Below are 72,089 nucleotides of genomic sequence, written 5' to 3'. Positions count from 1 at the left end.
ATAATGGAGTTGGGACCCATTAGTTTTTCCTATTTATGACATAATCAATGCGCGTGCCAAATTTTAAGTTTCTATGGGAGAAAATTACATTCCGTACGTAAGATTTGGACGCTAATTCTTTTGCACATAGAATTGAATAATGGAGTTGGGACCCATTAGCTTTTTCTATTTATGACATAATCAATGCTCGTGCCAAATTTCACGTTTCTATGACACTGGAAAGTGAGAAAAATACATTCCGTACGTAAAATTTTGACGCTAATTCTTTTGCACATAGAATTGAATAATCGAGTTGGGACCCATTAACATTTCCTATTTATGACATAGTCAATGCCCGTGCCAAATTTCACGTTTCTATGTGAGAAAATTACATTCCGTACGTAAAATTTGGACGCTAATTCTTTTGCGCAAAGAATTGAATAATCGAGTTGGGAACCATTAGTTTTTCCTATTTATGACATATTCAATGCCCGTGCCAAATTTTAAGTTTCTATGTGAGAAAATTACATTCCGTACGTAAAATTTGGACGCTAATTCTTTTGCGCATAGAATTGAATAATGGAGTTGGGACCCATAAGCTTTTCCTATTTATGACATATTCAATGCTCGTGCCAAATTTCATGTTTCTATGACACTGGAAAGTGAGAAAAATACATTCCGTACGTAAAATTTTGACGCTAATTTTTTTGCGCATAGAATTGAATAATCGAGTTGGGACCCATTAGCTTTTCCTATTTATGACATAATCAATGCTCGTGCCAAATTTCACATTTCTATGACATTGGGAAGTGAGAGATTTAGATTATGTACGTTAAATTTCGACGCCAATTCTTTTGCGCTAGAATTGAATAATCGAGTTGGGACCCAATTACTTTTCCTATTTTGGAGATAATCTATGCTCGTGCCAAAATTCATGGTTCTACGATATCGGGAAGTTGGAGAACTTTTGGCGAGTCAGTCAGTGAGTCAGTCAGTGAGTCAGTGAGGGCTTTCAGCTTTATATATATAGACTAGCTGATATACCCGGCTTCGCCCGAGTTAATTTGGCACTGGTGTTTATCTGGTGTTCACACGGAAAATCTTATGAAGTCGTGGTTACTTTAGAGATACTGAGGGAAAACATATGTTCACCATTTTGCATAGTTCTCTGCGTTACCCAGGAAACACAACGTGGAGGTAACCATGCGATGTTTCCTTCATATAAAATGACATCAGGAAGTGAGAGAATTAGATTACGTACATAAAATTTGGACACTAATTCTTTTGCACTTAGAATTGAATAATCGAGTTGGGACCCATTAACTTTTCATATTTATGACACAATCAATGCTTGTGCCAAATTTCCCATTTCTATGACACAGGAATGTGAGAGATTTAGATTATGTACATAAAATGTGGACGCTAATTCTTTTGCGCATAGAATTGAATAATGGAGTTGGGACCCATTAGCTTTCCCTATTTATGACATAATCAATGCTCGTGCCAAATTTCCCGTTTCTATGACACCGGAAAGTGAGAAAATTACATTCCGCACGTAAAATTTGGACGCTAATTCTTTTGCACATAGAATTGAATAATGGAGCTGGGACCCATTAGCTTTTCCTATTTATGACATAATCAATGCTCGTGCCAAATTTCCCGTTTCTATGACACCGGAAAGTGAGAAAATTACATTCCGCACGTAAAATATGGACGCTAATTCTTTTGCGCATAGAATTGAATAATCGAGTTGGGACCCATTACCTATTCCTATTTATGACATAATCAATGCTCGTGCCAAATATCCCGTTTCTATGACACCGGAATGTGAGAAAATTAGATTCCGTACGTAAAATTTGGACGCTAATTCTTTTGCGCATAGAATTGAATAATGGAGTTGGGACCCATTAGCTTTTACTATTTATGACATAATCAATGCTTGTGCCAAATTTCCTGTTTCTATGACACTGGAAAGTGAAGAAATTACATTCCGCATGTAAAATTTCAACGCCAATTCTTTTGCGCTAGAATTGAATAATGGAGTTGGGACCTATTAACTTTTCCTATTTATAACATAATCAATGCTTGTGTCAAATATCCCGTTTCTATGACACCAGAAAGTGAGAAAATTAGATTCCGTACGTAAAATTTGGACGCTGATTCTTTTGTGCATAGAATTGAATAATCGAGTTGGGACCCATTAGCTTTTCCTATTTATGACATAATCAATGCTCGTGCCAAACTTCCTGTTTCTATGACACCGGAAAGTGAGAAAATTTTATTCCGCATGTAAAATTTCAACGCCAATTCTTTTGCGCTAGAATTGAATAATCGAGTTGGGACCCATTCGCTTTTCATATCTATGACATAATCAATGTTTGTGCCAAATTTCATGTTTCTATGACATTGGGAAGTGAGAGATTTAGATTATGTACGTAAAATTTTGACGCCAATTCTTTTGCGCATAGAATTGAATAATCGAATTGGGACCCATTAGCTTTTCCTATTTATGACATAATCAATGCTCGTGCCAAATTTCCCGTTTCTATGACATTGGGAAGTGAGTGATCTAGATTATGTACGTTAAATTTCGACGCCAATTCTTTTGCGCTAGAATTGAATAATCGAGTTGGGACCCAATTTCTTTTCCTATTTTGGAGATAATCTATGCTCGCGCCAAATTTCATGTTTCTATGACATCGGGAAGTTGGAGAACTTTTGGCGAGTCAGTCAGTGAGTGAGTCAGTCAGTGAGTGAGTCAGTGAGGGCTTTCAGCTTTATATATATAGACTAGCTGATATACCCGGCTTTGCCCGAGTTAATTTGGTACTGGTGTTTATCTGGTGTTCACACGGAAAATCTTATAAAGTCGTGGTTACTTTAGAGATACTGAAGAAAAACATATGTTCACCATTTTGCATAGTTCTCTGCGATACCCAGGAAACACCACGTGGAGGTAACCATGCGATGTTTCCTTTATATAAAATGACATCAGGAAGTGAGAGAATTAGATTAAGTACATAAAATTTGGCCACTAATTCTTTCGCGATTAGAATTGAATAATCGAGTTGGGACCGATTAACTTTTCATATTTATGACATAATCAATGCTTGTGCCAAATTTCATTTTTCTATGACATTGGGAAGTGAGAGATTTAGATTATGTATGTAAAATTTGGACGCTAATTCTTTTGCGCATAGAATTGAATAATGGAGTTGGGACCCATTAGCTTTTCCTACTTATGACATAATCAATGCTCCTGCCAAATTTCCCGTTTCTATGACACAGGAAAGTGAAAAAATTACGTTCCGCACGTAAAATTTCGATACCAATTCTTTTGCACTAGAATTGAATAATCGAGTTAGGACCTATGAACTTTTCCTATTTATGACATAATCAATGCTCGTGCAAAATTTCACGTTTCTATGACACCGGAAAGTGAGAAAATTAGATTCCGTACGTAAAATTTGGACGCTAATTCTTTTGCGCATAGAATTGAATAATCGAGTTGGGACCCATTAACTTTTCATATTCATGACACAATCAATGCTCGTGCCAAATTTCATGTCTCTATGACATTGGGAAGTGAGAGATTTAGATTATGTACGTAAAATTTGGACACTAATTCTTTTGCGCATAGAATTGAATAATGGAGTTGGGACCCATTAGCTTTTCCTATGTATGACATAATCAATGCTCGTGCCAAATTTCCCATTTCTATGACACCGGAAAGTGAGAAAATTACATTCCGCACGTAAAATGTGGACGCTAATTCTTTTGCGCATAGAATTGAATAATGGAGTTGGGACCCATTAGCTTTTCCTATTTATGACATAATCAATGCTCGTGCCAAATTTCGAGTCTCTATGACACCGGAAAATGAGAAAATTAGATTCCGTACGTAAAATTTGGACGCTAATTCTTTTGCGCTAGAATTGAATAATCGAGTTGGGACCTATGAACTTTTCCTATTTATGACATAATCAATGCTCGTGCCAAATTTCCTGTTTCTATGACACCGGAAAGTGAAGAAATTACATTCCGCACGTAAAATTTGGACGCTAATTCTTTTGCACATAGAATTGAATAATGGAGTTCGGATCCATTAGCTTTTCCTATTTATGACATAATCAATGCTCGTGCCAAATTTCCCGTTTCTATGACACAGGAAAGTGAAAAAATTACATTCCGCACGTAAAATTTCGACGACAATTCTTTTGCGCTAGAATTGAATAATCGAGTTGGGACCTATGAACTTTTCCTATTTATGACATACAATGCTCGTGCCAAATTTCACGTTTCTATGACACCGGAAAGCGAGAAAAATAGATTCCGTATGTAAAATTTGGACACTAATTCTTTCGCGCATAGAATTGAATAATGGAGTTGGGACCCATTAGCTTTTCCTATTTATGACATAATCAATGCTGGTGCCAAATTTCCTGCTTCTATGACACTAGAAAGTGAGAAAATTACATTCCGCACGTAAAATTTGTACACTAATTCTTTTGCGCATAGAATTGAATAATCGAGTTGGGACCCATTAGCTTTTCCTATTTATGACATAATCAATGCGCGTGCCAAATTTTAAGTTTCTATGACATTGGGAAGTGAGATATTTAGATTCCGTACGCAAAATTTCGACGCCAATTCTTTTGCGCTAGAATTGAATAATCGAGTTGGGACCGAATTACTTTTCCTATTTTGGAGATAATCTATGCTCGTGCCAAAATTCATGTTTCTACGACATCGGGAAGTTGGAGAACTTTTGTCGAGTCAGTCAGTGAGTCAGTCAGTGAGTCAGTCAGTGAGTCAGTCAGTGAGTCAGTCAGTGAGTCAGTCAGTGAGTCAGTGAGGGCTTTTGTCTTTATATATATAGATAGAGGTGAGGTAGATTCTCCTCAGTATATACACAGAAAAGTTAGTTAGATTCTCCTTAGTATATACAAATAGATGTGAGGTAGATTTTTCTCAGTATATACACATAGAGGTGAGGTAGAGTGTTCTCAGTATATACACATAGAGGTGAGGTAGATTCTTCTCAGTATATACACATAGAGGAGTGTTAGATTCTCCTCAGTATATACACAAAGAGGTGAGGTAGATTCTCCTCAGTATACAAATTATTTCCCTAGGCTTTATGGTTTTGCACTTATCATTGAGTAATCGAGTTAGAGAATTAGTGGTGAATCAGTCAGTCAATGAGTGATTGAGTCAGTGAGAGCTCCCAGTGAGATGCTGGGATGCGCTCAATATAGGAGTCAAGTGCCAGGTAAAATTATATGCTTGCGGTCAGAAATGCCGGGCTTAGTAAAACTGTTTTTCTTGCACATAGGAACCAATTTTAGGAGTGGAATGTGAACTGAAAGCTGGTCATGTGATCTGAAAGCCTAAAGAAAAGTGCAGAATACATGGCCCAGGGACGGGCTACAGAATTGGAAACTTCGCAACAGAATTCAGTGATATTTTGATGGATTTCTCAAAAAAAAAAAAAAAAAGAATATTATAATGGGCATGGTTGCTGTGTATTACATTTTAACAGTCTATATAGGATCCAAATCTATACGTGAAGTACTTAACATTCCAGCAATTCTGTGCTACCTTATTACTGCCACCATTGTATACTTAAAAAATAAAAATCTGGTGTTCAGTTTCATCAGTCACCAGCAGATGGCACATGAACCTCATGCCATACAAAGTGGAATTTTGTTACGTTTCTAGTTTGCTACTGTTAATCTAATTTGTCTGGAAGACCGCAGGTGTAGCTGTTAACTAAATTATTAAATGTGACACTTTTTTAAACATTTTTTGAAGTTCAAAATGTTCAATTCTACTCCCAAGGAATAAATAATTTAATGTACAAAATTATAAAACATATTATTAGAAAAAAAACACTTAGGAATTCAGCAAGTAAAAAAGGTTGTTAAATGTCTTGCAATAAAACTGGAAATTGTACTGACCAATGAAGTTCAACAAATACAGCACATCCCATAGTAATTATACAGAAGACCATTTGGAATATCATATACCATAAAATTCTGCTTTACAAGTGACATAGAATAAAGGAATTGTATAAGCCATTCACATAAAAGTTAAGAAGAGCCAAACAACAGTATATTAATCGCTTTCCAGTCCAGGGGCGTAAGTTTACGTCCTGGCAATGGGGTATCTCCCACAACACGGTGTAAACTTACGTCCTGTGGATAGCGCTATCTGGCAGCGGGAGACGGCTGTCAGTGATAGCTGGCCTCCTGCTGCATCAGCGGCGGTGCATCAGAGATGCGCCCCTCGCTGTTAACCCCCTTCCCTGCCGCGATCTACATAGAAAAGGGAAGGGTTTACAGAGGGTGCCCGCTCCCTTTATGACGTTGCAGAGAGCCCCGGTTGGTTGCCATGGCAACAGGACGCCAGATACCGGCGTCCTGTATTGGCAGTTCCTGTGATCGCTGTAATAAGCAATAAGGCATTGCAGGAAAGAAGTCCTGCAATGCCTTATCACAGCGATCAGAGCTGGTATGGTGAAAGTGCCCCCAGAGGGACAGAAATAGTAAAAAAAACAAAACATCTAAATAATGTATAAAAAATAAAAATGTAAAAAAAATGTTAAAAAAACCTTTTTAGGTGCCTTTTCTCATATTACCATAAAAAAGGTTAAAAAAATAAAATTCCACATATTTGGTATCGTCATGTCCGTAACGACATGTACAATAAGTTGCACATGCTTTTTTTTCTGCACGGCAAAAAGCATTAAAAAACCCCCCACTAAAATCTGAGGCAAAATGCTAATTTTTAGCATTTTGTCTCCCAAAAAACGCAATAAAAGTGATCAAAAAAGTCATATGTACCCCAAAATGGTACCAATAAAAACTACAGCTCGTCTCACAAAAAATAAGCCTGCACAGTGCTCCCTACATGGAAAATTAAAAAAGGTACAGGACTTTGAATGCAGCGATTTAGAAAAAAAAGATTTCCAAAAAAAGGGTTTTTATTGCAGAAAAGTGGAAAAACTCCCCAAAAATATAAGAATTTTGGTATTGTTGTAATCATACCGACCCGCAGAAAAATATATTGTGTCACTTATGCCGCTTGATTAACACTGTAACCCCCCCCAAAGAAAAAAAAAATCGATGGCAGAATTGATGTGTTTTCTCTCCCTGTTATCATAAAAAATATAATAAAAGTTTTACAATATAGTCTATGTATCTAAAAATGGCACCATCAAAAACTACAGTTTGCCACATAAAAAACAAGCCCTTATACGGCTGCGTGGACTGAAAAGTAAAAAAGTTATGGTTTTTGAAAAATCGTTGCCTCCTTAAGCCCAAAATAGGACATGGCCTATTTTGGGCTTAAAGGGGTTGTCTCGCGAAATCAAGTGGGGTTATACACTTCTGTATGGCCATATTAATGCACTTTGTAATATACATCGTGCATTAAATATGAGCCATACAGAAGTTATTCACTTACCTGCTCCGTTGCTAGCGTCCCCGTCGCCATGGTTCCGTCTAATTTCGGTGTCTTCTTGCTTTCTTAGACGCGCTTGCGCAGATGGGTCTTCTCCCTTCGGCTTAGCTCGGCAGCATCAGCGTTTTGGCTCCGCCCCCTTGTACGTGTGATCACGTAGCTCCGCCCCCATCACGTACCGATTCCAGCCAATCAGGAGGCTGGAACCGGCACACGTCATGGGGCGGAGCTACGCGATGACGCGTGCAAGGGGGCGGAGCCAAAACGCCGATGCTGCCGAGCCAAGCCGAAGGGAGAAGACCCATCTGCGCAAGCGCGTCTAAAAAAGCAAGAAGACACCGAAATTAGACGGAACCATGGCGACCCTTGTTTTGGAAATCTTTTTTTTTCTAAATCGCTGCATTCAAAGTTCTGTAACTTTTTAATTTTTTGATGTATGGAGCTCTATGAGGGCTTATTTTTTGCGAGACGAGCTGTATTTTTTATTGGTAACATTTTGGGGTACATAAGGCTTTTTTGATCACTTTTATTGGGTTTTTAGTGGGGCAAAATGCTAAAAATTAGCATTTTGCTTCAGTTTTTTAGCGTTTTTTTAACGCTTTTTTCTGTGCACAGTCAAAAGCATGTGCAACTTATTGTATGCATCGTTACAGACGCGACAATACCAAATATGTGGGGGGTTTAATTTATTTACCTTTTTTATGCTATTCTGAGAAAAAGCATAAAAAAGGGTTTTTTTTAACTTTTTTTTACATTTTTTACATTTTTATTTTTTTTTACAACTTTTGTGTCCCTCTGGGGGACTTTCACTACAGCTCTGATGATCGCTGTAATAAGGCATGGCAGGCACGTTGTTACGGACGTGTCAATACCCAATATGTGGGGTTTTAATTTTTTTCCTCCTTTTTTTATGCTAATATTAGAAAAAGCATAAAAAAAGGGTTTTTTTCCATTTTTTTTTCCATTTTTCTTTTCTTTTTTTTACGCTATTTGAGTCCCTCTGAGGGACTTGCAGCACTGTGCCTATGATCGCTGTTATAAGGCATGGCAGAGCTACTGCTCTGCCATGCCTTATCGCTTATACAGCGATCTCAGGCACTGGCAACACAGGACGCCAGTGTCTGGCATCCTGTTGCCATGGCGTCAGGCCGGGCTCTGGCGATAACATCGCGAGAGCCGGCTGAAGACACAGAGAGAGCGCGCTCCGTCTGTGAACTTTTTCCCTGCCGCGATCTACTTAGATTGTGTCAGGGAAAGGGGTTAACAGCAGGGGGCACATCTCCGATGTATCATATGTGATCCCGCACTATCCCCAGGACGTAAGTTTACACCCTGTTGCGGTGAGTACCCTGCTCCCAGGACGTAAACTTACGCACTGGAGCGGGAAGGGGTTAAGGAGTTAAAGAAATCGAGCGATAGTGAAGAGGCAGTGTGCATGGGTCCTAGGTGCTAGCAATTAATGAAGGCTCCAATACTCTGACCCCAATCTGTGTGATATATCAGAAGAATGAAAAATGTGCATTTTCAGTCTCATTTATCAAAAGCAATCACTGTACAATTTACATTTTCTGAACTGCTCTTAACCCCTTAGTGACCACGCTATCGCGTTTTTACGTCCTGCCATTGCAAGACGTGTATGGAGGGTAATAGCGCTTCTATCTCTTTCCAAACATTGCAGGTTTCAGGAGTGTTAACTGTTTAAATGCCGCTGTCATATCTGACAGCAGCATTCAAATCCCTCTAACGTCCCGTACAGATCCCCCGAGATCGGGAGACCCGTGTGGGTGTCATGGCAGCCGGGGTCCTTCTGAAAGACCCCAGGGCTGTCATGGCAGAATGCCTATCCACCCATCCCGGTGGGGTGGCTTGATAGACTGCCTGTCAGAATGCAGTATGATGTAATGCTATGGCAGTACATCATACTGCATAAGCGATGTAAGCATCGCTAGTTTTTGTCCCCCAGGAGGACTAAAAGAAAAAGTAAAAATAGGAACAATAAAGTTTTATTAATTATTTTTTAAAAAAGTAATAAAAGTTTAAAAAAAAACCTTTTGCCATATTCACAATAAGAAAAATCTAAATATTAAAACAAAAATATATATCTGGTATTGCTGCATCCATAAAAGCCTGATCTATCAAAGTAATGCATTATTTACCACGCACTGTGAACGTCATATGAAAAAAACAAAAAACAAAACAGAAATGACCTTTTTTTGGTCATCCTGTTGCCAAGAAAAAATCCAATAAAAACCGATCAAAAAGTCCTATGTAATCCAAAATGGTACCAACGGAAACGACAGGATGTACCACACTAAAATTAGCTTTAAGACAACTATATCGACAGAAAAATAAAAAAGTTATTGTGCGCAGAAGATGGAGACAGAAAATAATGTAAAAAAATTAAATATCTTTAAAAAAATCTACAAGTAGTACAGCCAAAAAAAAAAACCTATAGAAGTTTGGTACTGTAGTAATCGTACTGACCCATAGAATAAAGTTATCATGTCATCATTGTTGCATTTTGTGCGCCGTAGAAACAAGGCGCAGTGAAAGATGTTGGAATGTAGTTTTTTTCCACTTCTCTCCACTTAGAACTTTTTAAAAGTTTTTTAATACATTATATGGTACATTAAATAGCACCATTAAAAAATACAACTCATCCCACAAAAAACAAGCCCTCATACGGCTACGTCGATGGATAAATAAAGGCGTTACGATTTTTTAAAGGGAGAGGAAAAACAAAAATGGAAAAAAGCAAAAAAAAACACTTTATGTATAGTGTAGGACCTGGTTATACATTAGATGATGCAGAAGCTGGGGAGCTATGTGTCGTATGCACCCGATCCTGCAGTCATATCCACTGTTCCAGCAGTGCCCCCCCCCCCTGTAAAGTTAGTGCATGCATAGCCAGTGGGACTCTTCTCAGAAGGGACTGCGCACGTATTCCCACTCATCTCTAAGGGCTCAGTCACATGTGCGGTGATCCGCGCGTGTTTCCAAGCAGAAAAAACACCTGCACCGCGTGCGGACGAAAATGCACATGACCAGCTCCATTGCCACCAATATGTTCTTTTTTTGACAGATGCAGACATCTGCGGTGTGGACATTTTTCCATGCGGAAATACGCGTGGATCGCCACTGATATGCATGGACCTCCGCTTGTGTGACTGAGCCCTCAGGGGGTCAGAGTGCATAGTCTTCTGAATAGAGTCATACTTGCTGGCACTTCACAGGGGGACATCGCAGGAATGGGGGATCGATTGACACATCTCTTTAGACTCCCTATCATCTAAATTATAAGCACCAGAACTTAGTTTAGTGACAGGTTTCCTTTAAATATTATTACATATATATATATATATATATATATATATATATATATACACACCACACACATATATACGCTTTGTGTGGAGTGTTACTTAAAGAAGGGCCTGTAGAAACCCTACTAGGCCATATTACATATTAGGGCTCCCATTTGATTGTATGTCTTTAATTTCACACGCAGGCAAACAGTTTTTTTTGTAGGATTCCATTTGATGTACTATACCTGATGCGTTTGGCCCGTGCCACACAAATTTATTTACGCAGTAAATAGAACCCATTGGGTTTGTTCACATGTAGAGATTAGCGAGCGTACTCGTCCGAGCTTGATGCTCATTCGAGTATTAGGGTGTTCGTGATGCTCATTACTCGAGACGAACACCACGCGATGTTCGAGTTACTTTCACTTTCATCTCTGAGAAATTTGCGCGCTTTTCTGCGGCTCGCCACAAATGCATGCTGACATAGATCAGGGACAGTGCTGCTGATGCTGCTGCTGCTATAGGGAGAGGGTTAGGTGTTATTTTAGTCTTCAAGAACCCCAACGGTCCTTCTTAGGGCCACATCTGACCGTGTGCAGTACTGTTGAGGCTGCTTTTAGCACAATTTTTTTTTTTGTATATCGGGCGTGCAGACCATAGCATCCTCAGTCTGCAGTCATTTTACTCAGTATTGGGGCAGTACTGGTGAGGCAGGGAAAGAGGTATACTGGCTATATAGGCAGTGGGCTTTTTCCCCAAAACTTCCAAAAAATACAATATTAGGCCTGCCTGTCACTGCCTTCAGTTTACTGCATATCTGCTGGGGGTAGTAGTTGTTGAATTAATACCCAGCCTTGCGCATAATTGTTACATGCCTCTGCAGTGCGTTACGTACGCGAAGTCAGCCTCCAACAGGGAAATCGAAATACAGTGTATATCACAGGCAGTGGGCTTTTTCCCAAAAACTTCCAAAAATACAATATTAGGCCTGCCTGTCACTGCCTTCAGTTTACTGCGTCTCTGCTGGGGGTAGTAGTTGTTGAATTAATACCCAGCCTTGCGCATAATTGTTGCCTGCTCTGCAGTGCGTTACGTACGCAAAGTCAGCCTCCAACCACAGGCCAATAAGCGGCACATTTAATTACAGCGTTCTGCTTCTGCTAATCTCGTAATACACCATGCTGAGGGTAGGGGTAGGCCTAGAGGACGTGGACGGGTGCGAGGACGCGGAGGCCCAAGTCAGGGTGTGGGCACAGGCCGAGCTCCTGGTCCAGGTGTATCGCAGCCGACTGCTGCGGGATTAGGAGAGAGGCAAGTTTCAGGGGTCCCCAGATTCATCTCACAATTAATAGGTCCACGCGGTAGACCTTTATTAGAAAATGAGCAGTGTGAGCAGGTCCTGTCGTGGATGGCAGAAAGTGCATCCAGCAATCTATCGACCACCCAGTCTTCTACGCCGTCCATAGCTGCAACTCTGAATCCTCTGGCTGCTGCTCCTCCTTCCTCCCAGCCTCCTCACTCCATGAAAATGACATTCTGAGGAGCAGGCAGACTCCCAGGAACTGTTCTCAGGCCCCTGCCCAGATTGGGCAGCAATGGATCCTCTCCCACCAGAGGAGTTTATCGTGACCGATGCCCAACCTTTGGAAAATTCCCGAGGTCTGGGGGATGAGGCTGGGGACTTCCAGCAACTGTCTCAAGAGCTTTCAGTGGGTGAGGAGGACGATGACGATGAGACACAGTTGTCTATCAGTCAGGTAGTAGTAGTTTCAGTAAGTCAGAGGGAGGAGCACACAGAGGATTCGGAGGAAGAGCAGCTGGACGATGAGGTGACTGACCCCACCTGGTTTGCTACGCCTACTGAGGACAGGTCTTCAGAGGGGGAGGCAAGTGCAGCAGCAGGGCAGGTTGGAAGAGGCAGTGCGGTGACCAGGGGTAGAGGCAGGGCCAGACCGAATAATCCACCAACTGTTTCCCAAAGCGCCACCTCGCGCTATGCCACCTTGCAGAGGCCTAGGTACTCAAAGGTGTGGCAGTTTTTCACTGAGAGTGCAGACGACCGACGAACTGTGGTGTGCAAGGTTTGTCGTGCCACGATCAGCCGGGGAGCCACCACCACCAGCGTCACCACCACCAGCATGCGCAGGCATATGATGGCCAAGCACTCCACAAGGTGGGACGAAGGCCGTTCACCACCTCCGGTTTGCACCACTGACTCTCCCCCTGTGTCCCAACCTGCCACTCAGATCCAACCCCCCTCTCAGGACACAGGCACGATCGTCTCCCGGCCTGCACCCACACGCTCACCTCAGCTGTCCTCGGCCCCATCCAGCAATGTCTCTCAGTGCAGCATCCAGCCGTCGCTAGCGCAACTGTTTGAGCGCAAGCGCAAGTACGCCGCCATGCACCCGCATGCTCAAGTGTTAAACGTGCACATAGCCAAATTGATCAGCCTGGAGATGCTGCCGTATAGGCTTGTGGAAATGGAGGCTTTCAAAAACATGATGGCGGCGGCGGCCCCGCGCTACTCGGTTCCCAGTCGCCACTACTTTTCCCGATGTGCCGTCCCAGCCCTGCACGACCACGTCTCCTGCAACATTGTACGCGCCCTCACCAACGCGGTTACTGCCAAGGTCCACTTAACAATGGACACAAGGACAAGCACAGGCGGGCAGGGCCACTATATCTCCCTGACGGCACATTGGGTGAATTTAGTGGAGGCTGGGACCGAGTCAGAACCTGGGACCGCTCACGTCCTACCCACCCCCAGAATTGCGGGCCCCAGCTCGGTGCTGGTATCTGCGGCGGTGTATGCTTCCTCCACTAAACCACCCTCCTCCTCCTCCTCCTACGCAACCTCTGTCTCGCAATCAAGATGTGTCAGCAGCAGCACGTCGCCAGCAGTCGGTGTCGCGCGGCGTGGCAGCACAGCGGTGGCCAAGCGTCAGCAGGCCATGCTGAAACTACTCAGCTTAGGAGAGAAGAGGCACACGGCACACGAACTGCTGCACGGTCTGACAGAGCAGACCGACCGCTGGCTTGCGCCGCTGAGCCTCCAACCGGGCATGGTCGTGTGTGACAACGGCCGTAACCTGGTGGCGGCTCTGCAGCTCGGCAGCCTCACGCACGTGCCATGCCTGGCCCACGTCTTTAATTTGGTGGTTCAGCGGTTTCTGAAAAGCTACCCACGCTTGTCAGACCTGCTCGGAAAGGTGCGCCGGCTCAGCGCACATTTCCGCAAGTCCAAGACGGACACTGCCACCCTGCGGACCCTGCAACATCGGTTTAATCTGCCATTGCACCGACTGCTGTGCGACGTGCCCACACGGTGGAACTCTATGCTCCACATGTTGGCCAGGCTCTATGAGCAGCGTAGAGCTATAGCGGAATACCAACTCCAACATGGGCGGCGTAGTGGGAGTCAGCCTCCTCAATTCTTTACAGAAGAGTGGGCCTGGTTGGCAGACATCTGCCAGGTCCTTGGAAACTTTGAGGAGTCTACCCAGATGGTGAGCGGCGATTCTGCAATCATTAGCGTCACCATTCCTCTGCTATGCCTCTTGAGAAGTTCCCTGCAAAGCATAAAGGCAGACGCTTTGCGCTCGGAAACAGAGGCGGGGGAAGACAGTATGTCGCTGGATAGTCAGAGCACCCTCATGTCTATATCTCAGCGCATTGAGGAGGAGGAGGGGGAGGAGCATGAGGAGGAGGAGGGGGAAGAGACAGCTTGGCCCACTGCTGAGGGTACCCATGCTGCTTGCCTGTCATCCTTTCAGCGTGTATGGCCTGAGGAGGAGGAGGATCCTGAAAGTGATCTTCCTAGTGAGGACAGCCATGTGTTGCGTACAGGTACCCTGGCACACATGGCTGACTTCATGTTAGGATGTCTTTCTCGTGACCCTCGCATTACACGCATTCTGGCCACTACGGATTACTGGGTGTACACACTGCTCGACCCACGGTATAAGGAGAACCTTTCCACTCTCATACCCGAAGAGGAAAGGGGTTAGAGAGTGATGCTATACCACAGGACCCTGGCGGACAAACTGATGGTAAAATTCCCATCCGACAGCGCTAGTGGCAGAAGGCGCAGTTCCGAGGGCCAGGTAGCAGGGGAGGCACGGAGATCAGGCAGCATGTACAGCGCAGGCAGGGGAACACTCTCCAAGGCCTTTGCCAGCTTTATGGCTCCCCAGCAAGACTGTGTCACCACTCCCCAGTCAAGGCTGAGTCGGCGGGAGCACTGTAAAAGGATGATGAGGGAGTACGTAGCCGATCGCACGACCGTCCTCCGTGATGCCTCTGCTCCCTACAACTACTGGGTGTCGAAGCTGGACACGTGGCCTGAACTCGCGCTGTATGCCGTGGAGGTGCTTGCTTGTCCTGCGGCTAGCGTCTTGTCAGAGAGGGTGTTTAGTGCGGCTGGGGGAATCATCACGGATTAGCGTACCCGCCTGTCAACTGACAGTGCCGACAGGCTTACACTCATAAAGATGAACAAAGCCTGGATTTCCCCAGACTTCTCTTCTCCACCAGCGGACAGCAGCGGTACCTAAACAATACGTAGGCTGCACCCGCGGATGGAAGCATCGTTCTCTATCACCATAAAAAATGGAGACCTTTTAGCTTCATCAATCAGTGTATTATATTCATCCTCCTCCTCCTGCTCCTCCTCCTGAAACCTCACGTAATCACGCCGAACGGGCAATTTTTCTTAGGCCCACAAGGCTCAGTCATATGACTTTTGTAAACAATGTTTATACGTTTCAATTCTCATTAAAGCGTTGAAACTTGCACCTGAACCAATTTTTATTTCAACTGGGCTGCCTCCAGGCCTAGTTACAACTTAAGCCACATTAACCAAAGCGATTAATGGGTTTCACCTGCCCTCTTGGTTGGGCATGGGCAATTTTTCTGAGGTACATTAGTACTGTTGGTACACCAATTTTTTTGGGCCATCGCTTACAGTGTAATCCTAGTAATTTTTATGGGCTTCACCTGCACTCATGCTACAGCAAGGTGTGTGGGGTTGGCCTACACTTTTGCTGCATAAATGTAACTGGGGCCTTGTCTATACTGCAAATACTGAAATGTGAAAGAGACTGTTATCTCCCTAAACTGCTGCAACGGGAATGTTACTATGGCCTGTCTTGACTGCTACTACTACTGAAATGGAACTAATACTGTGCTCCCCCTATAATGCTGCTAGTGATATGTTACTGGGGCCTGTCCCTAATGCTACCGCTGAAATGTTACTAATTCTGGGCTCTGCCTATACCGCTGCTAATGCTATGTCACTGTGGTGTGGAAACGGAGGCTTCCCAAAGACATGATGGTGGCGAGGCCATTTCCCACCAACGCGGTTACTGTTAAGGTGCATATAACCACGGACACGTGGAGAGGACACGTAGTCCCTCAAAAACATCCCCCTCTTCCTCCAACAATGAAAACATTCTAGGCAAATACCTTTGCATTGGCCTGTCTGGTGGCAGTCCAAGAATTTCACCTTTACCGACACAACAAGAGAGCCCCCCCACCATCCCCCAGCCACGGCCCACTTAATCCTGGCCACATTCCGAAAACCAACTAAATAAAACCGCGCTACTAGGTCCGCACTTGCCACCACATTCCCACCAACACGGTTACTGTTAAGGTACATATTACCAGTCTGACTGGGGCATGCACTGTGGGCCGAAGCACACCTGTATTGTATGTGACGTTAGCTCTGCTGAGCAGGGCACTGCAATGGGATACATTTATGTACCGCCGATGGATTCTAGGGAGCCACCCATGCTGTCGGTGCACAGGGACTTCACATTAGGGATTTGTACCTGCCAGTATCTATGTATTAAAAACCCCGGTCAGACTGGGGTATGCAGTGTCGGCCGAAGCCCACCTGCATTTAATCGGACGTTGCCTCAGCTGTGCTGGGCAATGCAATGGGATATATTTATGTACCGCCGGTGGCTTCCTGGGACCCACCTATGCTGTCGGTCCACACGGAGTTGTAACTGCATGTGTCTACTTATAAAGAACCCCAGTCTGACTGGGGCATGCAGTGTGGGCCGAAGCCCACCTGCATTAAACCTGACGTTACCTCAGCTGTGCTGGGCACTGCAATGGGATTTACTTTTGTACCGCCGGTGGGTTCCAGGGAGCCACCCATGCTGTGGGTCCACAGGGACTTCACATTAGGGATTTGTACCTGCCAGTGTCTATGTATTAAAATCCCCGGTCTGACTGGGGCATGCAGTGTGGGCCGAAGCCCACCTGTATTTAATCTGACGTTAGCTCTACTATCCGGGGCACTGCATTGGGATAAACTACAGGAGCAATACAGCGCTAATGTGACGTGCACAGCTACACTAGCATAGGAGTCCGCTGTAGGCCCGCGATTGCTGAGGGTTTGTGCACAGGCCTATGTCCTTGGTGCAGTGAAAGTCTGCTTCCTGCCTAGGATTGCTGAAGCTGTGGGCCGAGGCCTATGTCGTGGGCGCGGTGCAAGTCTGCCATGTTTGGCCGCTCAGATGAATTTTTGGTTCATGTCTTGGGTTTCCTAGGACCCCCCCCCCCCCCCCTATGCTGTTGGTGCAAACTTAGTTCCCATTGCGGTGTTTGACCTGTCTGGCACAAAGGCACTGACTGACTTGGGTAGAGGGCAGAGCGCTGACGGCTTTCCCCTTGCAGTGTGGATTGAGCTATGCGACACCTTGACACAATGAATACTGTGTGGCACATGGATTCCCCATTGCTATGCCCACGTTTGCAGCTCCTGATGGAGGTGGCACAGGATTGGAGTTCTCATTGCTTCTGTACAGCATTGTGGGCTATCGCCCCGCCCCTTCTAAAGAGGGTCGCTGCCTGGCCGTGCCAACCCTCTGCAGTGTGTGCCTGCGGTTCCTCCTCATGGCAGACGCACTTATAAATAGACATGAGGGTGGTGTGGCTGTGAGGCCAGCGTGTGGCATGAGGGCAGCTGAAGGCTGCGCAGGGACACTTTGGTGTGCGCTGTGGACACTGGGTCGTGCGGGGGGGAGGGGGGGCTTGGGCAGCATGTAACCCAGGAGAAGTGGCAGCGGAGTGTCATGCAGGCAGTGATTGTGCTTTGTTGGAGGTAGTGTGGTGCTTAGCTAAGGTATGCCTTGCTAATGAGGGTTTTTCAGAAGTAAAAATTGTTGGGAGGGGGGGGGGCCCACTCTTGCCGCTATTGTGGCTTAATAGTGGGACCTGGGAACTTGAGATGCAGCCCAACATGTAGCCCCTCGCCTGCCCTATCCGTTTCTGTGTCGTTCCCATCACTTTCTTGAATTTCCCAGATTTTCACAAATGAAAACCTTAGCGAGCATCGGCGATATACAAAAATGCTCGAGTCGCCCATTGACTTCAATGGGGTTCGTTACTCAAAACGAACCCTCGAGCATCGCGAAAAGTTCGACTCGAGTAACGAGCACCCGAGCATTTTGGTGCTCGCTCATCTCTATTCACATGTCCATATTTTGCGTACACATTTCGATCGCGCAATGAAATATGCAGCATGCTCTATTTTCTTGAACATTTACGCAGGGAAAGAGCACATATTGCATTAATTATACTAATTGACTATTTCAATTAATAGGATCATGGTTGCATGCTTTTATTCTTGTAGAAAAAGTACAGTAAAACACGTCCATGACCATGCAAATATGCAAAACTCGTTGAAATACGCCCGTTTCACATGGTCCTTTCTCTCCTAAAAATATTGCATCTAGGAAAGAATAGCTCCATATATACAGCACCGGAACAGGGCTTACATCAGCATGTAAGCCTTATATTAGGGAAGCATATGGTCTTTAGGGTGGCTTTAGAAAACCATATTTGGGGACTGTTTTGCACATGAAATGTGCAGATAATAGAACCCATTGAATTACAGTGGGTTCATTCTTACCATTCTTTTTTGTGTGTGAATTTTGCTTGTGCGAAAAAAATGTGACATGCCCAATTTTATGCGTATTTGTGCATCTAAGGCACCTATTTCCCATGAAATTGTGCTATAAACTGCACTATTTTGTGAGAAAATCGATAACAATGAGGACTAATTAGGCTGTAAGCCTTTTCAATCATGTGCCAATGTGAATGGTCCCCGCCAGTGCAGAAAGTACAGTAAAATGTGCTAAAACATGCACAATAGTACGACCTTCATGCATTGGCAGTGTACATAGGGCTGATATAAATAAAATCTTCTTAGGCCGAGCTCACACAGCCGTAAGTGTTAAATGATGCGAGGCTCCCATAGCATTTTTTTTTTTAAACTCTTCTTTATTGCACTTTTCAGAATATCAGTACAAGATAATATCACAACAGGTTCATACAGTTAATTTGGTATACAGTCACAGATGTTATTTGTGTCTCAAGTATAATAGTAAAGCGTTAACGAAAAATTCCAAATTCTTAAAAAGTATTCATGTATTGTCCTTTCTACAAGTTAGGAATATAAGTATAATAAGTATAGTAAGGTCATTATGCATATTACTGACAAAAGTAAATGAAGAGATAAGAGTAATATGTTATACAATATTTTCTGGATTTTTGTACCATAAGAATCAGTTATCTATATATATAAAGACGAAAGCCCTCACTGACTCACTCACTCACTGAATCACTGACTGACTCACCACTAATTCTCCAACTTCCTGATGTCCTAGAAACATGAAATTTGGTAAGAGCATAGATTATGTCCAAAGTAGGAAAAGTAAAGGGGTCCCAACTCGATTATTCAATCCTTACGCAAAAGAACTAGTGTACAAATTTTACGTACATAATCTAAATCTCTCACTTCCCAATGTCATAGAAACTTAAAATTTTGCACGAGCATTGAATATGTCATAAGTAGGAAAAGTTATTGGGTCCCAACTTGATTATTCAATTCTAGCGCAAAAGAACTAGCTTCCAAATTTTACGTACGGAATCTAATTTTCTCACTTCTTGGTGTAATAGAAAGTTGAAATTTGGCAAGAGCATTGATTGTGTCATAAATAGGAAAAGCTATTGGGTCCCAACTCGATAATTCAATTCTAAGCGCAAAAGAATTAGCATCTAAATTTTACGTACAGAATCTAATTCTCCAACTTCCCAATGTCATAGAAATTTGAAATTTTGCACGAGCATTGATTATGTCATAAATAAGAAAAGCAATGGGTCACAACTCGATTGTTCAATTCTAAGCGCAAAAGAATTAGCGTCCAAATTTTACGTACGGAATGTAATTCTCTCACTTTCCCGGTGTCATAGAAACTCGAAATTTGGCACGAGCATTGATTATGTCATAAACAGGAAAAAGTTAATGGGTCCGAACTCGATTATTCAATTATAGCACAAAAGAATTAGCGTCCAAATTTTACGTACGGAATCTAATTCTCTCACTTGAAATTTGGCACGAGCATTGATTTTATGCCATAAATAGGAAAAGCTAATGGGTCCCAACTCGATTGTTCAATTCTAAGAGCAAAAGAATTAGCGTCCAAATTTTACGTACAGAATGTAATTCTCTCCTTTTCCCGTGTCATAGAAACGTGAAATTTGAAACAGGCATTGATTATGTCATAAATAGGAAAAGTTAATGGGTCCCAACTCGATTATTCAATTCTAAGCGCAAAAGAATTAGTGTCCAAATTTTATGTACGGAATCTAATTCTCTCACTTTCCGGTGTCATAGAAACGTGAAATTTGGAACGGGCCTTGATTATGTCATAAAGAGGAAAAGCTTATGGGTCCCAACTCCATTATTCAATTCTAAGCGCAAAAGAATTAGCGTCCAAATTTTATGTACGGAATCTAATTCTCTCACTTCCCGGTGTCATGGAAACTCGAAAATTTGGCACGAGCATTGATTATGTCATAAATAGGAAAAGTTAATGGGTCCCAACTCCATTATTCAATTCTACCTCAAAAGAATTAGCGTCCAAATTTTACGTACAAAATCTAATTCTCTCACTCGAAATTTGGCACGAGCATTGATTATTATGTCATAAATAGAAAAAGCTAATGGGTTCCAACTCGTTATTAAATTCTAAGCAGAAAACAATTAGCGTCCAAATTTTACATACGTAATCTAATTCTCTCACTTCCCGATGTCATAAAAACGTGAAATTTGGCACGAGCATTGATTATGTCATAAATAGGAAAAGTTAAAGGGTCCCAACTCGATTGTTCAATTCTAAGCGCAAAAGACTTAGCGTCCACATTTTACGTACAAAATCTAATTCTCTCACTTCTTGGTGTAATAGAAACTTGAGATTTGGCACAGGCATTGATTGTGTCATAAATATGAAAAGTTAATGGGTCCCAACTCGATTATTCAATTCAAGCGCCAAAGAACTAGCGTCCAAATTTTACGTACGGAATCTAATTCTCTTACTTCCCGGTGTCATAGAAATGTGAAATTTTGCACGGACATTGATTATATCATAAATAGGAAAAGTTAATGGGTCCCAACTCGATTATTCAATTCTAAGCGCAAAAGAATTAGCGTCCAAATTTTACGTACGGAATCTAATTCTATCCCTTTCTGGTGTCATAGAAACTTGAAATTTGGCACGGGCATTGATTATGCCATAAATAGGAAAAGCTAATGGGTTCCAACTGGATTATTCAATTCTAAGCGCTAAACAATTAGCGTCCAAATTTTACGTACGGAATCTAATTCTTTCACTTCCCGATGTTATTTTATATAAAGGAAACGTCACATGGTTACCTCCACATGGTGTTTCCTGGGTAACGCAAAGAACCATGCAAAATGGTGAACATATTTTTTTCCTGGTATCGCTAAAGTAACCACGACTTCATAAGATTTTCCGTGTGAAACCAGATAAACACCAGTACCAAATTAACTCGGGCGAAGCCAGGTATATCAGCTAGTCATATATATAAGATTTTACCTTGTCAACATCTAAACTGAAAAATTCTGATAAATAAAGGTGAAAGTTCCCAATGTGTTATCATTAGAGATAAGCAAACGTACTCTTCGGAGCTTGATGCTCGCTCGAGTATTAGGGTACTTGAGAGGCTCGTTACTCGAGACGAGCACCACGTGGTACTTAAGTCAATTCCATTTCCTTCCCTGCATGCTTTGCACCATTTTCTGGCCAACAGACATGCAGGGAAGGCATTACAACTTCCTCCTGTGACGTTCCAGCCCTATTCCACCCCCCTGCAGTGAGTGGCTGGCGAGATCAAGTGACCGCTGAGTATTTAAAGCAGTCCCGCCCGCGGCTCGCCTCAGACACACGCTGGCAGAGATTAGGGAAGGTGCTGTTGCTCATTCAGGCATAGTGTTAGCGTCTTCAAGAACTCCAACGGTCCTTCTTAGGGCCACATCTGACCGTGTGCATTACTGTTGTGGCTACTAGGAGCAGTTTTGCACCAAAAATTTTTTTTCATCTCCGGCTCTGCAGGCTATTACAGCTATAGCGTTCTCAGTCTGCAGTCAATTATACAGAGTATAGGGGCAGTACTGGTCAGGCAGGGACAGTGGTAGTGTGCAATCCTGTCAACAAGTACCCCAACGGTCCTTCTTAGGGCTACCTCTGACCGTGTGCATTACTGTTGTGGCAGCTGGGAGCAGTTTTGCTTTTTTTTTTCATCTTGGGCTCTGCAGACTATTGCGTTGTCAGTCTGCAGCCAATTATACAGAGTACAGGGGCAGTACTGGTCATGCAGGGACAGTGGTGGTGTACAATCCTGTTAACAAGTACCCAAAAAAAGCTCTTGCTTGGGGCTACCTGTGTGCATGTGCAGTTTACTGCGTGGCTGCTAGGAGTTGTAGTTGCTCACTATTAGCCAGCTAGGCCTTTCTGCTGCCCAGCGTATAATTTATTTGGGCCACGGTGTGCGTAACATAACCGCTGTCAGCCTCCAAGTGCAGGCAAATAATTGCCTATTTTTTTACACCACTCTGTGCGTCCCGTCAACTTCACGCACATCGTACGGCCACAGCTGCTGATAGAGGAAAAGACATATACACGCTATCTAGGCTCCTGGTTTTTTCAAAGACATCTGAAAAAAAAATTCCTCCTTAGCGCTACCTGTGCGCATGTGCAGTTTACTGCGTGGCTGCTAGGAGTTGTAGTGGCTCACTATTAGCCAGCTAGGCATTTCTGCAGCCTAGCGTATAATTTTTTGGCCTACAGTGTGCATAACATAACCGCTGTCAGCCTCCAAGTGCAGGCAAATAACTGCCTAATTTTTTACACCACTCTGTGCGTCCCGTCAACTTCACGCACAGCGTACGGCCACAGCTGCTGATAGAGGAAAAGACATATACACGCTATCTAGGCTCCTGTTTTTTTCAAAAACATCTGAAAAAAAAATTCCTCCTTAGGACTACCTGTGCGCGTGTGCAGTTTACTGCGTGGCTGCTAGGATTTGTAGTGGCTCACTATTAGCCAGCTAGGCGTTTCTGCAGCCCAGCGTATCATTTTTTTGGGCCACGGTGTGCGTAACATAACCGCTGTCAGCCTCCAAGTGCAGGCAAATAATTGCCTAATTTTTTACACCACTCTGTGCGTCCCGTCAACTTCACGCACATCGTACGGCCACAGCTGCTGATAGAGGAAAAGACATATACACGCTATCTAGGCTCCTGTTTTTTTCAAAAATATCTGAAAAAAAATTTCCTCCTTAGGGCTACCTGTGCGCGTGTGCAGTTTACTGCGTGGCTGCTAGGATTTGTAGTGGCTCACTATTAGCCAGCTAGGCGTTTCTGCAGCCCAGCGTATAATTTTTTTGGGCCACGGTGTGCGTAACATAACCGCTGTCAGCCTCCAAGTGCAGGCAAATAATTGCCTAATTTTTTACACCACTCTGTGCGTCCCGTCAACTTCACGCACAGCGTACGGCCACAGCTGCTGATAGAGGAAAAGACATATACACGCTATCTAGGCTCCTGTTTTTTTCAAAAATATCTGAAAAAGAAAATCCTCCTTAGGGCTACCTGTGCGAGTGTGCAGTTTACTGCATGGCTGTTAGGAGTTGTAGTGGCTCACTATTAGCCAGGTAGGCCTTTCTGCAGCCTAGCGTATCATTTTTTTGGCCTACAGTGTGCGTAACATAACCGCTGTCAGCCTCCAATTTTAGGCAAATAATTGCCTAATTTTTAACAACACTCTGTGTCTGCTGTATTCGAAATACACCATGCTGAGGGGTAGGGGTAGGCCTAGAGGATGTGGCCATGGATGCGGAGGTCCAAGTGAGGGTGTGGGCACAGGCCGAGTTCCTGGTCCAGGTGAATTGCAGCCGGCTGCTGCGGGATTAGGAGAGAGGCAAGTTTCTGGGGTCCCCAGCTTTATATCACAATTTATGTGTCCACGTGGTAGACCTTTATTACAAAATGAGCAGTGTGAGCAGGTCCTGTCGTGGATAGCAGAAAATGCATCCAGCAATGTATCGACCACCCAGTCTTCTACGCCGTCCACTGCTGCAACTCTGAATCCTCTCGCTGCTGCTCCTCCTTCCTCCCAGCCTCCTCACTCCATGAAAATGACACATTCTGATGAGCAGGCCGAGTCCCAGGAACTGTTCTTGGGCCCCTGCCTTGATTGGGAAAAAATGGTTCCTCTCCCACCTGGGGAGTTTGTCGTGACCGATGCCCAACCTTTGGAAAGCTCCTGGGGTCCGGGTGATGAGGCTGGGGACTTCTGGCAACTGTCTCAAGAGCTTTCAGTGGGTGAGGAGGTCGATGATGATGAGACACAGTTGTCTATCTGTGAGGTAGTAGTAAAGGCAGTAAGTCCGAGGGAGGAGCGCACAGAGGATTCGGAGGAAGAGCCGCTGGGCAATGAGGTGACTGACCCCACCTGGTTCGCTAAGCCAACTGAGGACCGGTCTTCAGAGGGGGAGGCAAGTGCAGCAGCAGGACAGGTTGGAAAAGGCAGTGGGGTGGCCAAGGGTAGAGGCAGGGCCAGAGCGAAGACTCCCCCAACTGTTTCCCAAAGCACCCCCGAGCGCCAAGCCACCCTGCAGAGGCCTAGGTTTTCAAAGGTGCGGATGTTTTTCAGTGAGAGCGCGGACGACCAACGAACAGTGGTGTGCAACCTGTGTCACACCAAGATCAGCCAGGGAGCCACCAGTACCAGCCTTACCACCACTAGCATGCGCAGGCATATGATGGCCAAGCACCCCACAAGGTGGGACGAAGGCCGTTCACCGCCTACGGGTTGCACCACTGCCTCTCCCCCTGTGCCCCAACCTGCCACTCAGATCCAACCCCCCTCTCAGGACACAGGCACGACCGTCTCCCGGCCTTCACCCACACCCTCACCTCCACTGTGCTCGGCCCCATCCAGCAATGTCTCTCAGCGCAGCGTCCAGCTGTCGCTAGCGCAAGTGCAAATACGCCGCCACGCACCCACATGCTCAAGCATTAAACATGCACATTGCCAAATTGATGCCGTACAGGCTTGTGGAAACGGTGACTTTCAAAAACATGATGGCGGCGGCGGTCCTGTGCTACTCGGTCCCCAGTCGCCACTACACCAGCACGTCCTCCGCAACATCAATCGTGCCCTCACCAACGCGGTTACTGGGAAGGTCTACTTAACCACAGACACGTGGACAAGTACTGGCGGGCAGGGCCACTATATTTCCCTGATGGCACATTGGGTGAATTTGGTGGAGGCTGGGACCGAGTCAGAGCCTGGGACTGCACACATCCTACCCACACCCAGAATTGCGGGTCCTTCCTCGGTTCTGGTATCTGCGGCGGTCTACGCCACCTCCTCTAAACCCTCCCCCTCCTCCTCCTCCAACAATTAAAACATTCTTGGCAAATGCTTTCGCTTTGGTCCGTCTTGCGCCGGTCCAAGAATTTCACCTCTAGCGGCACAATACGAATGCCCCCGGCCGTCCCTTTTAATCATGGCCCCAGTTCCAAAAACCAGCAAAATAGAACCGGGGTCCTATTTCATTATTCCTAGCTGAAGCATTCAGCCGACCCCCGGTATAAGGAGAACCTTTCCACTCTCATTCCCGAAGAGGAAAGGGGTTCGAGAATGATGCAATACCACAGGGCCCTGGTGGACAAAGTGATGCTAAACTTCCCATCTGACAGCGCTAGCGGCAGAAGGCGCAGTTCCGAGGGCCAAGTAGCAGGGGAGGCCAGAAGATCAGGCAGCATGTTCAGCGCAGGCAGGGGAACACTGTCCAAGGCCTTTGCCAGCTTTATGACTCCCCAGCAAGACTGTGTCACCACTCCCCAGTCAAGGCTGAGTTGGAGGGAGCACTGTAAAAAGATGGTGAGGGAGTACGCAGCCGATCGTACCACCGTCCTCCGTGATGCCTCTGCTCCATACAACTATTGGGTGTCAAAGCTGGACACATGGCACGAACTTGCGCTGTATGCCCTGGAGGTGCTGGCTTGCCCTGCCGCTAGCATCTTGTCAAAGAGGGTGTTTAGTGCAGCTGTTGGAATCATCACGGACAAGCATACCCGCCTGTCAACTGCTCGAGTCACCCATTGACTTCAATGGTGTTCGTTACTCAAAACAAACTCTCGAGCATCGCGGAAAGCTCAACTCGAACAACGAGCACCCGAGCATTTTGGTGCTCGCTCATCTCTAGTTATCATGTATCTTCCTTGATTCTTTATCAATTAATTTAGGACTACATTAATTCGGAATCCAGAGTTATAGTTATTCTCTGGATAAAGTTTCTCCTATGTGGCCAAGAATTATTGATTTATTGGTATTTTATAATCTGCCCAAGCGATTCGCGTTAGCTTGGATATAGTGCTAGGTTGTTTTACTAAATGGGCGCTTACAATCAATGATCTCGTTTTAGGCTAGGAACCATTCTATAAGGACTTACCATTTCTTAAAAAACTGATGCTTGGGATTCTGCACCTCTTTCTACATTACCAGGGACTTGGCTGCCAGCCAATTTATCAACAGACACTTTTTGCTTATGATAAGGATAGTGTGAATCATATTATAATTTTTAGCATGGTTAGGGAGAGAGTGAAATACACAAACTTGTGGTCTTAACTGTATAGACAATCCTCCAATTTCACGCACAAGCGTTTGGATCTTTGTCCAAAGTGTTTTTATTTTAGGGCAATCCCAGATACCGTGCAGAAAGTCGAATTTTGGTTGGGAGCACCCAGGGCATGCCTGCAGTCTGGCTGGACCTCCGGGATGAGGAGGAATATCAAAGCTGTAAATCGCACCATGTATAATTTTAAAGTAGGTTTCTGCCTGCTCCTGTAGCATTTTAAAGATGTGGAGGTTGCCATGACCCTTTGTACAGCCGCGTATGGCGGCACAATTGTACTGCCCATGACCGCGTACTCACGAAGGCAGTTATGCACAGTACACCTGTTTTTTCTTTTTGTTTCTATTTTCCGCACTGTCGCTTACTTGCATATGGGCTCATGTATATATGTAACAAAAGAGAACAATGGGATTTATCATCTATATATATGCAGCAAAATAGAACATGCTGTGTTCTTCTTTGTGCTCGCGTATTACACAATTCCGACACGCTAATGTGAGCAGAACTGCGTAAGGCAATGTAATTAATGGCCTGTAAGTTACCGCAGGGCAATACAGAGCCTGCGTAATTTGTGGTAAACATACGGTTGTGTGAGCCCGACCTTACTCTCATCTGTCAATCTGCTCAGCTTTATTTCACATTATGTGTTTCAAGCATTGATATTAGGGTTCTCATGTCCTGGTCAAGTTTTCATCTCACCTCATTCACATTGTACATTAATATCAGGTTGTAACAGGGGTTGACAGATGGCCTTTAACCCTGAAGCTCTAAATAGCTGTCATGGTCACAGTGAGAGTCTTCACTTTATTTACTGTAAAACAATTGTCAGTTCTCTGATCATATTCCACATCAGCATAATTAATGCCCAATGTATTGTATAGTATTGATTAATAACAGAATACCCATCTTAAAGATCACCATAGACATATGAGAATCCTTCCACTGAGATCCCGCTTTCATTGAAAATAAAGGGGAAAGTATAAAAATATCAGTACAAAACCAAAAAAGATGCTACTTCAAAATCAGAGTTCCAGCGATTTCTTTCTCTGCATGAGCAATGCCTTGCAGCTGTAAAATTCGTCAAACACAGCACAAGCACTCCTAAAGATCTATTTAGCTGTTGCTTCAGTGTACATTTGCAGATCATTTCACCCTGAGAATTGTTAGATTTGGAACTGAAATTATATACTGCGTCAATGCAGCATGGAACAAATATGACAGTTTAGTAGTGAGTTACCTTGGTGATAAAAACAAAGTGGAATAAAACTGTATTATTGCTTAACTATGCAGGAAAATGACTCACTACCTGCTACAAGGTCACATCATATGTGTTCTACAATGTCAGTACTGCTACAATGCTAGCGGAGAATGCATTCGTTAAAGTCTAGACATATGAATGTAGATTAATAGAGCGGAGCATTTAACCTCATACGTATTCTTCGCTAGTAAGTGTTGTATTTTCTTCATATTACAGTTATGGAGAAGCCTACTTTTGTTCCTTCATACCCATTATGATTTAACAGCATGAGCACAGTAAATCCTCAGTGATATAATAAATAAGTCAGTGATTCCTTCCCCACCCAGAAAAAACTTCATGAAATATGTAGTGATTCTAAGATATAAATGGACACTGCTGCTATATTCCAAATTTTAATATCAAGAAACTAAATGTTTGCTACAAAAGGGCAAAATTGAGACATTGACAGTTTTGCTGATACCTTTAATTTCCTGCCACAGTCCAAGAGGAGAAATACATCTGATAAGGAATCAGTAAAAATGCAAATAGTTTAAAGGCTGTATTGCTGTATTTCAGCCTTAGGTTCTCCTTTAAGTTTCTCATTGGCACTGTCAAAAGATCATTGTGTGTCACAAGCCAGAGCAGGAGAGAAAATTAACTAATTTTTGGGGGCTCGTACTGTAGCAACTGGTTAGTCTCATTGTTACTTGATGCACCCCACTCCCATTGCAAAAATCAAGGGTTAACTTGTATCAATTTAACTATTCTACCAAAAGTACTTGGACACCTAAGCCACAATGAGAAGTAGTCTTTATTTACATACAATAATACTTAGTGGAGCCTCCTTTGGCCCAAATGTAATCAGATACACTCTGTGGCACACTTTCTACTAATATCTGATACACTTAACTGGTATTTCTCTCCATTCATCCTGCAAACGCCTAGCAAGTTCTCTCTAAGAAGATAGTGGTTGTTCATATTTCCTTACCCAACATTCCAGTTTATCCCAAAGATGTTCAATAGGATTCATATCAGGACTCTGTGCAGGCCAGTGCAGTTGTGGAATATCCATATCCTTAAATCAATATAAAACATTGTTTGATTTGTGACAAGGCATGTTGGAAGTATTACTGACTATTTCCAGGGTATTGTTCCATTGCTAGCAGCACCTTATTGTCTAGAATGTTAAGTTACACCTCTGTCTACATGATTCTTGCCACTATAAACAATGGCTCAAGACTACATCACATAAAACATCCCTAGACTATAACATAACCTCCACCGTATCTAACTATTGACACATTCAGGCAAAAGGCATTCCCCTGGTATGTCCACTTGATTTAAAGATGGAGTATGATTTATCACACCATAGAACATTCTTCCATTGCTCACTTGTCCAATGACGATTCACTTAGCACCGTTTTAGATGGGCCAATACATTGTACTTCGTAATGTATTGCTTGTGTGCAGCTGTATAACCCTAAAATATATAAAAGTGGGCAGTTCCTGTCACAAATTATTGATGATACTTCCAAGAGTCTGCATCTTATGCAGCATGGTTTAGGATAAGTGACCTGCTAGGAAGACATAATTAGAGATGAACGAGCGTACTCGGAAAAGCACTACTCGCTCGAGTAATTTGCTTTATCCGAGTATCGCTGTGCTCGTCCCTGAAGATTCGGGTGCTGCTGCGGCTGACAGGTGAGTCGCAGGGGAGAGAGGGAGAGAAAGATCTCCCCTCCGTTCCTCCCTGCTCTCCCCTGCAGCTCCCCGCTCCGTGCCGGCACCCGAATCTTCAGGGACGAGCACAGCGATACTCGGATAAAGCAAATTACTCGAGCGAGTAGTGCTTTTCCGAGTACGCTCGCTCATCTCTAATTATGTCTTCCTAGCAGGTCACTTATCCTAAACCATGCTGCATAAGATGCAGACTCTTGGAGGTATCGCTCATCTCTAGACATAATCCATTCTACTGATAGAGGTGTCCAAACACTTTTGCTAGGATAGTGAATAATATTTGTGTCAGGGGCACCTTTTGGCACCATTAGGCATTAGGGTGCATCTCCTATAACTGCACCACTCCATGTGAGGACAGGTTTCTCAGATTGAACAAACCCCTTTTTATTTTAAGATAGGATTCCTTTCAATTAGGAAGATGAATGAGCTGCTGCTGTTCTAGAATACTCAGCACAACCATGTTTTATTAGGTCATCGATTCATTTACAGTATGTAATTCCATATATCCCTTGCAGGGGAAATGCACAGCCATTGAACAGCTGTTCATGCTTGAAGTTTTAGATGAATGCCATGGAGTCCTCATTTACAAAGAGAGATATCCAGAGGAGACAATCCTTTTAAATAAATGAATGGGCTATGTCAAACTGAGTCTCTGCCGTGAGCTGCTGCTTAGTAAAAAAAATGTATACATTTTTTTTAAAAGAACAGTAAAGTGCACCCAAAACTTTTAGCTGTCACTGTGATACTAGAGAAGATCTATCACCTTTTTATTTAAAAGAATTCAAGATATCAAAAAATAACATTGTTAAATTGCACCTATTAAAAAATTTTAAAAAATGCAAAAATACTTGCTTTCACTTTAGTGCAGCATATGAATTCTTGCATTCAGGTCCAAACTTGATCCTATAATGATCCAGGCCCTTTCTCATACCCTGCCCTCAGCAGCATAGAGTGTTAGAACCTCGAGAGCTCGCTAGTTGTGGTGAGACCTGTAAATAAAAGAGCTATTTTAGTGTAGCTGAAGCAGGTGGACGGGAGGTGATGGCGTGGCGGTAACAGGTGGAGGCAGCACTGATTTTATTGCCGAAGCAATAAAACTTTACGGAACAAACTGTTTTCATTCCATAGTAGGATATTAATATTTTAAACATTATGTGTATTTCACCATAATTCACACTCTTAAAAAATACATATCTAGGTATCCATAAAAGGGAATGCTTCAGAGAGACAAGACACTTCAAACTTCAATACTGACTAAACACTGTTCTCATACTACTCTATAGTTATTGTACTCCATACTCTGTAATTACCTAGACTGCTACATTAATAGCTAGTGTTCTGATTGTTTTCACAATTAAAGAATAACACTATCTAAAGGCCCATTTATAGGGGGCGATTACCGTTCAGAGTTGTTCTAATCCCTGCGCTCCTCCGGGAGTTTCAATGATAGTTGTCTTGTGTAAATGCATGGAGAAACGAAACAATTGAGCAAGAGTTGTTTAGTCATTTAGCATCTGCATGCAGAAAACCGAGCAACTAGCCATTCAGTTTAAACAACAGTCATTCAGTTCTGAACGACTATCTACTTAGAGTGAATGAAGAGGGCAGTGGGAAAGCCTATTAAAGGGGTTGTCCCGCGCCGAAACGGGTTTTTTTTTTTTTAACCCCCCCCCCCGTTCGGCGCGAGACAACCCCGATGCAGGGGTTAAAAAAAACAAACGGAGAGTGCTTACCTGAATCCCGGCGGTCCGGCGTCTTCATACTTACCTGCTGAAGATGGCCGCCGGGGTCTGCTCCCTCCGTGGACCGCAGCTCTTCTGTGCGGTCCATTGCCGATTCCAGCCTCCTGATTGGCTGGAATCGGCACGTGACGGGGCGGAGCTACACGGAGCCGGCATTCTGCACGAGCGGCTCCATTGAAGAGAGCAGAAGACCCGGACTGCGCAAGCGCGGCTAATTTGGCCATCGGAGGGCGAAAATTAGTCGGCTCCATGGGAACGAGGACGCCAGCAACGGAGCAGGTAAGTAAAAAACTTTTTATAACTTCTGTATGGCTCATAATTAATGCACAATGTACATTACAAAGTGCATTAATATGGCCATACAGAAGTGTATAGACCCACTTGCTGCCGCGGGACAACCCCTTTAAGATCACTCCAAGAGTGTAACAACCAATCCTGTGAAGTGCACCAGTCTCTCCTGAAGCAAAGTACCCCCACAACATGATGCAGCCACTACTGTGCTTCACAGTTGGGATGGTGTTCTTTGGCATGCAAGCCGTCTCTTTTTTTCTCTATATAAATACATAATAGTTATTGTGTCCAAGCAGTTCCATTTTTGTTTCATTAGACCAGAGGACACTTCTCGAAAAATTAAGATCTGTATCCCCATGTGCAGTTGCAAATCAATTTTTTTTATGGCAGTTTTGGAGCAGTGGCTTCTTCCATGCTGAGCAGACCTTCCTTGCATGTTAATATAGAACATTTTAGTGTTGGGGTCACCAACTTGATCACAGCTGTGATCAACGAGATGGTCACTTCTGAAATGCATTTTAGCATGGATATAGCCTTGTAATACACCTTTTATCATGTGATTTTAGATTTGTGAAATAAAGAAGACACCTTTCATACGGAGCTGTTATCTTTGTTGTCACTGTGCCAGTTTCTATCAAAATTACTTTTGTTGTTTGACAAGTTCAAAAGTACAGCTTACTTTGTACATTTTTTCTGCTCTAAATTTGAATATAGTATTGACTATTGGAGCAACAACTACTCACTGTCTGTGCATTGGACTCTAAATGAATTATTAGTTTTTTGGTAGCCTACATACATGTTTTACCTGTCTTACTTGCTTATACGATGCATAGGAACACTTGCTTGCAGCTTCTATACCACACCACAGTTTACAAAAAATATTTTGCATAGGGGCGTGGCTTAGCAGCCAGAGTGAGAGGAGGCAGGACTCCATCGCTCCTGCAATCTATGCCACAAAAAGCAGATTTTCGCCACCACTACCAGCTCTAAGAGGTGCCACTGCGGGATACCCTTACCCTCTTTCACCTGGGTGAGCATCCACAGCGCTACATCTCCTGCCGTCCCGTGACAGCAGCTTGCGGCCTGCTCCGGCCAGCTACCTTCCAGGAGCTTTAGGCCTGCACCCACAGCTCTCCCTCCCTGACCGGTGGATCCCAGGCCCTTCCACAAACCGGCCTGTGTTGGGCTCTGCTCCTGCTTCTCTCCGACAGGGTGCTCGCTCTCTCCTGCCAGCTGCGCTGCTGACTGCTGGCTTTGATGAGGAGGCCCCTTCATGCTGCTCCATGCTGCTGAGTGCGAACTGCAGACCGCGGCTGACAGACCACAAGCCCTCCTTTTACACTCTGTCCCATGGCAGGTGCCGCTCCTTCTTCTGCTCTTCTCCGCTGGGGTGGGGGTTTCTCCTCTTTATCAGAGGCCTCCGCTACACCTGAGGCTCCTGCCCGCGGCACCACTGACACCCAGAGCTAAGAGGGAGGCTCTCTCATGCTGGTGGCTGCCCCTAAGCACGTCCTTGAGGACAACATGGAATGCAGTGAGTAGGACATTGCCCCTTTCTCACCAGAGACATTGACATTACCATCTGGGGGCCACCGCTGTGGGGCGGGGCTCCCTACACACGAGGCACCCACCCTTTTAAGTGGGAATACCAATAAATGGGCTCTCCCCTGCGGCTACAGAGGAGAGCAGTAAGAGCAGAGAGGGAGTGCTGCTGAAGAGGCAAGGGCATCTTGTCACCCCAACAGGATTAAATCTACTGAATCCACTGCTTTTCTTTCTCTCCAAGCACAGGCAGACGCATCTACATTACTGAGCCTCCATTTTGTTGATTACATAACAGGGCTGCTTCCCTGGAGTTACACCTCAGTTTCCTGATTCTTTCTGACTCTGCTGCCTCCTAGTGGCTAAAACTATAACTCAACAGTAAAGCTTCAGCTTCAACTGCAGTTCATAATTTCAGTAATTGCCTTACTGGACCTGACGGTTTACTCAACAAATTGTCCTATATGAGACACAGTCAAAAATTGCCAGTCCACCACTTGTTAGACCGTTACCTCCTTTTCTTCTATCATAATCTATTATTAGAGATGAGCGAACGTACTCGTCCGAGCTTGATACTCGTTCGAGTATTAGCGTGTTCGAGATGCTCGTTACTAGAGGCGAGTACCACGTGATGTTCGAGTTACTTTCACTTTCATCTGTGAGACGTTAGCGCGCTTTTTTGGCCAATAGAAAGACAGGGAAGGCATTACAACTTCCCCCTGCGACGTTCAAGCCCTATACCACCCCCCTGCAGTGAGTGGCTGGCGAGATCAGGTGTCACCCGAGTATATAAATCGGGCCCCCCCACGGCTCGCCACGGATGCATTCTGACAGAGATCAGGGAAAGTGCTGCTGGTGCCGGAGCTGCTATAGGGAGAGCGTTAGGAGTTATTTTAGGCTTCAAGAACCCCAACGGTCCTTCTTAGGGCCACATCTGACCGTGTGCAGTACTGTTGAGGCTGCTTTTAGCAGTGTTGCACAATTTTTTTTGGACAGCCATTATCTGCTATTTATCCTTCTATGCAGAAGTATCGCATCCTGGTGTATAGTGGGGATGTAGACATGGCCGTCAACTTTCTGGGCATTGAATGGTTTGTGAATGGACTCGAATTGGAGGTAAGCAGACTTAAGTGATCATGTAGGATACTGTATTAAACATTTTCTGCATCTTTCATACAAGTTTTATATCTGCTACTCAGTAATTCTTTGTGATTTGTATTCACTTCTGTATGTACAGCCGGTGGGTTCCAGGGAGCCACCCATGCTGTCGGTCCACACGGAGTTGTAACTGCATGTGTCCACTTCTAAAGAACCCCAGTCTGACTGGGGCATGCAGACACCTTGACAGAATGAATAGTGTGTGGCACATAGGTTCCCCATTGCTATGCCCACGTGTGCAGCTCCTGATGGCGGTGGCACAGGATTATATTTCTCATTGCTTCTGTACAGCATTGTGGGCTATCGCCCCGCCCCTTTTAAAGAGGGTCGCTGCCTAGCCATGCCAACCCTCTGCAGTGTGTGCCTGCGGTTCCTCCTCATGGCAGACGCACTTATAAATAGACATGAGGGTGGTGTGGCATGAGTGCAGCTGAAGGCTGCGCAGGGACACTTTGGTGTGCGCTGTGGACACTGGGTCGTGCGGGGGGGGGGGGGGGTTGGGCAGCATGTAACCCAGGAGAAGTGGCAGTGGAGTGTCATGCAGGCAGTGATTGTGCTTTGTTGGAGGTAGTGTGGTGCTTAGCTAAGGTATGCATTGCTAATGAGGGCTTTTCAGAAGTAAAAGTTGTTGGGGGGGGGGCCCACTCTTGCCGCTATTGTGGCTTAATAGTGGGACCTGGGAACTTGAGATGCAGCCCAACATGTAGCTCCTCGCCTGCCCTATCCGTTGCTGTGTCGTTCCCATCACTTTCTTGAATTGCCCAGATTTTCACAAATGAAAACCTTAGAGAGCATTGGCGATATACAAAAATGCTCGGGTCGCCCATTGACTTCAATGGGGTTCGTTACTCGAAACGAACCCTCGAGCATCGCGATAATTGCGTCCCGAGTAGCAAGCACCCGAGCATTTTGGTGCTCGCTCATCTCTATCTATTATTATTATTGTTTTCTGAAAATGGAATTTAAAAACCCACTACTTTTAAGTTAATAAGTCAACGATATACCCTCTTGACTCACTTTAACTGACCATCCACTACAGGACACCAACTATAGAACTGTATCCACCACATACACTGGTGGCCTAGGCTCTGCTGCCCTCTGAAACTGTTACAGACGACATTTGGCTGCATGGGTGACCATATGGCCCCAATGTAGCTAAACTCACGCCGGGGGCCTGGCAGAGGATATTAACCCAAGGATACCCCTACTTCTCCCTCCACCTCTTCTACCTATTTGCTTCCTGTGACGTTTTGCCGAAATTATGCATCCTACTCATACAAAACAAGGGAAGAATGATCATTCCCAGACAATGATCAAATGATCTTCAAGACTGCCGCTAGCCGCTTCAGATGAGTCCTCTCGTTCGTCAACGGAAGGCACCTCAGCCGCCCAGATCTCCACACCTATGGGCCCTGCCAACCCTGAAGCTTTTACAACTTCTATATCTGATTCTCTTCTGCCCCAAATACAACTTATTCTAAAAAAAGGCTCTCACAAATCTCAGATAACATTACTTCTAAGCTTACTAAAGAGATTCGAGATCTCGGCTACCGAATGGCAGCATTGGAAGACCCCATGGATAATGCAACAACGGTCCTTGAGTCCCATGAAAAAGAAGTAGAGCAGCTGCATGAGGAAATTTTGATCCTCCACGACAAATTGGAAGATGCTGAAAACAGAGCCCATAGGGACAACCTACGAATTCATGGCCTTCCCGAATCCATCCAGGACCTCCAGTCCACCACAACGGCCTTCTTTCGGGAACTTTGTCCCAACATCCCTATAGAGAGGCTTAAGATGGACATAGGGCACTGCGAGCTTGCAAACCAGGAGGTCCCACGAGGGACATAGTTCTTAAAATGCACTTTCATCGCACCAAAGAACAACCTATGCAAAAATTAATTTTTCAAGGGCACGAATACCAACTGTTCCCTGATCTAGCCCCTTCAACGTTGGTGAAAAGAAGAGCCCTCAAGTCTTATCTGGCGATTCTACAGCAGAAAAGAATACAATATAGGTGGGGGTTCCCATTCCGACTAACGTTCAGCTTCCAAGATAGATCTCACAACATCTTATCCACGAAAGGAGCGCAACACTGCTTCAAGGTTCTGCAATTTCAGCAACCTGCCTAGAAGTCTGCCCCTCAGTTAATTCACAGCCCTCTAGATCTCCCTGGAGAATCAACGAGAATGACAAAAAAACCATGAATCTACCCACGAAACTGCCCTTACTAAGAAACGCGCTATTCATTATCCCTAACAACTTCCCTCCTGAAACTTTTTTCATAAAAACTACGTCTGTCTTGGACTGTCAGACAAGCCTTCTTGAAAACACAAGAAATGCCTAATCTTCCTTTGTCCACAGAGACTCTTAGCAGGACTTGGGCATTAAACAAGTATGAAGTTCTTCCACTAATCCCATTTAACACCACGCTAGATGTGGTAAAGGCCATCCTTTCTTTAGTACGCGACAGTCGTCACTACCTGGGAAACATTGTCTTCGGTAAAAATAATTCACTATGCTGTAGGTCTTCTCTTCTAGGGTTGTTCCCCTTTATTCTCCGGAATCAACATCGAGTGAAGTACTCGAAAACCTATGCGATTTTCGAGTACTTCACTACTCGGGTGAAAAGTACTCGGGTGCGCTGTGGGGCGGGGGGTTGCAGAGGGGAGTGGGGGGTAGCAGCGGGGAACAGGGGGGAGCCCTCTCTCTCTCCCTCTCCCCCCTGCTCCCCGCTGCAACCCCCCGCTCACCCACAGCGCACCCGAGTACTTTTCACCTGAGTAGTGAAGTACTCGAAAATCGCGGTGCTCGATTGCGAAATCGCCCTTACCGAGTACGTTCGCTCATCTCTAGTGAGGTGTCATTTATTGAAGTCTGCACACAGGTGTCCAACTGTCTCACAACCAACTACTAACTACCAGACTGAGTACTGCTGTATCTATAGCAACTGAGGCCATGGGGGTTTGTCGGGGATGTAATCCACCCATAATTCCTCATTCAGCTCAGTGACCATGTGACTGAGCACATGTCGTTGACATAATCACAGGTATTGGCAGCACACAAGCTATGTATGTGTAAATTTGTTAGGTGTCATTTATTGGAGTCTCTTCACAGTTGTGCACCAACCAGGTACAAACTTCCAGCCTGAGTACTGCCGTATCCATAGAAACTGAGACCTCAGGGGTTTGTGGGGGATGTATTCCACCCATAATCCCTCATTCAGTGCACAAGGAGAATAAAAGACCTGTGATTACATCACCGTCATGTGATCAGGGGGCAGAGTTAAGAGACGGTAACTGACATCACAGGTGCTGTCAGGCTCTGCATATAAGTCACACAGCACACACGGACAGACGGATGGACAAGTGGTCGTTCGCACTTTGATATCCCTGCTCATTCTTTGTTTACAAGGCCAATGGGCAGTTTTATTACTGACTAACATCAATTGCTGTATTCACAGTCATACACAGATACTTTCAGTTACTGATAGACTCAGAATTAACAGATATATAAATAGAATAGAAGTCATACTAAAGCTTTTTTCCAAAAACAATACTGTCATCATCATAAGCTATCCCTCGTGGCCAAGCATGATTGTCTTCCAAGTATGGGGGCTTTGGGTCTGTAGATGACTATAGAAACCTATTCTGGATCCGCAAGTTCTTTTGCAGTGGGGACATCGGTTTCCAAGTGGAAGACATCCCGAGAAGGGTTGGCTTGATGTGCTTTCCTCTTGATACATTTTTCCCTTTCGCCCTCCATTCATGCCTTTTCAAAATTCACAGTGCTGTTGGTAATGGCTGACCCCCAAATTGAGCGCTCGAGGGCCAGGGCTTCCCAATTCTTTGGGAGATGGTAATTGGGTATTTGCACAATGTGGCCAGTCCACCAAAGTTCATAGCGAAGGATCATTGCTTCAATACTGGTGGGTCTTTGCTTCTTCCAGATTGCTGACATTTGTCCACCTGTCATTCCAAGAGATTTGCAGGATTTTTATAAGGCAACGATGATAGAATCATTCCAGTAGTTAAGACTGACGTTTGTAGATGGTCCACGTTTCGTAGGCATATAACAGAGTTGGTAGAACAATAGCTTTATACACAAGCATCTTGATATCCCTACGAATGTCCTGGCCCTCAAACACTCTTTGCTTCATTAAAAAAAAATGCTCTACTCGCAGAGCTCAGACGGTGCTGTATATTGACATTCATATTAGGTTTTACGGCTCCTGCACACTTGCGTTTTTTTGTGCGTTTTTTTCACGTGATATCGCTACATTTTTTTCACGCGATTGTCAATGGGACTTTCTAAAGTTAAAAACGCATCGCACAACAATTGCAAAGCACCAACTTGCCATGCATTTTTAACATTAAAAAGTCCCATTAACTATAGTTTTAAAAAAATGCAGCGATATCGCAGCGTTAAAAAAATGCAAGTGGGTGTGAGCCCTTAGGGCGCCCACCCACTGGCGTTTTTTTTACCTGCGTTTGCGTTTTGCGTTTTGCGTTTTTCCTGCACAGGCATGGAGATAACATGTGTTCCTGTCCACTGGCGTTTTTTTTTCGGTCCGTTGCGATTTTTAACATAGGAACTGTCAGTTGCATATGTGTCCTTATTTTTCTCTTAATGCACCCATGAATGGCAATGGAAATTAACGGAAAAGCCGCGAAAACGGCGTGAAAACGCCACAAAAACGCCGCGAAAAACACACGAAAAAATTGCGGAAAACGCTGCGTTTTTCACGCACGGAAATCGCAAACGCCAGTGGGTGGGCGCCCTTAGGGAGAGGTGGCTGCCAAGGTAGCGGAAATGGTCAACACTTTCCAGCATTACACCATTAGGCCTTAGTCAGACGGGCATTTTTTTTGCGCGATTTGCGCATGCGCATGCGTCCGGCGATTTTTTAAAACCATTGCTTTGCAATAGTATCGGACACATGAGCGCTTTTTATGCGCTCGTCCGATAAATTATAGAACAGAAATCACAGATCACACCTATCTGCGATCTGCGTTTCCTGTTCTCTTCTCTATATGCGCTCAATGGGGCCGGCGGCAGCAGCACCGACCCCATTGAGAACATATAGAAGACAAATCATTCTTCTCTGCCACAGCTGTAACAGCTGTGGCAGAGAAGAACGATGTTTGCCCATTGAATTCAATGGAGCCAGCAATACAGCGCTGAGCCAATCAGGGGGCAGGTCTGATTCACACCCCCTTCACACCCACTGCAGGCCGGCCGCGCGGAACTCCGGCTGCCGGGAGCAGGTGAGTATGTATATATTTTTTATTTTAACACTTTTCTGGATGAATTGCAGGGAAGGGCTTATATATTTAAGCCCTTCCCGACAATTCATCCCACACTCCCCCGCAGCGCATTGCTTTCAATGGAGCCGCTGTATTGCCGGCTCCATTGAATGCAATGCGCTGGACAGCTTCGGCCCGTTTCTAATGAAACGCGGCTAGGAGCAGATTTTAGGGCGATTTTAGGGCACCGGTCACGCAATTTGCGAATGCGCATCCGTCATGCGATCCGCAAATCGCGCGAAAAAACGCCCGTCTGACTAAGGCCTTAGGGCTCATGTCCACGGGCAAAATGAGATTTAAAATCCGCAGCGGATCTCCCGCGCGCGGATCCGCACCCCATAGGGATGCATTGACCACCCGCGGGTAGATAAATACCCGCGGATGGTCAATAAAAAGGAATTTAAAAAATCTGGAGCATGAAAAAAAACGTGCCATGCTCCATTTTAGTGCGGATCACGCTCAGGATGGCCCCCATAGACCTCTATGGGTGTGGGAGATCCGCTGCGGATTGTAAATACTAATTTATCGGGTGCATGAGATCCGCTGCGGATTTAACCCCTTCCCGCTCCAGGACGTACCGGTACGTCCTCGGAGCATGGTACTTACCGCAACAGGACATACCGGTACGTCCTGGGGATAGTGCGAGATCACATAGGATCCCGCGCTATCCTGCAGCGGGAGCCGGCTGTCAGTCACGGCCGGCGTCCCGCTGCAACAGCGGGGGGGGGGGCATGCCCCCCCCCGCTGTTAACCCCTTCCCTGCCGCGATCTAAGTAGATCGCGACAGGGAAAGACTTGACAGAGAGATCGCGCTCCCTCGGTGTCTCCGGCCGGCTCTCGCGATGTCATCGCGAGAGCCCGGCCTGTCGCCATGGCAACAGGACGCCAGACACTGGCGTCCTGTATTGCCTGTGCCTATAATCGCTGTATAGGCGATAAGGCATGGGAGAGCAGTAGCTCTGCCATGCCTTATGACAGCGATCATAGGCATAGTGCTGCAAGTCCCTCAGAGGGACTCGAATAGTGTAAAAGAAAAGAAAAGAAAAATGTAAAAAAAATGTAAAAAAACACCTTTTTTTATGCTTTTTCTAATATTAGCATAAAAAAAGGGGAAAAAAATTAAAACCCCACATATTGGGTATTGACACGTCCGTAACGACGTGTACAAAAAGTTGAACATGCTTTTTATTTTGTACGACAAAAAGCGTAAAAAAACACGCTAAAAAACAGAGGCAAAATGCTAATTTTTAGCATTTTGCCTCCCAAAAAATGCTATAAAAGTGATCAAAAAAGCCGTACATTCCCCTAAATGGTACCAATAAAAACTACAGCTCATTTCGCAAAAAATAAGCCCACATAGAGCTCCGTATTTAGAAAAATAAAAAAGTTACAGGACTTTGAATGCAGCTTTTTTTTCACGCGCAGATGCAAAAATGCCATCCGCGTCCATACACGCGTGAAAAAAAACGCATCCGCGTGTCATCCGCATGCAATAAAATACAATAAAATACTATTTTAAGCTCATCCGCACTGCATCCGCGGCCCAAATCCGCGTTACAAATCCGGAGCAGATTTGATTTTCCCCGTGGACATGAGGCCTTAAGCTGTATTTCTGGCATTGCAGAAGGATAAGTTGGTGCCTGCTTATAGAGCACTTTGGTTTTCTCGATGTTCAGTGAGAGGCCAAGCTTTTTGTATGCTTCTGCAAAAATGTTTAAAGTGGCTTGTAGATCTTCTTCTGAATGAGCAAAGACTACTTTATCATCAGTATATTGAAGTTCTGTAACAGACGTTGTTGTGACCTTGGTTTTGGCTTATAGTCTGTTAAGGCTAAATAGTTTGCCATCTGTCCGATAGATGATTTCCACTCTGGTGGAAAGCTTCCCATCAACAAAGCATAGTATCATAGCTATAAAGATTGAAAATAAAGTTGAGGGCAATAACACAACCCCTGACCCCACCCTAAATGGGTCACTTTGGAAGCCATTGCTGTCCAAGACTATTTCCATCATGTCATCATCCAAGAGCCGCAAGATGTTCATGAATTTATTACGGCATGTGATTTTTTGGAGGATGGTCCAAAGAGCATTTTGTCAAATGTCTTTGTGAGATCAATGAAAGCCATGTACAGTGGTTGATTTGGTTCCCTGCATTTTTTTGGAGCTGTCATGCCATGAAGATCATATTCACTGTTCCCCTGGCTGGGCAGAAGCCGTTCTGGGATTCTGTGAGGATGTCTTCTTCAATGAATAGAAGATGGTTTGCAAGGATTCTTGCAAGGATTTTCCCAGCAGAAGTTAGAAGGGAAATACTTCAATAGTTATCACAGTCTGTTCTTTCCTCCTGTTTGAAAAGGGTGATAATTTTGGCGTCCTTAAAGTCTGCCATTATTTTCTGTCACTCAGGTCTACCCTCTTTTAAAGATTTCAACAGGGATCCCATCAGGTCTGCTGGCTTTGTTATTTTTTTAATTGGCTGATAGCTTTGTTGACTTTCTTCAAGTTAGGTGCTGCAGGATCATCTCTGACTTGTTGTTCTGGGATTTGCAAGAGAGCCTCTTCAGGTACATTAGAACTGCAGTTAAGGAGGTTATGATAGTGCTCTTTCCAACGTAGTACAATTGATTTCTTTGTCCTTTAGAATCTTGGTTACATGTGATGAACATATGCCATGATTTGTTGGGCCATAGATGACCTTTGTAAGTTGCATAAAACTACACTAAAAAGTAAACAAACAAAAAAAATAAATAAAAAATATGTTCTGCAGGAGGTCAGTCAAACCTGCTGCCATTCCTTAGAAGTAGTTCTGCTCATGTGTTTCATCTGCAGCATGCAGAACAGGTTGTAGAGTACATGGCACAGCATGTCTCAAATATCGCCACCTCCACTTCCTCCCAATTCCATGTACACAGCCATCAGTCTGCACCAGTTAGCCATGAGCATCCCCCCTACTTCTTCCCATGCCAAATCCTCTACACCCTCCAAAGCCATACACATGGATCAGTTGGAGAAGCTGTTTGATCATTCAGTTTCGTGGATGTCAATAGGGAAATCCAAACAACCATTGAGAAGACCAAGACATTGAATGCACTGATGCTCAACCATTTTTTTCTTCTGCAGAGGAAGATGAGGGCGGATCAGTACACACAGTCAGTTCTCTACAGGCAATGTGTACTCAGGGGGCTGAGGAAACAGAGGTGGCAATTCCTGGTGCTCACTGTGAAATAAAGTCCACTCAGAAGGAGAAGGATGATGAAGAGGAAGATCAGATGGAAGATGATGAGTTGCTTGACCCAATATGAGCAGAAAGGAAGAGTCATAATACCAGGTCATAGGGGAAGGATGAAGAGACGGATGTTGCAATGCAGCACCATGCTAAGACAGGAAAACGGCTGTCGCAGAGAAACATAAGGGCTGCACCAGCACCATCGGCTACGACTAGTTTCAGTAGCACCAACATTAGTCCCACAACTAGATCTACTCACAGGACTTGTGCAGCCTGGGCATTCTTTGAAACTGCATGCGATGACAGAAGAGTGCTCATCTCTTAGATCTGTGATATGCGTTCAAAACACAGCAAGAACCTAAACAATCTCAACACATGTATCAACAGTCATCATGAACTCTCAACACCTGCTGCCTTTGAGAGTGCCCTTGGGCCAAAGGGTAAAGAGTCATCCTGATCCTGCTCCCTCTTCGACTGCTGTACCTGACCCTTTCTCCATCTTCCTCCTTGTTTATGCAGTAGCCTCTGAGTACAGAGAGACAGTTGTGGCCTCTCCTCCACAATTAACAATCAGGCAGAATTCCACCTTGCATATGTTGCAGAGGCTATGTATTTATTGCAGTTGCCAGTCTGGGATCGGTTTTCTACTAATATGCTATATCTCTCTATGTGTATCAATCCAGTGATGTAAGCTGCTATCTTTTAAGGATTTTGCTAGCATGTCACAATAAGGTATCGAATTTGCTTATTGAGAAATTGGAGGCCTAAAACAAATTGCAGAAAATTAAAGGTGGACCTATCTGTAGCCTAACATATGCAAAGATTTATTGCTTCCTGAGCAACTGACAAAATACTTCATGGCAAATGTTAAACATCAGTGAAAATAAACCAATGTTTTAATGAAGAAAATTTTTAATATTTCTAGAGTTTCATTGAATTATCAGTTGAAGAAAATAGCGGTTAGAATGGTGGAAAACTCTCTTCACTTTATTCTACTCCTTTCATAAATTCCAGGAACTCTGCAAAATATAATGTTAAAATGTAATAAGGATAAGGGAAATGAATTGAGGAAACAATTTGTGCTGCAAAATAAGAAAGCTTGTGTACCTAAGCAAACATTACATTACTTGTAATTTGGCTTATAGTATATCTATTTATAGCATGCAAATGGAACAAAAAGGTTCTTTGTCATTTTTAATACTGAGTTTTGAGTATGTCTAGTAAGTACTGTACACCCACAGTCTTTTAAAAACATGATTGCCTTTCCTTATTCTGATGTATAGCTGTTAAGAAGCAAAACATCTTACAGATACAATGGGAAAAAACAGTTGCTTAGCAACTTTGTTGTGTACATGTAGAATCGTTACTTCATGATTTTGGAAATTATGAATACAAAAAGGCAACTTGAAAACTAAGTTCTAACTTGACTTTAATCATATACAATACAGCTCTGCATTAATCAGTAAAAGTATAGTAATATAGTATTGTATGTGAAATGCTGTTTTGTACATTTTTCAGTATCACACAATAGTAATCTATATTAGAATGGTATTCAAAGTAATATACATTTAATATACCATGCTGTGTTGAAACTACTATGATGTTGGCAAATTTCAATGCATTTCCTTTTTTTTCAATCTGTAGCTTTTTATATTTGTCTTCGTGCATATGGCAGTATTTGGAATTTGTGTCATATCCCGACACACCTTCTATAGAAATCTACTGTCCTATACTTAGTTTTGCATGAATGAGTGAAGCACATATTTCTGGTTCTTAGAGGGGTTGTCTGACATACTAGAAATATGAAAAAGCAGGTTCTACATCATAGAAAATAGCAAATAAGCTAATACTCATCTCATCTCGTTTCTCCCGCACGGACAACTCTGGGTCTCTGTTTATGGGATGCCACAGGATGCTGAAGCCAATCACTGCAGCTTGATATACTACTGAGGGCCGCAGGGTGGCTTGCTAAAAAAGGGGAAGAAATTCTGCACAAGTGGGGAGCCAAAGGGGATGAGTCATGACTGGGTAAAATCTTCAAGTCAGAGTTAAGTTTTTTTGGGTAGTGTATACACTGCTCAGCTCTAGGCTCCACACATTTAATAAAAATGGAGGTCTATTGATGCGTATTTATCAATACTATCCAGCGAAATAAAGGTGGACATACCTGTGTGCCTATCTTTTTTGAAGTGTAAGACAGTTACTGTTTTTGCTGTCTCTATAACTCCCACAAACTTTAGTAGAGAAGACCACATGCATGAGTGGCCCCTCTTCTATACATAATAATTACAGGGGGGATCAGGTGGGATGTGGATCCCACTGCCCTCAATTGTGTATGTGTGTCAAGGAACGTAGGATATTTAGGTTAACTTCAACTATATCCATATCCTTTTTAGCTTTTCAGTACTATGATATTAGATTGTAACAAAGGAAAGAGAAGAAACCCAGGCCAGAAGCTTGTTTTTGGCAAATGAAAGCAGTAGGAATACAATAAATTCTGAATTCATAAAAGTAATTATGCAATAAGATAAAAGTTACTTGTTAAACCCAAGTTGCAGCCCAAAATTTCTGTATAATAACCATGAACTAGATACCCACCATCATAATCTATTCTGCCATCATTGTTTTTATCCCCATCTCTCATTAGCTCTTCAATATCATCTTCTGTGATGGTTTCACCTGTTGTTTCCAACATGGTCTTTAACTCTTCAAGGTCAATATAACCATCAGCATTTCTGTGAATGAAGTATGTATAAATAGTTTTTGTCTTAATATAGAAAAATAGTAGTAGTAATAATTTTGTCCACTGTAGATCATTTTATATTTTGTATAACTCCAGATATTTCTCTATTCACATACATTTACTCATTTACTGATGACCTAAATATTATACTTTTCATGTATTCCTACTGTCACCATATCTTCTATTAAAATCAGCTGTTATTTATGCTACTTGGTGTCAGGGCTGGTGTTGGTGGGGGAGAGAGGATGGGAAGCAAACAAAGTAATTGCTAAATGAACACCCCAGGCTGTACCCTTTTTAAGCCATAAGGCAGTACTGCCACTTCCTTAATAAATGGGCAAATGAAGTCTAATCCGAGGGAACTGTGCAGCTGTACAAGTAGCTGTGCTGTCCTCTCTCTCAGCTTTGCACTCATCTCTACAATTACTGCAGAAAGGTAACAGGGAACAGTAAGCTGAAATTTCGGTGTTTAGCTTCCTAAAGCATCCTTAGAGTATAAAGAGCTGATTGTATGGAAATGGAGAGTTCCTTTTTGAGAGAGGGGGAGCAGTCAGTGTGAAAAGGGGGACCATGGAAACCATGTGAGAGAAAAGGGAATATGAAGGAGCAGCATGCGTAATGGGGGAATAAGGGGCAATCTCTGTGAGGGAAGGGGCATGGAATACAGTCTGTGTGAGAGAGTGGGCATGGGGATGTAGTCAGAAGTGGTTTGGAGAGCAGTCTATGAGCAGCTGTTTTGGATCACCGAATTTAGAATTAAAAAAAGCACCCAGGTCTCCAACTTTAGTGCTCATTAGCTATAAATAATTAAAGGGAACATTATTTATGACATAATTATTTCTGAAGTACAGCATTTATAGCTCCATGCCACACCTTGTACAATAATAGCTCTCATGGGGCAGCAACAGGCACAGAATTGAACAGGAGGCAGTACCAGAAAGGGGAGTTTGTGTAGGGTAAGGCCAGTCTTAGACATGTGGTTTTTAGTGTGGCGTTTTTAATGCCGCAGTAATCGTGGTATAATGCTCCCATCGATTTTAATGTGGTCTCACAGACATGTGCTCGATTTTCGAACGCTGTCTGCTCTATTTTACCGTGTTTAGCGCACCTTATCTTCCATCACAATGATGAGGCGCGATAAAAGCAGGAACCTGCATCTGAAAATGAAAGGGGGAAAAAAAAAAAAACAACCCACTGAAAAACGCTGTGATTAAAATTGTGGCATTTTGCTGGCCACATATGTGAGAGTGGCCCAAGGTAGAGGACAGTGTAACAGGTGCAGAATGTAATGCGATTTATGGATAGGATTCATACCAGTTCAGTTGAACAAACAATGCTTAACCAAACATACAATAAAGAATAATATGACAATCACATACAACAGTATTATTTGGATACAATGTAAACAGTTTAAACACTTCATGCTATATCTCAGGCCGTACCTTATGAAAGGGGTGCCCTTAGTATACTTTGTAAACCATGCCACCCATTGGTATTCCAGAGACCCTAGTTCTGCTTTGTGTAAATACACAAGAGAATTATAATCCGTCATTACAATAATTTTAGCCCCAGTTAGATACTCAGAAAACTTCTCAGTCATGGCTTAGACTAATGCCAGTTGTTCAATTTTGAAAGAGCTAAAAATAGACAGATTGTGCTCGGATTCTCTCAGCTTTTGACTAGAATAGAGGATCACCTTTTCTTGATCGCCTTGATTCTGTGCGCGTACTGCTACAAAATCAAAGAGCCTTCTCTAGGCATACAGCAAGAAGGGTTGGTCATAGTCTGTATAGGCCAATATTACGAAGGCAGCCAAAGTCTCCTTTAATCTGCAAAAGGCTCTCTCCTGTTTCTCTCTCCAGAAGCGAGACCTATTTTTGGGACCTCCCACTGTTCCTTGGAGTACTGTAACTCATGAAATGGCGTAGCAATCTTCACAAAGTCTCTTTAATAAATCTGCGTTAAAATCCTGCTAGGCCCAGGAAAACTCTTAGTTTACATAATGTCTTGGGAGTCAGCCACTGAGACTCTGTATGTCACAGATATTCTAGACTCATTTTGAGCAGGTGGCACACTTCTTCAGATTTATTTTTAGGCCATGCTTTTTTAGCCTTCTCAATACCTGGCTCAACCTGTGCAGATATTGTTTGAAGGTGAACTAGTACACTATAGTATCATCCAGATAGATGACACTGCTTCAAAGTTAAGGTCACTCAGGCACTGCTTTATCATTTGCTGGAAGGTACCAGCAGCATTGGTCAACCTGAATGGCATCCACTTGAATTCCAACAAGCTGTTTGTGGCTTATCTTTTTTGTCCACCAGCACTGGCCACTTAGTACACCCAAAAAGGTTGCCTGGTGCTCCCAAAGCAGGTAATTTATCCTATTCACTTGCTTCTTAGAGAACAGCATCAATTCTTTATTTTGACTTGGCTCCTGTAATTCTTTTACTATCTTTTCCAAGATTTCTTCCTTTCTCTTCCTTTCGCTACACATTTCTTTATATCAACGGTTTGCGAGCAAATCACGAATAGCCCAAAATTATCATATTTTTATTATGGGTCACTTCCTCGGCTTGCACCTGGTGGAAGCTCAGAAAGGAATCCTGCTAACTACACCAAAATATAGCATGGCAATACATAGTACTGCTTATGGAAAGGCTTTACACTAGTTCAGTTAAACGAACAATGCTTTACTGAATGTATGAGAAAAAAAATAGTACGTCAATAACATACAACAGCATTATTTGGATACAATGCAAACAGTTTATGAATGTTCGATTCACACTACAACTCAGTCCGTACCCTACAAATAGGACGTCTTAATATGGTGTATACAATATAGAATTATCATAGTCAATAAATGGTTTACCCTGGCCAAGGGTAAATAGCTTCACAGATGCTGTTTGAAAATTGGAGTCTTCTCTGAAGTAAGCTTTGGTTAACCAAATGACTAAATCCACTAACTGAAATATGAAGTCACTTACCCCTGAACAAGTTATTAGCACAGTACCTTTGGTGAGACTGTAGTGTACAATGATCCAGAAGAAAAGAAAAAAGTGGCAGCAGCTGGGTTTGTAGTATAGAAAACGTCCTTTATTCCACCATGACAGATAAAAATGACAGCAACATTTCGACCTGTTGGTCTTTGTCAAGGTCGAAACGTTGCTGTCATTTTCTATCTGTCATGGGGGAATAAAGGACGTTTTCTACACTACAAACCCAGCTGCTGTCGCTTTTTTCTTCTCTTCTGGATTACCTTTTGGGGAACTGGTTCAGATCCCTAGCGGCTTTTGCAACTTACAAGTCCTGCCACTAATGTGGATACAAGTGATGCTGCTGGCAACCTACAGTATTTGATGTAGTGTACAATGATGACGTTTAAACAATTTGTTTTATCGTGGAGAGCCTGGGTGATGGTACTCACAATTACACATCACCAAAATTTGAATATCTCATTACTTGCTGTTGATCTAACTCACTGGTGGTCTCTCTCCTGCTGACTGCTTAGCTCTTCCAGCCAGTAATTGCAGCTGATGTTTCCTTGGATGATTGGCAAAACTTACATTGCAATAGCTGGATAGTGCCACTTCAGAAATCAAAGTTGTGCTCTCTCTGGTACAGGAAACCACAGCTCTCCAGTAGCACACTGAGGCAGCTCACTCCTCATAAGGGCTCCTACCCACTGGCAATATTTTCTCCACTGCGATGCGATTCTAAGGTTAAAGTCTCGCATCGCAGTGCGAGAAAAAAATCGGCATGACGCCGGGGAGATCGGCATCACGCTGACATATCGCCAGTCTTTTCAATGGGGCCAGCGGCAGCAGCGCTAGCCCCATTGAAAAGACATGGAGAATGCCGGGGACTTCTGCCACACTGTGACAGCTGTGGCAGGAGTTTCATGAATGAATAGCTAAGAGCTATGTGTGATTGGCTAAGTGCTCAGCCAATAGCTAAGCAGTAGCTGCTATTGGCTGAGCCCTCAGCCAATCTGCACAGCCCTTTCAGGAGGCGGGGATTTTTAAATCCCCGACTGCTGAAAGAGCTCAGTAGCAGTGCCGGGGAGCCAGCAGGAGGACGCGGCTGAGAGCAGGAGAGGTGAGTATAATTTTTTACATTTTTTTTCACACTTATTGATGATTATCAGGGAAGGGCTTATATTTCAAACCCTTCCCCGATAATCATTCCATGGGGCTTGCTGAAACCATTGATTTCAATGGGATCGGCAGCAGTACCGATCCCATTGAAAGCAATAGAATAGAATGCCGCGGACTTCTGCCACAGCTGTGACAGCTGTGACAGCTGTGGCAGAGGATTCCTTCATCCCGCGGTCCCCACGGGGATGAAGGAAACTCCTGCCACAGCTGTCATAGCTGTCACAGCTGTGGGAGAAGTCCGCGGCATTCTCCCTGTGCTTTCAATGGGGCTAGCGCTGCTGTCGCTGGCCCTATTGAAACCACTTGCGATATGCTCGTTCTATACCGGCCTCTTTCTTGCACTGCGATGCGAGATTTTTCTCGTGCTCTCGCAGCGCAAGAAAGAAAATATCGCCAGTGGGTGGGAGCCCTAAGGCTCTCTGCTCTACTGGGTCACAAGAGTGCCCAAGAAAAGCACCTGCATTTTATACCAAACCCTTCAGCTAATCAATGAGCAGCTCAGATCCTGTTAATCTACAGCAGCAATGTTAGAATTAGAAAACACAGTCATGTGACGTCTCTGAAGGTTCTAGCAGAAACAATAATATACATAGTCTGGCAATGTTGTCACATGGGCTGAGGTCATCAAGGAGACAGCCACTCACTCACCCCATATAAAAGTCCAACAAGTTTAATTTTTGGTTTCAGCAAAGAAAGTAAAAAGCCCAGTGGGAAAATAGTCACTGGCAGCAAGTGTACTTGGTGCAATTAAGCAAAATAAACACCTGCTTGGCAGGGTGCTAACTAGACAGTAGTTTCTCACCTACTCCTATGATGCAGCAATTGTCAGCAAAACAACAGAAGTTCATAATGTAGATGTGCTCACTCCAAACTCTGACCCTGACTGCCTGGACTTGCTGCCTTTTTATGTCTCAGTGATGGGCTTAGTGAAGACTGCTGGGCTCACTGGGACTCAAGAAGAAGACCTCTACTGGAGTTTCATCTCTCCCAGGCTTAGCATCTAGCTGAGATTTACACTCCCTCCAGTACTCTTCCTTCCACTTGTCCACAATATATATATATATATATATATATATATATATATATATATATATATATATATATATATATATATATATATGCATGGATTCATAATCTCTTAAAACAGCAAACTCCACAGATAAATTGTGACTCTAAAAAGTCTGCATTGCATCTGGCCCAGATGGAAAAAGGGGAAGACTGCAATCAGAGAATATCACCTGTGAGTCATAGATATAACTGAGCTGTAATCACATAAAGCACCTGTGTAGAACTGGTATCTGCCAGTATTTGGTCACTGTGTGGTGGTAATAGTGATTTTATTTAGCAACAGTATAGTAATATTATTCAGTCACGATATTGTGGTAATGTTAGTGGCCATAAGTAGTAGTGGTATTTTTGGGGGGCCTTGTATTTTAGTATCATTGGTAATATTGGTCTTTGTACAGTGCATTTTGTTCAGCAGCAGTGTGGAAGTAATATTTACACACACTATGGTGATAATATTTGGTCCTGGTAGTGTGCTATTATTTGATAGATTTATATAGTATGTATATAAATTAACTTAGTAGGAGGTCATATTCCTTGGAGATTGCACTTTTGATCTTTTAAGACCGTAGTAGAGCATCTAAAAAGGGCTAGAACATTGCTTTAGCAATTTTTCTCAGAATATGACTGTTGTAGGTACAATATTTCTGTATTTGGGGCCTAAGGTTTAATTTTTCCCAGGGACACACTGTGCTCTTTTTGGGCCTTTTTGTTCTTAGATCTGTTATCATACAAGAAATGTTTACAGAAGCTATTCTTACAGTAAAAAACAAGGCTGGATATTACATTGTAGAAATGTGTGACTGGCTAAACTGTCAACTAAAGTTGCGCAAACCAGGTTCAAATAGTGCTCCCCTCCATCTTCATGACAAGAACTAAAAAACTACATATTACAACCATGTCTGGTTGTTCTCATCAAATGTGTAAAGCTCTTATATTTCTTCACTTACTTGTCAAACATGCGGAAAAGGTCTGCTAATTCCTCTTCTGATTTACCTTTGCTGTCATCTTTCATACATCGGACCATCATAACCAAAAACTCATCGAAGTCTACAGTACCACTTCCTGTTGTAGAGAATTGTATTTTAGTATAGTTTCACAGACAAAATAAGTGCTCATATCCTTTTTTTTGCTTTATGATCAACATTAGAGATGAGCGAACGCGTTCGTCCGAGCTTGATATTCGTGCGAATATTAGGGTGTTCGGGATGTTCGTTATTCGTAACGAACACCATGCGGTGTTCTGGTTACTTTCACTTCCTTCCCTGAGACGTTAGCGCGCTTTTCTGGCCAATTGAAAGACAGGGAAGGCATTACAACTTCCCCCTGTGACGTTCAAGCCCTATACCACCCCCCTGCTGTGAGTGGCTGGGGAGATCAGGTGTCACCCGAACATAAAAGTCGGCCCCTCCCGCGGTTCGCCTCAGATGCGGTGTGAGTTAGATGAGGGACAGTGCTGTTTGTACCGGAGCTGCTGTAGGGAAAGAATTGGTAGTTAGTGTAGGCTTCAAGACCCCCCAAAGGTCCTTATTAGGGCCACTGATAGCTGTGTGTTGGCTGCTGTTAGCAGTGGCAATTTTTTTTTTCTCAAAATCGCCTCTGCAGACCGTTGCACCTGGCATTAGGGACAGAAGTGCTGCATAGGCAGGGAGAGTGTTAGGAGTGAGTGTAGCCTTCAAGAACCTCAACGGTCCTTTCTAGGGCCATATTTATCCGTGTGCAGTACTGTCCAGGCTGCTGTTAGCTGTGCTGCATTTTTTTTTGCTTCTCAAAATCGCCTCTGCAGACCATTGCACCCTCCATTGATACTGCAGGGAAAGAATTGTATAGGCAGGGCCACAACACAGTTATTATTCATAGAATATACGCAGTGCTGCCTTTTGGTGGAAACAAACTGAAAACAAATCTATTTGTCCAGCCTCTGTCCGTCCTAAGGGCGGTGGACACGTGTGAGCTGCTTGAACAACATTGCTAAATCAGACGCACCCAGCTACGCTTTACTGCTGGCTTCGCCATTTGCTTTCCTTAATTGGGAAAAAAATACCTGCTCTCCAAGAGTTATAATAACTCTGCTACCCTCACGTTCTGTGACACATAAGCAGGGACACAGCACAGTTATTAAACTTCTCATGTTCATTGAATATACGCAGTGCTGCCTTTTGGTGGAAAAAAACTGAAAACAAATCTATTTGTCCAGCCTCTGTCCGTCCTAAGGGCGGTGGACACGTGTGAGCTGCTTGAACAACATTGCTAAATCAGACGCACCCAGCTACGCTTTACTGCTGGCTTCGCCATTTGCTTTCCTTAATTGGGAAAAAAATACCTGCTCTCCAAGAGTTATAATAACTCTGCTACCCTCACGTTCTGTGACACATAAGCAGGGACACAGCACAGTTATTAAACTTCTCATGTTCATTGAATATACGCAGTGCTGCCTTTTGGTGGAAAAAAACTGAAAACAAATCTATTTGTCCAGCCTCTGTCCGTCCTAAGGGCGGTGGACACGTGTGAGCTGCTTGAACAACATTGCTAAATCAGACGCACCCAGCTACGCTTTACTGCTGGCTTCGCCATTTGCTTTCCTTAATTGGGAAAAAAATACCTGCTCTCCAAGAGTTATAATAACTCTGCTACCCTCACGTTCTGTGACACATAAGCAGGGACACAGCACAGTTATTAAACTTCTCATGTTCATTGAATATACGCAGTGCTGCCTTTTGGTGGAAAAAAACTGAAAACAAATCTATTTGTCCAGCCTCTGTCCGTCCTAAGGGCGGTGGACACGTGTGAGCTGCTTGAACAACATTGCTAAATCAGACGCACCCAGCTACGCTTTACTGCTGGCTTCGCCATTTGCTTTCCTTAATTGGGAAAAAAATACCTGCTCTCCAAGAGTTATAATAACTCTGCTACCCTCACGTTCTGTGACACATAAGCAGGGACACAGCACAGTTATTAAACTTCTCATGTTCATTGAATATACGCAGTGCTGCCTTTTGGTGGAAAAAAACTGAAAACAAATCTATTTGTCCAGCCTCTGTCCGTCCTAAGGGCGGTGGACACGTGTGAGCTGCTTGAACAACATTGCTAAATCAGACGCACCCAGCTACGCTTTACTGCTGGCTTCGCCATTTGCTTTCCTTAATTGGGAAAAAAATACCTGCTCTCCAAGAGTTATAATAACTCTGCTACCCTCACGTTCTGTGACACATAAGCAGGGACACAGCACAGTTATTAAACTTCTCATGTTCATTGAATATACGCAGTGCTGCCTTTTGGTGGAAAAAAACTGAAAACAAATCTATTTGTCCAGCCTCTGTCCGTCCTAAGGGCGGTGGACACGTGTGAGCTGCTTGAACAACATTGCTAAATCAGACGCACCCAGCTACGCTTTACTGCTGGCTTCGCCATTTGCTTTCCTTAATTGGGAAAAAAATACCTGCTCTCCAAGAGTTATAATAACTCTGCTACCCTCACGTTCTGTGACACATTAGCAGGGACACAGCACAGTTATTAAACTTAGATTATTCATTCACTAGAGGCAGTGGGGCCTTTCGTTTTCCAAAAAGGGAAACAATTATATTTGGCCTGCAGTCTTGCGCCAATTTATTTCCTGCCTGTGAAATCAAATCACTGGTAATACAGCATACTGAGGGGTAGGGGTAGGCCTAGAGGACGTGGACGCGGCCGAGGACGCGGAGGGCCAAGTCAGGGTGTGGGCACAGGCCGAGCTCCTGATCCCGGTGTGTCGCAGCCGACTGCTGCGCGATTAGGAGAGAGGCACGTTTCTGGCGTCCCCACATTCATCGCCCAATTAATGGGTCCACGCGGGAGACGGTTATTAGAAAATGAGCAGTGTGAGCAGGTCCTGTCCTGGATGGCAGAAAGTGCTTCGAGCAACCTATCGTCAACACGCAGTTCTGCGCCGTCCACTGCTGCAAATCCGAATCCTCTGTCTGCTGCTCCTCCTTCCTCCCAGCCTCCTCACTCCACTACAATGACACCTGCTCAGGAGCGGGAACACTCCCAGGAACTGTTCTCGGGCCCCTGCTTAGATTGGGCAGCAGCGGTTCCTCTCCCACCAGAGGAGTTTATCGTCACTGATGCCCAACCATTCGAAAGTTCCCGGGGTCCGAGGGAAGAGGCTGGGGACTTCCGCCAACTGTCTCAACAACTTTCTGTGGGTGAGGAGGATGATGACGATCAGACACAGTTGTCTTGCAGTGAGGTAGTAGTAAGGGCAGTAAGTCCAAGGGAGCAGCGCACAGAGGATTCGGAGGAAGAGCAGCAGGACGATGAGGTGACTGACCCCACCTGGTGTGCAACGCTTACTCAGGAGGACAGGTCTTCAGAGGGGGAGTCAAGGGCATCAGCAGGGCAGGTTGCAAGAGGCAGTGCGGTGGCCAGGGCCAGGGGTAGAGGCAGGGCCAGACCGAATAATCCACCAAGTGTTTCCCAAAGCGCCCCCTCGCGCCATGCCACCCTGCAGAGGCCGAGGTGCTCTAAGGTCTGGCAGTTTTTCACAGAGACGCCTGACGACCGACGAACAGTGCTGTGCAACCTTTGTTGCGCAAAGCTCAGCCGGGGAGCCAACACCAACAGCCTCACCACCACCACCATGCGCAGACATATGATGGCCAAGCACCCCACAAGGTGGGACGAAGGCCGTTCACCGCCTCCGGTTTGCACCCCTGCCTCTCCCCCTGTGCCCCAACCTGCCACTGAGATGCAACCCCCCTCTCAGGACACAGGCACTACCGCCTCATGGCCTGCACCCACACCCTCATCTCCGCTGTCCTCGGCCCCATCCAGCAGTGTAGTTCAGCGCACCGTTCAGCCGTCGCTTGCGCAAGTGTTCGAGCGCAAGCGCAAGTACGCCGCCACGCACCCGCACGCTCAAACGTTAACCGTCCGCATAGCAAAATTCATCAGCCTTGAGATGCTGCCGTATAGGGTTGTGGAAACTGAGTCCTTCAAAAGTATCATGGAGGCGGCGGCCCCGCGCTACTCAGTTCCCAGTCGCCACTACTTTTCCCGATGTGCCGTCCCAGCCCTGCACGACCACGTCTCCCGCAACATTGTGCGCGCCCTCACCAACGCGGTTACTGCCACGGTCCACTTAACTACGGACACGTGGACAAGCACAGGCGGGCAGGGCCACTACATCTCCCTGACGGCACATTGGGTGAATTTAGTGGAGGCTGGGACAGAGTCAGAGCCTGGGACCGCTCACGTCCTACCCACCCCCAGAATTGCGGGCCCCAGCTCGGTGGTGGTATCTGCGGAGGTGTATGCTTCCTCCACTAAAGCACCCTCCTCCTCCTCCTCCTCCTCCTCTGTCTCGCAATCAAGATGTGTTAGCAGCAGCATGTCGCCAGCAGTCGGTGTCGCGCGGTGTGGCAGCACAGCGGTGGGCAAGCGTCAGCAGGCCGTGCTGAAACTACTCAGCTTAGGCGATAAGAGGCACACGGCCCACGAACTGCTGCAGGGTCTGACACAGCAGACCGACCGCTGGCTTGCGCCGCTGAGCCTCCAACCGGGCATGGTCGTGTGTGACAACGGGCGTAACCTGGTGGCGGCTCTGCAGCTTGGCAGCCTCACGCACGTGCCATGCCTGGCCCACGTCTTTAATTTGGTGGTTCAGCGCTTTCTGAAAAGCTACCCACGCTTGTCAGACCTGCTCGTAAAGGCGCGCCGGCTCTGCGCACATTTCCGCAAGTCCCACACGGACGCTGCCACCCTGCGCACCCTGCAACATCACTTTAAGCTGCCAGTGCACCGACTGCTGTGCGACGTGCCCACACGGTGGAACTCTACGCTCCACATGTTGGCCAGGCTCTATGAACAACGTAGAGCTATAGTCGAATACCAACTCCAACATGGGCGGCGCAGTGGGAGTCAGCCTCCTCAATTCCTTTCAGAAGAGTGGGCCTGGTTGGCAGACATCTGCCATGTCCTTGGTAATTTTGAGGAGTCTACCCAGGTGGTGAGCGGCGATGCTACAATCATTAGCGTCACCATTCCTCTGCTATGCATCTTGAGAAATTCCCTGCAAACCATAAAGGCAGCTGCTTTGCGCTCGGAAACGGGGGCGGGGGAAGACAGTATGCCGCTGGATAGTCAGGGCACCCTCCTGTCTATTTCTCAGCGCATACAGGAGGAGGAGGAGGAGCATGAGGAGGATGAGGAGGAGGGGGAAGAGACAGCTTGGGCCGCTGCTGACGGTACACCGGCTGATTGCCTGTCATCCTTTCAGCGTGTATGGCCTGAGGAGGAGGAGGAGGAGGAGGAGGATCCTGAAAGTGATCTTCCTAGTGAGGACAGCCATGTGTTGCGTACTGGTACCCTGGCACACATGGCTGACTTCATGTTAGGATGCCTTTCTCGTGACCCTCGCGTTGCACGCATTCTGGCCACGACGGATTACTGGGTGTACACACTGCTCGATCCACGGTATAAGGAGAACCTGCCCACTCTGATTCCCGAAGAGGAAAGGGGTTCGAGAGTGTTGCTATACCACAGGACCCTTGCGGACAAGCTGATGGTCAAATTCCCAGCCGACAGCGCTAGTGGCAGAAGGCGCAGTACCGAGGGCAAGGTAGCAGGGGATGTGCGTAGATCGAGCAGCATGTACATCCCAGGCAGTGCAACAGTCTTTAAGGGCCTGGCCAGCTTTATGGCTCCCCACCAAGACTGTGTCACCGCTCCCCAGTCACGGCTGAGTCGGCGGGAGCACTGTAAAAGGATGGTGAGGGAGTACGTAGCGGATCGCACGACCATCCTTGGTGACGCCTCTGCCCCCTACAACTACTGGGTGTCGAAGCTGGACATGTGGCCTGAACTAGCGCTGTATGCCCTGGAGGTGCTTGCTTGTCCTGCGGCTAGCGTCTTGTCGGAGAGGGTGTTTAGTGCGGCTGGGGGAATCATCACAGATAAGCGTAGCCGCTTGTCAACCGACAGTGCCGACAGGCTAACACTCATCAAGATGAACAAAGGCTGGATTTCCCCAGACTTCTGTTCTCCACCAGCGGACAGCAGCGATACGTAAGCAATACGTAGGCTGCACCCGCGGATGGAAGCTACGTTCTCTCTCACCATCCAAAACGGGGACATTTCTGCTTCATCAATCTGTGTCTAATATTCCTCCTCCTCCTCCTCCTGCTCCTCCTCCTGAAACCTCACGTAATCACGCTGAACGGGCAATTTTTCTTAGGGCCACAAGGCTCACTCAAATAATTTTTCAGAACAATTTTTATAAGTTTCAATGCGCTTAAAAGCATTGGAACTTTAACTTGAACCAATTTTTCGTTACACTGGGCTGCCTCCAGGCCTAGTTACCACTTAAGCCACATTAACCAAAGCGATTAATGGGTTTCACCTGCCCTCTTGGCTGGCCATGGCCAATTTTTGGGATGTACATTAGTACTGTTGATACAGCAATTTTTGTGGGCCCTCGCCTACAGTGTAATCAAATTAATTTTTAGCCCACCTGCATTACAGCTGACGTTACCTCAGCTGTGTTGGGCAATGCAATGGGATATTTTTATGTACCGCCGGTGGGTTCCAGGGAGCCACCCATGCTGTAGGTGCACACTGAGTTTTTAATACATCTGTACACTTCTAAAGAACCCGTCTGACTGGGGCATGCAGTGTGGGCCGAAGCCCACCTGTATTACGCACGACATTACTACCTCAGCTGTGTTGGGCAATGCAATGGGATATTTCTATGTACCGCCGGTGGCTTCCTGGCACCCACCCAGGCAGTGGGTCCACAGGGAGTTTAACCTACATGTGTCCACTTGTAAAGAACCCCAGTCTGACTGGGGCATGCAGTGTGGGCCGAAACCCACCTGCATTAACCCTTTCCAGTCCACTGTGTGACCTGTGAAGACATTAGGGTTTAAGGCTGTACAGCTCCGTTGTTGGTAGACGTCCGTCGGGGTTTTCTTACTGTATATTGCCAGCCTCTCTGCTGTCGGAGCCTATCCTACGTGTCAGCTCATGCAGTACTGGCTTTAGCCAGCATATAGCGCCGTTGTATAACAGCAGAAAAAGAGTAAGCCCCCTAGGAAAACCATATACAAATTGGATTGGAAAGGGTTAAGCACAACATTACTACCTCAGCTGTGTTGGGCAATGCAATGGGATATTTCTATGTACCGCCGGTGGCTTCCTGGCACCCACCCATGCTGTAGGTGCACACGGACTTTTTACTACATCTGTACACTTATAAATAACCCCAGTCAGACTGGGGCATGCAGTGTGGGCCGAAGCCCACCTGCATTAAGCACGACATTACTACCTCAGCTGTGTTGGGCAATGCAATGGGATATTTCTGTGTACCGCCCGTGGGTTCCAGGGAGCCACCCATGCTGTGGGTCGACAGGGACTTCACAATAGGGAGTTGTACCTGCCTGTGTCTATGAATTAAAAAGCCCGGTCTGACTGGGGCATGCAGACACCTTGACAGAATGAATAGTGTGTGGCACATAGGTTCCCCATTGCTATGCCCACGTGTGCAGCTCCTGATGGCGGTGGCACAGGATTCTATTTCTCATTGCTTCTGTACAGCATTGTGGGCTATCGCTCCGCCACTTTTAAAGAGGGTCGCTGCCTAGCCGTGCCAACCTCTGCAGTGTGTGCCTGCGGTCCCTCGTCATGGCAGACGCAATTCTAAATAGACATGAGCGTGGTGTGGCATGAGGGCAGCTGAAGGCTGCCCAGGGACACTTTGGTGTGCGCTGTGGGGGGGGAGGGGGGGCGGTTGGGCAGCATGTAACCCAGGAGAAGTGTCAGTGGAGTGTCATGCAGGCAGTGATTGTGCTTTGTTGGAGGTAGTGTGGTGCTTAGCAAAGGTATGCCATGCTAATGAGGGCTTTTCAGAAGTAAAAGTTGTTGGGAGGGGGGGGGGCCCACTCTTGCCGGTATTGTGGCTTAATAGTGGGACCTGTGAACTTGAGATGCAGCCCAACACGTAGCCCCTCGCCTGCCCTATCCGTTTCTGTGTCATTCCCATCACTTTCTTGAATTGCCCAGATTTTCACACATGAAAACCTTAGCGAGCATCGGCGAAATACAAAAATGTTCTGGTCGCCCATTGACTTCAATGGGGTTCGTTGTTCGAAACGAACCCTCGAGCATCACGGGAAGTTCGTTCCGAATAACGAACACCCGAACATTTTGGTGTTCGCTCATCTCTAATCAACATATATCACCCACTGTAACTTATATGTTCATATATAAAAAAATAAAGATTCATTAGTTAACCAGTTTATATTAAATAAAAATATAATCTAAGATAGTGTAAAACTGACCATCTTCATCCACCTCATCTATCATCTCTTGCAGCTCCTCGGGCGTTGGACTCTGACCAAGCATTCTCATGACTTTTCCCAATTCTTTTGTGCTGATACATCCATCCTCTGCGTCTTGTACAAAAATGTCAAAAGCTGCTCTGAATTCTGGAGGGAAGAATATAGTCTTTTGTTAATTAAACGGTTATTCCCAGAATCAACCCTGGTTGATGTGTGATTGTCAGTTCTAGGACAACCCTTTTAATGCATTAACCCCTTGAGTGGCACGCCCGGAAATTTTCCGGGACGAGCTCCGCTGCCCATAGCTATATAGCCCGGAAGATTTCCGGGCTATGTTTCACTATGGGAGCTGCAGAACACACTGCCATAAGCTGTGGCAGTGTGCTCTGTCTGCACAGACCCACAGAGCAGTGAAGGGTTTGAAAAACAAAAGAAGGAAAATATTGTCGATCTGCCGGCAATCTGCCGATTCTATTTTCAAAGTCCTGCACTGCTTTGTTTACAGGTTGCCATAGAAACTATCAGCTTGTCAGAAGCCAGCCAATAGTCTCTGTGGCAGGGAGAGCTGGTGCTTGGCTGTCAGAGGATAGCCAGGCACCAGCTCTACACAGCAGAGAATGGAGAAAGCCTCCGATCTCTACTGTGTTAACCCTTTACATGCCGTGGTCTATACGACCACAGCATGTAAAGGGCTGACAGAGGGAGGGGGCTCCCTCTGTCAGAGGATAGCCGGGCACCAGCTCTTACACAGCAGAGAATGGAGAAAACCTCCGATCACTGCTGTGTTAACCCTTTAAATGCTGCAGTCTATGCGACTGCAGCATGTAAAGGGCTGTCACCATCAGACCCCCAGAATGTGATCAGGGGGTCCTGATGGGTCTCTGTGGAAGTCCCCTAAAGGGACAAAAATAATTTTTTTAAAAAGTTTTTTAAAAAAGTAAAAAAAAAAGTAAAACAATTATTAAAAAAATAAACACACTTGTCTCCCTTTACTTTGTAAAAAAAATTAAAACAAAATACACATGTGGTATCCCTGCATCATAATGATCCAGAGGAGGAAGTTAGTACATTATTTAACCCTTTAATGACACAGCCCCTTTTTTTCTTTTCCCCCCTTTTCTTTTTTTCTTCCCCCCGTTTAAAAAATCATAACTCCTTTTATTTAGTCATTTTATGTTAGTGGGTTAGTGGTTTATGTTAGTGGGTATTTTAATGTGTTTCAGATACACAGGATGCTGGAGCTGCAGGTATTTACCATTTTTTTGCTCTTCTGTTAGCTGTTCGACCTACAACAGAGAATGCATAGAATGTTACATAAATATAATTACACAAATTAAAAAAAAGCAGATTCATTTTGTAAATTTTCTTTAAACACACATGTTGTAACATTACTTTTCGCTATATATATTTGTTTCAAAACACCATGACTACAACGTTCCTATTGAAATTTAAATATGCCCCACATCTGTCCCCATTCTGCCTATGACTGCACTCTTGCGCAGCAACGATACTCAGGTGACTTGATGTACGTAAAAAAATAATTTGATTAAATGTACAGGGAAATAACCATGTCATTTTCATCTGTCCACTGAAATGGTGCTCCTTAGTAGACAATTGAAGGTAACAATAGCATTGAGAGTGTAATGTGAATCCCATGTGTCATTGCACATCAGATAAGAAATATGAGCCTTGTGACACTAATTTTCTTGTCCTACCCATAGATGCCTGGATACACAGACACTGCCTAAGTTAAGTACCATATGTTTGTTAATAGTTTAAAGAAACCTAATCCTCACTGAATGTGTCCTATTTTTGGCTTAGACATTCAGGGATAGACAAGAGAAATCTAACACATTTGATTGTTACAAGTAGTTCAGCTACAGTATAATGGTATTCAACCTTGGACCCTTTATCTGTTGTCTATACTGAAATGTGAACCAAATTTAGCACTGCATTTGCATTACCTTATGTAGTCATGTAGGTACAGGTGCTTAATTGACAGAGTTCTTTCCTTAATCAGTAAAAAGCACATATTAAACTTACCCTTCTACAATAGTATTTTAACATTAATTCTATTTGTGATATATATATATATATATATATATATATATATATATATATATATATATATATATATATATATATACACGATAAAATGCTGCACCATAGAAAGCAAAGCATAATGCAAAGTGGAACTAATGCAAACTGTGCAGACTTATGTAAACACCTCATGTAATATTTTATACTATCATAGTTTATCTACTTAATATTACAGCTATATGGTTAATGTAATTTATGGGACAAGTGGTAAGAACTAACACAAAAAGCCTAAAATATTTGCATATTCTTTAAACTTTTCATACAATGATATATAAAATTATAATAATTAATATATCATGCATGCCGCAATGAAAGGGAACTAGCATTATACCACTGCAAATGCACAACTGGGCCTCATGCATATACCAGATTGTGTATGGCAGCACACAGGATCCCTAAGGCTCTGTACTGTGAAGCAATACACACTTCATGTGCCACCATATTATTGCATTTAAAGGCAATGCTTCTACAGGAGACCGCCTTAGTAAAATCACATTAAATGGAGCACACATGTTTTTCATTCTTCCAGTATTCTGACATAAAAGAAAGCTTTACATAAAAGGTGCAGTATGGCCTCATTCATTACTATGGGTTCTATATTAGGTCATATTTACAAGGCCGATTTTATCATATGAGTTTTGTGCATTGTAAGACATACAAAACTCACACAAAAATAGAACCTATTATATTGTAGTGATGCTGCAAAATAGAAAAATTGCAGCAGGTTCTATTTTTTTGGGCAGTATTGCTCATAATTTCCCATAGGAGCAAAAAAATAAAAAATAACGTATTGCACCCACAGGAAAGAATCGCAGATATACAAATGCAATATCAGTCCATGTTTCTTGGTCCGATATTGTGCTCACCCATGTTTCACACAACACAGAGATTGTAAAGGGCTGTAATACTGCCATATGTATGAAGCATAAAATGTTGTGTTTATGACAGAATTCTATATAGAGTTGGATTACCTTACTTGCAAAAAAATAGTAACTGCGAAATTTAGGAGTTTCAAAGAAGCAAAAAAAACCTGTACCAACCCACAGGTTAAGAACAACGATGGAATAAATTCTGTCTTGGAAGGAAAGCAAAGAAGATGTATTCTAACAATGTGCTCTATTTAAAAGTCATGACCAACCCTGTATCAATGCATATGCTTGACATCTCAGGCGAAACAGCTGTGTATGGATGATAGCCCATTGTTCCATTGTTCAAGCATTAGTTACTATATATAGATAAGATATTTATATGCTTGCTGTCTTTGGGCTTGAATAAAATGAATCTCTCAGAACAGAAACATCCTTCTTCAAGACCATGAATAGTTTATACTTGTCATTTACAAAAATACATATTAATAAGTGATTTTTATATTGAATATAAATCTTTATGGTGATTAATATTGAATTTTTAAATATTTTGCTAATTTAAAATATCACAGGTTTACACCAATATTCCTTTTTGTGGCCTGAACAGTTTGGATAACAGATGTATTTAGTAGCTCAGGCTACATTTTCCCCAAGATTTACTAAAGGGTATGCCGGGACTTTTTTTAAATCTATGATCTTGATAACCAAAATGACTAGATAAGTCATCAATAGATGATTGGTAGGGACTTACTGCTCAGATTCCTACTGATCAGCTTATTTCCGGGGCCGCTGTCACTGCAGTTTGTGCAGAAAGCGCTGACAATAGCGCAGTGTCCCAGGATGGTACAGCAGAACAGCTCCCATTGATTTGAATGGGGGCTGTGCCTGCAATACCAACCCAGGTACCTATGCTACTGCCAGTGGTTTCTGCTTCCTGCGCTGATTGCACTGAGAGCAGTCTCAGCAATCAGTTGATCATCTGAGATCAGAGCAGAGTTCATCAATAGCAAAAATGTTAAAAGTCCTGGAATACCCCTTTCTTTAACTTTTGCAGAAAAACACACTTTTTGCAGTATGTACTGCTTAGTAAAACATTTGGCTAGAAGAACTCCGTTTCCTTGGTTCCAGCCATACTAACAAATATATTCTGTATTATCTTTGAAATGCCTCTGTCATCAAGAAGATACATAAACAAAGGAATCTATAGTGATTAAATTGATTGAATGTTCCCACTATACAGCATTTGGAAATACAGTTTTTAAGTCGGTGTATTGTGTCTGGCATCCAGCTGTAAACAATAATTGCCAGGAGCATTGAGAATACAGCCTTGTCAGTTGCTTCTGACAATCATGACAGGCGAGAACACTTACAGGGTTGCTGAATGACTAAGGGCTGGTTGCACCAACCATGTTGTTGATCCATGTTTTGTTAAACTGCGATCAGCTGTTGAACGTGTTTTAAGGAAAAAGTTTTGCACCAACAGTTTTTAAACTAAGATTTACAAAACCAAGACTATTTGATCTGCTGTCAAAGGTTGAACCTAGAAGAAAGGCATTGCATACGTTGATTGGAGACTGTAGTCAGGCGATCTTCCCAGCATTGATAGTGAATTTCTCAGCATTCATAGCGATAGAAAGAACATGGCAGCTAACAGCAGCAGACATGGGTGTAATTTCGCCACCCAGGAGAAGCCTATCAGGATATCTTGGATTTCAATTGCTAAACTAAACTCAACTAGATTTGAACCAAGATCATGAGCTAAACCATGTTGGTGCAATGTTTTTCTACTTCACCTTAGATCAACTAGATCAACTCTTATTGATATCAGATTTGGTGCAAACTTTGGTGCAAACTTTTGATCTGATATCAATAACGTAATGAGATTGTGGGGTGCTATTTGGTTGCCATGGAAGCCAGTGACCTTCTGAAAGCCTCCAGTGCTTCCATTGGAGATTACCTGTGGCATGACTTTCTGTCAGATCACAGTATAATGTAAATGTTGTAATGTACATAAGAATAAGGTACATTTTAAGGTACATTACAACTCGTCTCACAAAAAACAAGCCCTCAGACAACTGTATCCATGGATAAATAAAAAAAATTATTTTTGTAAAGTGCGGAGGAGAAACCAAAAATGAAACCAAAATGGCAGCGTCCTTTAGGCCTCATGTCCACGGGCAAAAGAAGAATTAAAATCCGCAGCGGATTTTAACTCTTCTCCTGCCCGCGGATCCGCATCCCATAGGGATGCATTGACCACCCGCAGGTAGATAAATACCCGCGGATGGTCAATAAAAGTGATTTTTAAAAAATGGAGCATAAAAAAATCTGGACCATGCTCCATTTTCGTGCGGGTCTCCCGCGGGCTTCTATTGAAGCCTATGGAAGCCGTCCGGATCCGCGGGAGACAAAAATCGGAATTTACTCACCCGCTCCGGTTCTTCCCTTCGCCGCGGCACCATCTTCTCTCTGTCGCGGCCGGATCTTTTCTTCTTCAGGCCGGCGCATGCACGGGGCACGTCACCGACGTGCCCTGCGCATCCGCCGGGCCGAAGAAAGAAGATCCGGCCGCGACGCAGAGAAGATGATGCTGCGGCGAAGGGAAGAACCGGAGTGGGCGGGAGGTTAATTTTTTACTTATTTATTCTTATTTTCAGTGCTCATGTCCGCGGTGCAGGAGGGACCCGCTAAGGATTCTCCATGGAGAATCCGTAGCGGGCCTGATTTTCCCCGTGGACATGAGGCCTTAGGGATTAACCTTTTATGGGCATCATATGGACGATCTTGTTTAAATTTAATTGATCTCATGTCCTACACACTAAGTTTTTGATGCCTCTTACACTATTCAGATTGGCTGCTGCTGTTTGACAAGTTACTTTAGAACATGTGTCCTGAAAGTACAGTTTGTATATGCAGCTCTTTCTTGGGGTTTATGTTAGTCACAATCAAAGACAGATTTGACCTTCAATTCCCTTTTTGAGTTCCTTGCAGGCTTTTAACTGTGAGATTATGTGAGCTTTTCAGTGAATGCCACTGTGGTCTTCTGAGCGATAGTTCATTGGTCTTCACACTGGGTAGAATTAAATAATAAAAGTGCTACAAGACTTAAATCATTTACATTCATTGATATACCCTCGTACATAAACTGTATGTTATGTGGAGCTTTTCTTTTTCAATCTATGTCCTTCTATTATTATGATTGATTACATGTATTTCTGTGCATTTTCTGTCTCTGAACAGGAAATGTTTACCATGTGCTTTGGTCTGAGAATGGCTGCTTATAAATAGCACATTAGACCATATAAAAAATATGTCATTATTTACAGTATGTTATAAGTTATATGAAGAACTCATATATTCAGTTACAAATTAAGGGGAATGTCATATTGTAATAGTAAATAATAAAAATAATTATTTCAATTCTTACAATATTGCTATAAGGGATACCGTTTTTTTTGTAACAATTAGTATAATACGTCACCTAAGGGCTCATGTCCACGGGCAAAATGAGATTTAAAATCCGCAGCGGATCTCCCGCGCGCGGATCCGCACCCCATAGGGATGCATTGACCACCCGCGGGTAGATAAATACGCGCGGATCGTCAATAAAAGTGATTTTAAAAAAAATGGAGCATGAAAAAATCTGGACCATGCTCCATTTTCATGCGGGTCTCCCGCGGGGACAGCTCCCGCGGGCTTCTATTGAAGCCTATGGAAGCCGTCCGGATCCGCGGGAGACCTAAAATAGGAATTAAAAGCATTTACTCACCCGCAGCGGGCCGCGAAGCTCTGCTCTTCCTCACGGCCGCATCTCCCTTGCTTCGGCTCGGCGGATGTGCCCGGCGCATGCGCGCGGCACGTCGACGACGTGCCGGCGACGTGCCGCCGGCGTCAGGAATTCATCCGCCGGCCGAAAATGAAGATCCGGCCGTGAGGAACAGCTGACCTTCCCCGCCCGCTACGGATAGGTAAATGCTTTTAAATTTCTATTTTCAGCGCTCATGTCCGCGGGGCAGGAGGGACCCGCTGCAGATTCTACATGTAGAATCTGCAGCGGATCTGATTTTCCCCGTGGACATGAGGCCTTAAGGAGTGAAAACATTTTGTCCACTTCTTCCATTGACATAATTAAATTCTATGCGTACATGCAATATTAACATATTAATAAATAGACCTTGGATTTTGCTGTTTGAGACTGCTTTGTTTATGTATTAGGACAACTCTCAGTTTAAAGGGACTTTTACTATTGATGATCTGTCCTCAGTCTAGAACATATATAGTTGATCGTGGTGATCTGCTGTTCCTGACTCCCACCAATCAGCTGTTTGCTGGATCTGCTGTCAGTGTGGACAGCACTGGAAGCAGATAGCACTGCTGTTCGTATTGCAGCTGCCCAGATTGATATTACAGGCACACAGCTCCCATTAAATTTAATGGGCACTGTGACTGTAATGTTGACAGCACTATCTGCTTACAGCGCTGTCTGCACTGACCACGGTATCAGGAGTCAGCTAATTGGCGGGTATCCCAAGCAAGGGACCCCAGCTGATCAACTATTGATGACCTATCCTGAGGATAGGTCATCAATAGTAAAGGTCCAGTCTATTTAAACTAGTACAATAGGTTTACCTGCAGTCTTATGTAGAACAGCAGAAAAACACATCATAATATTAAGCTTAATTGACAAACTCAGCTCTGCTACATTTGTATATTGCATTAAAGTAAAATATATGTAATAAACAATATAGAGTATAAAGAAAGTACATACGTTAATTTTAATATGAGCAATGAATCAATATTTGTTAGAAGAAGAAACTCCTGCTATTGTTGAAATCCTCATTATTGTAGAAATCAGTGGAAATAATGTCACATACCGCTGCCTTGTAAATATCATCCATGATGAGTGGGGTTTTGTAAAGAGCTCAGCAGAGGTAAGATTGTGCACACTGAATGACAATAGAGTGCTGAGCTTATATATAGGTCACAGGCTGACTCTTAAAATCCCTTCTCCAATCACTCCCTGCTGCACATAACATAAGACTCAGATATCAATTAAGAGTTTCTGTCCCATCCCCTCTGGCATATTAGACATATACGCACTACCTACTCACTCTATGTATACACTTGTAAGAAGCTAGGACAGCAGGGATATTTGTATTCCATTTTAGATATGTAAAAAACCCTATTGCAATATAAAGTGAATAATAGTCATGCATGCCATTTTTAATTATTAGTGAATTTAATGTATTTTATTATCATTAGTGTGGAATTACAACATTAAAAAAGTTGAAACCTGCATTTATATGTCTACCTTCACACATATAGTATTTAAGGCAGTTTTTATACACTCTTTTTTTAGTCAAAGCTAGATCATAAAGAAAGGAAAAGTATAAAAGACAGAATTTTTATTCTGGTGTTTAGCTTAACAAAACAGCATCTAAAACTACAAGTATGATTGTCATGTAAAACAAGGAATATTTCACATTGATATACACAGGGACTTTTTTTCTGAGGAAGTGCTCAGTAAGATGTAAATCCACAAAAGATGATGCATACATTACATATCATCTCAAAGTTTAGATCAGATGGAATGAATGAAAACACAGCATAGTAGCAGCTCGAAAGCAGAATACTGTATGTTTCAGCACGGTAGCCCAAATCTGTTCTCTTCAGTAATTGTAATATGAACTTGATAAGTCAAGAGTTACGTGACCTCTAGAACAGGGCTTTTCTGGTAAAGACAAACAGGACCATGCTTTTGTAGTTTTCATTGCTATTACAGTATTTACAAAAAATAATACATAGTAATGAGTGATCCATAATGAATAGAAATCAAGCCTCAGTAAATGATTCTTTAAAAAAAAATTGAATATCAAGTGCCCACCCATCAGACCACTCTGCTACAACATAAAGCGCAAAAGACTTCTAAACATCTAATATAAAAGTATGCTTTTGCTAATATTGCAAGCAAACGTGTTGGAAAGATTGCAACTACACTATTGCAGAGCTGGTATTGTTTTAATGTGCTTAAAACTGGTGACAGGTTCCCTTTAAATAAAGATTAAAAACTTATAGCATTTAAAGGATAAATATATTATTTCTTTTCCACAGACTTAAATCTTAATAAAGAAACTAACATTATTTACATGATGCATTTCCTTTACCAGATGTAGCAAGTGTCAAACACACCTCATTTTGTGCCAACCAGATGTCCCCTTAACAGTAATAGCTAAAGCAAAGTTCAAAGGTGAAAGCTACATGTTACTTCACTTGCTTCAAATCCATTGGCAGACATTTACTCCCATTGGTGTTCTGTTTGTTGGAAAATGCTCTTGAATATGTTTAACTCTGGGTTGTAACTACCCCTGTATCAGCTACAGTGGCTAGAATGGGGCCCAGGCTGCCAGCGCCCATGAATGTTTACTAAGTAGGGGAAGGTTGTTAATAGAGACGAGCATGCATACTCGTCCGAGCTTGATACTCGTTCGAGTATTAGGGTGTTCGAGATGCTCGTTACTCGTAACGAGTACCACGCGGTGTTCGGGTTACTTTCATTTTCTTCCCTGACAAATTTGCGCGCTTTTCTGGCCAATAGAATGACAGGGAAGGCATTACAACTTCCCTCTGCAACGTTCAAGCCCTATACCACCCCCCTGCAGTGAGTGGCTGGCGAGATTAGGTGTCACCCGAGTATTAAAATCTGCCCCTCCCGCGGCTCGCCACAGATGCATTCTGACATAGTTCAGGGAAAGTGTTGTTGATGCCGGAGCTGCTATAGGGAGAGTGTTAGGAGTGATTTTAGGCTTCAAGAACCCCAACGGTCCTTCTTAGGCCATAGAAATCGCAGATTGCACCTATGTGCGATCTGCGATTTCTGTTCTCTTCTCTATATGCGCTCAATGGGGCCGGCGGCAGCAGCGCCGACCCCATTGAGAACATATAGAAGACAAATCATTCCAGCTGTGGCAGAGAAGAACGATGTTTGCCCATTGAATTCAATGGAGCCGGCAATACAGCAGGTTCCACTGAACCAGCTGTGGCAGAGAAGAACGATGTTTGCCCATTGAATTCAATGGAGCCGGCAATACAGCAGGTTCCACTGAAAGCAATGGGCTGCCGGCGATCGCGGGATGAATTGTCGGGAAGGGCTTAAATATATAAGCCCTTCCCTGCAATTCATCCAGAAATGTGTTACAATAAAAATATATACCGGCGTATAAGGCGACGGGGCGTATAAGACGACCCCCCAACTGTCACCTTATACGCCGGGAATACAGTGGAGCAAAGAATAAAAATCATTACTCACTTCTCCTGGCGTTCTGCGCCGCTGCTGCAGGCTGTCGCTCCCTCCTGGTTCCCGGCAGAGCATTGCTTTCTCTACGAAGGGCTTTAAATCCCCGCCTCCAGAAACACACGTGCCTTCAGCCAATCACAGCCAATGACAATGAGGTGAGGTGATGGATAAAGTCTTTAGCAGCTATCCTGATCTTCGAGAAACACCTCTCGAAGCTCCTGATGTTGAATAGTACACAGATAGTAGCAGCCTCATGGATGAAGGCATATGCTATGTTGAATATGCAGTGGTCACCCTACAGACTACTACAAAAGCAGAACCACTGCCCAAAGGAACTCCAGCTCAAAAGGCAGAACTTAATGCACTTATTAGAAGCCCCACAGCTGGCAGCTGGGGTGAAAGTCAATATCTTCACTGACTCAAAGTAGGCCTTCCTCACACTCTATGTTCATGGGGCCCTGAGAGAAGAGTCTGGTCCCTTCAGCGGATCAAGAAGTGAAGCACTCTCCTCTCATTCCGGAATTGTCAGAAGAGGTATGGGTCAGTCACTGTGAAGGAAAACAGAAGGGAGACTCACTCGTTGCACAGAGAAACAGAAAGGCAGATGCTGATGCCAAGCGAGCTGTCACTCTCCTGAAACGCCAAAAGTTCTGTCAAACTACAAGCCTTTTTCCTGTTTCCCCTCAGCAACTGGAACCCTTGCTACAAACAAAGCAAACAGGAATGGCGGAAGACAGAAGATGGGAAATACACACCTGAAGGCTGGTTCATTCTCTCGGATGGAAGAAGTGTGGTCCCAACAGCACAAGCAACGGAGATCGTCAAGAAAGTGCATGAGGACACGCTATGGGTCCACCACTATGGAAGAGCTAATTCAAGATGTGCTGTACATCCTAAGACTTACCGGGCGAGCAGCAGAAAATGTGTCTTATACCCTGAAATTAGTCCCAGACAAGGACCTCTGAAGACTCCAGGTATACAATCTTATAGAGCTGCTCTTTTCCAAGATGTACTAGTGGACTTTACTCGAATGCCTGCAGCTGATGGATGGAAGTATCTCCTGGTCTTTGTCTGCACTTACACGGAGTGGGTGGAGGCCTACCCCACTAGGACTGAGAAAAATCAACTTAAGTGGCCAGAACACTACCGAGAGACATAATTCAAAGACACTGCCTACCGGTACGGAAAATGGACCAGCGTTTGCTGCGGAGAATAAACAAGAGTTAGACAACTGCTTCAAGATCAGATGGAAACTGCACATTGCCCACAGACCTTGGGGCTCATGGAAGGCTGAGCGCATGAACTGGACTTTAAAACTTGCCTAAGAGATGCTCTGTCAGGAGACTCACCTAATATGGCCACAAGTCTTACCCATTGCTCTGCTCAGAAACAGATCTTCCCCAACTAAATAACTGTTAGTTCCCCTCTTAAGATGATGTAGGGGAGGCCTAGCCAAGTAGTGTTGGGGATTAGAGCAGACAAATTACCAGCAAATGCTTGCCCTGGGTAAGACCATGGCAACCATTACCAAAGAAGCAGGAGAA

The 72,089-nt window shown here is 44.2% G+C and overlaps 1 protein-coding gene across 1 annotated transcript; it reads right to left on the bottom strand.

Annotated features, from left to right (window-relative positions):
• Positions 1 to 43,884: 43,884 nt before the first annotated feature.
• Positions 43,885 to 68,209, bottom strand: LOC136611644 (troponin C, slow skeletal and cardiac muscles-like). Its single transcript, XM_066591400.1, has 6 exons — positions 68,126 to 68,209; positions 61,541 to 61,571; positions 60,286 to 60,432; positions 51,922 to 52,036; positions 45,605 to 45,741; positions 43,885 to 44,025 (listed from the first exon to the last, which is right to left on the bottom strand). The coding sequence occupies exons 1-6, from the start codon at positions 68,147 to 68,149 to the stop codon at positions 43,994 to 43,996; spliced, it is 486 nt and encodes a 161-aa protein (XP_066447497.1). The 5' UTR covers positions 68,150 to 68,209; the 3' UTR covers positions 43,885 to 43,993.
• Between the last annotated feature and the right edge of the window lie 3,880 nt (positions 68,210 to 72,089).

Source organism: Eleutherodactylus coqui, chromosome 1 (assembly GCF_035609145.1).
Source record: "Eleutherodactylus coqui strain aEleCoq1 chromosome 1, aEleCoq1.hap1, whole genome shotgun sequence".
In the NCBI taxonomy this organism is placed as follows: domain Eukaryota; kingdom Metazoa; phylum Chordata; class Amphibia; order Anura; family Eleutherodactylidae; genus Eleutherodactylus; species Eleutherodactylus coqui.
Note: the sequence above shows the minus strand (reverse complement) of the source record. Positions and strands in the feature narration are given on the sequence as shown.

Bases quoted from the DNA above. Each gene is read 5' to 3' on its own strand.
- LOC136611644 (XM_066591400.1), bottom strand. From the start codon at position 68,149: ATGGATGATATTTACAAGGCAGCG. The intron at 52,037-60,285 runs GTCAGTTTTACA...TCTCTACAACAG, and splicing joins AGATGAGGTGGATGAAGATG to GAAGTGGTACTGTAGACTTC. The intron at 44,026-45,604 runs GTGGGTATCTAG...TATATTTTGCAG, and splicing joins TGGCAGAATAGATTATGATG to AGTTCCTGGAATTTATGAAA.